Source organism: Nycticebus coucang, chromosome 11 (genome assembly GCF_027406575.1).
Source record: "Nycticebus coucang isolate mNycCou1 chromosome 11, mNycCou1.pri, whole genome shotgun sequence".
Lineage (NCBI taxonomy): Eukaryota > Metazoa > Chordata > Mammalia > Primates > Lorisidae > Nycticebus > Nycticebus coucang.
Window position 1 is genome coordinate 40,280,615 of NC_069790.1, and position 72,089 is coordinate 40,352,703.

Genomic DNA, 72,089 nt, shown 5'->3' on the forward strand with positions numbered 1-72,089 from the left:
AGTGTCATTCATATATAATCATAACAATATTCATAAAACCACTCTGCCCTTCTTAGACAACCCTGCAATGGAACATTCTAGGCCAGTATTTTACTGAGGTAATAAAACTAATTACCAGGCCAGGCATGGTGGCTCATGCCTGTTATCCTAGTGATCTGGAAGGCCAAGGAGGGAAGTGCCCTGGACCTCAGGAGTTTGATTCCACCCTGAGTAAAAGGAAGACTCTATCTCTATTAAAAAGAAAAATAAATAAATAAATAAATAAATCAGATAAACTAGCAAGCTCTATGGCAGGCACTTGTAGTCCCAGCTACTCAGGAGGCTGAGGCAGGAGGATCACTTGAACCCAGGAGTTTGAGGTTGCTGTGAGCTAGGCTGACGCCACAGCACTCCAGCCTAGGCAACAGAGTGAAATTCATGTCTAAAAATAAATAAATAAATAAATACTAATCACCAAAGCTTTAATTAAGCTGCTAACCATAGCCATATTTTATTGGGAAAAGGAACGATCAACACCAAGAGGATCTGTAAGATGGAGATTCTCTGGATAGTCATGATAAAGAGTGAAACTGATCATTCAAGTGCAAGAAAAATTCTCAGTCTGCATTGGATGCATAACATGGTTGAGAAGCCTGAATCAGAGGTAAAGAAATAGTACATGCACAGTGCCTAATACATAGGAAGTTTCCAAATAATAAATATTTTTAACATTATAGTACCAGTCATGATAGAGACCATGGCCATAGTAGAAAGGGTGATTATCATGGAATGTAACAGACAGAAAAACACAAAAAAGAAGAGGAGAAAAAAAAATAGGTAAAGCGAAAAGGCATAGTATGAACCCCAGCAAAATTCTATGGCTCTAGAAATCCACTCCATTATAATAGTGCAGTGTTTGGAATGTTTCTTCTCCAATGAGAGAAAGCATTGGAGTGGCATCATTGGCCAGGGGCATTATCACATTGTTTTCAGTGTTGTCAGTTTATTAATTCCAAATGCAATACTGAACTAGCTCACACTTTCCCTACACAGCTTTTGCTTTCCATAGGACATTAAGTTCAAATCTGATATTCAAGTAAATTTAATGTTACCAGATATTGAGCTAGAGTTAAAACAAAACAAATATTGCAAGGCTTATTTTACCTATAAGGAACCGATGACTGGTCAGAAATTTTAAAATCCACTTGAGTATATTTTTCTCTAGAATCTTAAAGTTTGGTATCTAATAACTTCTGCCATCTCCAAAATGCCTATTATTGTATAATTTTACCCAGTAGTAAACTAAAAGAAATTGAGCATGTAATTCTTAATGCCTTCTCAAAGAGAAAGACAAAGAGAGCACTTAACATACAGTAAGAAGAGAGACAGAAAGAGAGAGAGTGTGAGACATCAACTACCATGGCAAGCATGAAGAACCAGGGTAGAATTCTATGAAGAACAATGTCAAATGGAGAATCATACTGAAGATAACCAATCTGTTGACAATGATCCCAGGTACCAAGTCAAAGTCAGCCAGCCATGGAAGAGAATAACAGATCAAATATACAGTGTATCATCATGGACCCAGGAAGGACTAAACACTATATTTTGAACCCTGGGAAGACAGGAAGAAAGACTGAGACTGTATATATACGTGGGATAAAATAAAGTGGGAGATTTCAGACAGTTTTATTGATCCAGTGACTGGATCAATACTGCCTGGGCACCTTGCTTTGAAAGAGTCTTTAAATTAATGACATGTGGCTGAGCCAATGTGGCTCTAAAAGAAAGAAGCAGGATAAGCTCAAAATTGAATTTGAAAACTTCATGCCATCCCAAGGGAATGTACTGAAAGAGGTATTTTGAGACTGCTTTCTAGGAAGCAAATAACAAAAGTCTGTCAAATCACTTTATCCAGTAAGATGACTGATGTGACAGTAATGCTATTTGGCTATAGTAAGAAGAAATTTGTTCTAAATACTAGAATTTTCTCTGGGCATAGAGAGAAAGGCACTTGTGAGAAGGCTGGTAAAGGTCATCGTCTTTGAGGACCCACCGAGAAAAAGTCAGTAACAGCTTCCCCCAGGATGATGGCTTTCTCTATCCACCATACTAACCAGATGGGGATTCTGTAATCCCCAAATGATAGCCATGAGAACCCACAAAGAGGCTAAAGACAGTGGCAGGATACACAGAAAACCTTGCCCAAGGTTTGGTGAGTAAAAAGCAGGAAAATGGATAAAGAGCCTTCCACTTCAAAGTTGGTAGTTCTGATACAACCAGCATTTTTAAGCTTAAGTAAATCACTTACATTTAGAAGCAATAATATAGGACAGAAATAAATCTAAATGATACCCTTAGTACCATTACTTAAAGAAAGTTACTTAATAAAAATATCTAGGAAATTCAATGCAATACTTTTCCCTGAAGAAAAAATAGATAAAATTTTTTTGAGTAAAATTAAAGACGTGAATTTTATAGAACTTTTAAAATGATTGAAGAATTATTGAGCTAGGCTCTGTGCCAGTGCTTTTCAACCTTTTTTATCTTATGGCACACTTGAACCTATAGTTAAACTTCCACGGTACACTTAAATTATGTTGATCAAAAAAAAAAGTATACTTACTGTGCTTTAAACTTTTTTGTTGTTGTTGTTGCGGATTCATCGTGGGTACATAGAACCAGGTTACACTGATTGCTTTGTTAGATAAGGACCCTCTTATAATTGTGTCCCACCCCTGACAGGTGTACCACACCCCTTGTCCTCCCACCCCCTCCCTCCTCCCCTTTCTCTGCTCTCCCCATCCCCCACCACCTCACCATGTACTAGGGCCTTAATTATCCTCATATCAGAATTGAGTACCTAGGATTCTTGTTTCTCTATTCTTGTGATGCTTTACTAAAAATTGAAAATGATTTAATTAACGATCTTTAAAAATGTTCATGGCATACTGGTTGAAAATCACTGCTCTCTGCCAGGTGCTGGTATCAGAAAGAATGAGATCTGTGTTAGTGGAAAGCAGTGCAAACTGCTTACATCAACCCCTGAGCTCTGACCTCCGACTGAATCCTGAACCGAATATTAACATAATGTGAACGCAATGATTTGGCATCATACTTGAAAAATGAGGAAATAAGAGACTCTTCTGCACAGGGACGTGGTGCTGTGGTAAGTATTAAATGAGATAATACAGGTATAGCACTTCACACATAGTAAGTGCTCAATAACTATCCCTATCATCATCATCATCATTATTATTATACCATTTCGGAGGGGGTTTACAGCCTAACAAGAAGAGAGATTATTATCATGTTTAATTCAGGATGCAACTTTCAAAATCCACATATTTAAGGCCTACCATTTGAAAGATATTGTTCAAGACACCAGAGATTCACCTGAGAAATTAAAAGATAAAATCCTGCCCCCATGCTCAGAGCACCTGAGAATGAAAGAAGTCAATGGGGGAGGACATAACGTCTGTGAAATATAAAGAAGGAGGAAGCAGAACTGGGCAAGAAAGGCTTCAGACTGTGATAAAGATACAGCGCCGTAGAAGGAAAGAGGCAAAGAGCAGAACTGAGACCATCAGACTTCACCGTAGTCCCGGCAGTATCTCAGCCGAGGGAACAGGGAGTTAGGGCACAAAGCGTTGTTAAAGGAGTCCCACCTGAGCAAAAACAGCCAGGCCCCAGCACCACCACCGTACTCAGTCTCTGGCTAGAGGCTGCCTGGGGAAAGAATGTTCCTCTGCTTGGAAGTTGCAGTGGATTCTACAGACGCGGCAGCTAAAGGCTGTCAGCTAACTGCACTTGTCAGAACTGAAAAATTTCCTGTAGAAGGAGGATCTAAGCAGGGCACCTCCACAGATGCCACAGTTCCCCCTTCCTGCCACATGATTCCCCTCACCATAAATGCACTCAGTGTTGGCCCCTCCAAGGTTCCAGTTGGTCTCACTTTTTGAGCAAAAATTTAGAAGAAAGAGATTAGAGAACCAACTATAACCCCATGACTGCAGAGCTTGAAGTTGTAACCAGTACTTCTTGTCTTCCTTTTTCACTGTCCATTCCAGATTTCCCCCAGTTCAGTTATCATCTCAGCTGGTTTAGGAAGCTTTGCTAGCAATGCAGCTCAAACTCTTTTCTGAGGCACCATATTCTCCTTAGCCAAACTGGGCAAGGAAGTGATAAAAGGCATTAATGTGGATCATCTGAGTCCCAAATATCTTCCTTCTATTTCCTCCTGCTCATCAGAAGACCAAGATTCCTCTTCTTGTTTGCTGGTCTCTGAACACAAGACTCCTGACACCCTTAGCTTATAATTTAACAGGACTTTTGCTGTCTCAGCAGATCATTTGATCATTTTTAAAACCCTATAACTTTAACTATTGAATCCTAAATTTGGTTTTCAGCTTTCTATGCTCTCCCACTGCAGAAAATAAAAACCTCTGGCCTTTACACTTCCTTTTCAATCACTTGTTAACTGCTTGTTATCCTTCACTAGGACATGGGTGCAACTAACAGCGGGTTAGTTTTACTGTTCTTTCCATCCAACATACTTTTGAAAAGTCTGACTTATTATACTACCCAGAATAGTCTGTTCTACTGGAACATCCTCTTAGCCCTCATGAAACTTTTACAAATGTGTCACTACTTTGTGCCAGGACCTGTGTCCTACCTACTATTCAGAATGAGGTCCTCATCATCAGTCATGTAAGGAGTGATCTCATCCTCACACCCCAACTTGCTACTTACTCAGAACATTTTCAGTAGCAACTATGTCAGTTTAGATCCTCCATGAAGGGGATGCTAAGACTTAAGATTGAGTCAGGAATGCAAGAGAACTTTTTGAGGGTGAGGAGGATGATAACCACTATGAAAGATAAAGGGGGAAAGAAATAGAATTTAGCTCGAAAGAGCTTGAGCCAATAATACTCATCTGATGTCCATGAAAAGAAATAGGGAAGGAATCAGGACTGGGCAGAAAGAGCTTCAGACTGCAATGCACAGCTTAGAAACGTTTCATCAACTCTAGAGCCAATACCCTCAGCAGACTCCCACATTGGGCAGATATGGTCAGGCCCTTGCATTCCTTTTGTGCAAGGGCTATCTGAACAAAATCATGATCTGGGCTTGAATGTGGTATGGCTCCCTAAGGCACTGCAACAGAAACACCTTGGCAATCCTTGAAGTTGGAAGAGAAAAATATGAGCTATGCACTTTAGTGGCGACTACTAGCTCATATTCTAGTGAAGTAACTGAAAGTAACCAAGCACAGAAATACATAAGTGTTGCCCCAGGGGGGTTGTTTTCTATGGAGAGGATTAGGGAGTGCAAGACAGAGGAGGAAGAGTACTAATTTACATAGGGTGGTAAGGGATCGCCCTATGTATTATCAAGTGCCTCTCTGATAAGCTGTGATTTCAGAGGGACCTGAAGGAAGTGCTGGAGTGAGCTATGTGGGAATCAGAAACAGCATGATAGTCTAAGACAACAGAAATCTAAAGGCAGACAGGCAGATTTTTGAGGAGCAATAAAGAAACCAGTACAGCTATATTAGAGTGAGGGGGAGATGAGTTCTCACAGATATGGGAGTGGGCATATAGTGTATCACGTAACACTTTTAAGATGCAGTCACGACTTATACCCTGAGAAAGGTAGAAATTTAATCAGAGTCTCCATTTCACTGTCTAATAAATATATTAAACTTAAAAATGATGTGATCTTTGCCCTGCCCCAGAACTCTTCTTTCTGGGTTCTTTCTCACATCAATTAAACACAAATCTGTCTTTCTAGTTGTTCAGGCCAAAATCTCGGGGCCATCTTTGACTATTTTCCTTTCTTCACACTCCACATACCATATATCAACAAATATTTTTTCCAAAAATTTTATCCAGAACATGATCAATGCAACTACTACCAACTTAGTTGACTGTAATAGCCACTCCACAGGTTTCCCTAGTCCTTCTTGGCTCTCATAGAATTTATTCTCAACACATTAGCCAAAGGTATTATTTTAATCTGCAAGTAAATCTTCAAAAGTTTCCAGTGAAAGCCAGGCATGGTGGCTCCCACCTGTAATCCTAGCAGTTTGGAAGGCCTAGGTAGAAGGATCACTTGAGGCCAGGAGTTTGAAATCAGCCTGAGCAACATAGTGAGACTCCATCTCCACAAAAAATTTAAAACTTAACCAGGTATAGTGGCACACGCCTGTGGTCTTGGTTCCTCGGAGATGGAGGCAGGAGGATCGCTTGAGTCCTGATATCCTGCGATGAGTAGAATTGCACCCAGCCTGGGTGACAGGTAAGACTCTGTCTCTAAAGAAAGAAAGATAAAAATTTTAAAGGTTCTAGTGGATAACATCTTAAAATAAAAGCAAAGATTCTTAAATGGCTGAAAAAGCCCTTGAAGGTGTAACCCCACCCCATTCTTAAATGGCTAAAAGAGCCCTTGAAGGTGTAACCCCACCCCATTACCACACTGATGTCTTACCACGTATACTTTTTCTTCCCTCACTTCTTTCTGTCATAGTGGCCTCTGTGATGTTCCTCCAATATCTCAGGCATCCTTCCACCTTATCTTCTTTAAAATGTCAGTTCTGTCTGTTTGGAACCCTCTAACCTGATATATACTTAGCAAACTTCCTATTGCCTTCAAGTATTTATTTGAATATCACATTTCTATTTGATAACCCTATTTTAAGTAGCAACTTTTCCCTGACTTCCAGCATTCTTGATCTCCCTTATACTGAACCATTTCTTCCATAGCACCAACCACCCACAAAACAATAAAGAATTTTTATTGAGCTTCCTATTTGTTCATTGATTTATACCAAAATCCTATATCAATGCCACAGTAATTAGGCACATCATAAACATTCAATAAAAAGGTTTTGAAAAAAATTCATAACATATTAAATTTACTGTGCAATAGTTTAGCATTCAACAGGATAACTTATTACTCCAATCTGTTATATATTAATACAAGTAGCATGTTAATGTATAATATCAATTATAGTATTTTAAAATTATGCCTTCTCATTAAGTAAGAGTGTCTGAATATATTAGGTTGAACCAAATGATTCTGCCCCTTTTCTTAGGTTACAAATTATTTGATCTGTACAGATTCATTTATTTCCCCCATATAATAAATAAATACTATATAATAACAAAAACTTTTGGAAAATTATTAAATTGAAAAAAACACATATAGTATTTAATCTCCAAGTGTACAAAGAACTTATTAATTTAGATATAAATGTAAAACCTGTAACATTTATTATAAAGAAAAATCACTATAATTAAAATAATGTGCAAATAATATAGGAAATGAAATAAAGGAAATTATTTGAAGGCAGTAGTTTATAGCATCCTGAGGGGTATTTTTCCTGCACACCTCTCTAATTTTCCACATTTTCAAATGAAGTAGAGAATTTGGAGAGTGTTCAAATAAGAACTAATGCAAGAACTAATATAATTGAAAATTTGAAACATGGATTTATCCCAAAGGCTATCTGACATGGAATCATTTCATATGAAGAGGAAAAAAACTGATGTAAAAAGAAATAACTGATTTCAAGTAGTTTTTATAACTTATACTTTAAAATAGATATAGAGAGGTTGGGGTTGGGGTCAGTAAACTATGGTCAAAGGTTCAAGTACAGCCCACTGCCTAATCTTATAAATAAAGTTTTAGAGAACACGACCAGGATTATTCATGTGCATACTGCCGATGGCTGCTTTTGTACTACAAAGGCAGAATGGAGTTGGGTACAACAGAGATTTAGGGCCCACATTCTTTACTCTTTCACACCTTAAAAAGAAAGTTTGCCAGTCCTTGAACTATGGTAATCTAAGGACCCCTCACTTTTCTTTGAACCTAGGGTTATAATTAGAATAGCAAGAAATTAATAGCTGGGCATTATGGCAGATGCCTGTAGTCCCAGATACTTGGGAGGCTGAGGCAAGAGAGTCACTTAAACCCCAGAGTTTGAGGTTGCTGTGAGCTGTAATGCTACTGCACTCTACAGAGGGTGACATAATGAGACTCTGTCTCCAAATAAAAAAGAATACCAAGAAATTAGTTTGAATTATAAGCAAGAGTGTCCTAACTCTAAATGTAGACAAAGCCTAAAATTGATTTCCTTTTTGCACATCTTAAATTTTTTACTAGATATTCTAAAAAAAGAGTACTCATTTAGTTTAGAAATATTTTTAAAATATTAATAAGTTTAATAAAAAAATAATGGCCTTTTCAATAAATGGTGTTGTGTCAACTGGGTCATGTGCATACTGCCTATGGCTGCTTTTGTACTACAAAGATAAAAATTTAAGGGACAAGATGGCCGACTAGAAGCAGCCTCCAACAGAAGTCCCTGTCCAGAGGGAAGGATAATGTCCAGAAAGTACCCAAGTAAGCTAAAGACTGGGAGCCGAGCCGAGAGAGAAGTGGGATAACAGGAGGTCACCTCTGCTGAGGCAAACTGTGACTCCAAGAAAGCAAACTTCACTAAGACTTCACCAGAGTCACTGATCCACCAGGATCGGGTAAGAACCAGCTGAACACCTGAATACAAGACAGAGCCACCTAACCCCACCACACCAAGCAGGTTTCCTCAGCCTCAGACTGTAATACTGTAAAGGTCCTTTGCAAAGCTAAAGAGTAAAAAGCTGAGTCATCAGTGCCAGATCCTTAACAAAGGGCTAGTTAACCACAACTCCAGGAACCCCCATCAAATTTCACCTTACCTGACTACCTAGCCAACAGTGAAAAATAATCATGAGGTGGAATCGGCAGAAAAACTCTGGCAACATAAATAATCAGAGTAGATCAACTCCCCCAAGGAATGATAAAGCAGACATAGCACAAGATCCCATTCATAAACAAATGGCTGAGATGTCAGAAATCAAGTTCAGAATTTGGATAGCAAATAAGATCAACATAATGGAGGAAAAGATGGAATTAGAATTCAAAGCAGTAATTCAAAAGATGTCTCAAGAATTCAACGAACTCAAAGACAAAATGACTAAAGATTTCGACACATTGAAGCAAGAATTTGCAGCCCTCAAAGATCTGAAAAATACAGTAGAATCCCTCCGTAACAGAATGGAGCAGGCAGAAGAAAGGATATCTGACATTGAAGACAAAGCTTTTGAATGCTCCCCAACACTCAAAGAGGAAAAAAAGTGAAGAACAAAAATAGATCATTCTCTCAGAGAGCTCTGGGATAATTCGAAGAGACCTAATATTCGTCTTATAGGAATACCTAAAGGTGATGAGGTAGCTGTGAAGGATACAGATGCTTTACTTCATGCAATAATCCAAGAAAAATTTCCAGACATGCCAAGAGATTCTGAAATTCAGATAGCAGACAGTTTCAAAACACCAGCAGGACTCAACCCAAATAAAAATTCTCATAGACACATTATAATTAACTTCACCAAAGTTAATATAAAGGAGAAAATTCTGCAAGCTGTAAGACATAAGAAAACCACAACATACAAGGCGAAGAACATTAGAATGACTGAAGATCTCTCTGCTGAAACCTTTCAAGCTAGAAGAGGGTGGTCATTGAACTTTAATCTTCTTAAACAAAATAACTTTCAACCCAGGATCCTGTAACCAGCTAAACTGAGTTTCATCTATGATGGAGAAATTAAATACTTTAATGACATTCACATGTTGAAGAAATTTGCCATAACTAAACCAGCTCTTCAAACCTATCCTCCATAATGAACATCACAATCCTCCACCACCAAAGTCAACTCACTCAGAAACTTTTCATCAAATTCCGACTTCCATAGTGGTGAAAGGATTAAAAATGTCCTGGACTTTCCCACTGGACTTTCAAAAAACTCAATACCCAAAACTCTATCTGGCTTATCATTACTCTCAATTAATGTGAATGGCTTAAATTGCCCTCTAAAGAGACACAGGTTGGCTGACTGGATACAAAAACTCAGGCCAGACATCTGCTGCATTCAACAATCTCACCTTACCTTAAAAGATAAAACATAGACTCAGGGTGAAGGGATGGTCATCTTAATTCAGGCAAATGGAAATCAGAAAAAGCAGGTGTTGCAATTTTATTTGCAGATACAGTAGGCTTTAAACCAATTAAAGTAAGGAAAGATAATGATGGTCACTTCTTGTTTGTTAAGGGCAACCCTCAACATGATGAGATTTCCATTATCAACATTTATGTACCCAAACAGAATGCGCCTCAATTTATAAGAGAAACTCTAACTGACATGAACAACTTGATTTCCCCCAATACCATAATTGTCAGAGACTTTAACAATCCTTTGGCAGTGTTGGATAGATCCTCAAAAAAGAGGCTAAACAAAGAAATATTAGACTTACACTTAACCATTCAACATTTGCATCTAACAGACATGTACAGAACATTTCATCCTAACAAAACTGAATACACCTTCCAATCATCAGGCCATGGATCATCCTCCAAAATTGATCACCTCTTAGGTCACAAGTCTAACCTCAGCAAATTTAAAAGAATAGAAATCATTCCTTGTATTTTCTCGGACCATCATGGAATAAAAGTTGAACTTAGTAACAACAGGAATCTGCATACTCATACAAAAACTTGGAAACTAAATAACCTCATGCTGAACAATAGCTGGAGTCATAGACGAGATTAAGAAGGAAATTACCAAATTTTTGGAACAAAACAATAATGAAGACACGAACTATCAGAACTCTGGCATACCACAAAGACAGTCCTAAGAGGAAAATTTACAGTGTTGCAAGCCTTCCTCAAGAGAACGGAAAGAGAGGAAGTCAATAACTTAATGGGATATCTCAAGCAACTGAAAAAGGAAGAACTTTCCAACCCTAAACCCAGCAGAAGAAAAGAAATAACTAAAATTAGAGCAGAACTAAATGAAATTGAAAGCAAAAGAATCATACAACAGATCAACCAATCAAAGAGTTGGTTTTTTGAAAAGGTCAATAAAATAGATAAACCTTTGGCTAACCTAACTGGAAGTGGAAGAGTAAAATCCCTAATTTCATCAATCAGAAATGATAAAGATAACAACAAATAACAACAGACTCCTAAGATTCAACAAATCCTTAATGAATACTATATAAAACTGTACTCTCAGAAATATGAAAATCTGAAAGAAATAGATCAATACTTGGAAACATGTCAACCTCCTATACTTAGCCAGAAAGAAGCGGAAATGTTGAACAAGCCTATATCAAGTTCTGAAATAGCATCAACTATAAGAAATATCCCCAAAAAGAAAAGCATAGGACCAGATGGCTTCACATCAGAATTCTACCAAACCTTTAAAGAGGAATTAGTACCTATATCACTTAATCTTTTCCAAAATATAGAAAAAGAAGGGATACTTCCCAACACATTCTATGAAGCAAATATCACCCTGATCCCCAAACCAGGAAAAGACACAACAAGAAAAGAAAATTATAGACCAATATCTCTAATGAATATTGATGCAAAAATATTCAATAAGATCCTAGCAAACAGAATCCAACAACACATCAAACAAATTATACAGCACGACCAGCTGGGTTTCATCCCAGGGTCCCAGGGATGGTTCAATATACATAAATCCATAAATATAATACATCACATAAACAAATTAAAAAACAAAGACCATATGATTCTCTCAATTGATGCAGAAAAAGCTTTTGACAATATCCAGCATCCTTTCTTGATCAGAACACTTAAGAAAATAGGTATAAAAGGAATATTTCTTAAACTGATAGAGGCCATCTACATAAAAACCACAGCCAATATCATATTGAAGGGAGTAAAATTGAAATCATTTCCACTCAGATCAGGAAGCAGGCAAGGATGCCCACTGTGTCCACTGCTTTTTAACATTGTAATGGAAGTCTTAGCCACTGCAATCAGGCAAGAGAAGGCAATCAAGGGGATCCAAATAGGACCAGAGGAGATCAAATAGTCACTCTTCGCAGATGATACGATTATATATCTGGAAAACTCCAGGAAATCAACTACAAAACTCCTAGAAGTAAACAAGGAATATAGTAATGTCTCAGGATATAAAATTAACACTCATAAATCTGTAACCTTTATATATACCAGCAATAATCAAGGGGAAAAAACAATCATGGACTCTATTCCCTTTACAATAGTCACAAAGAAGATGAAATATCTGGGAGTGTATCTAACTAAGGATGTGAAAGATCTATATAAAGAGAACTATGAAACTCTGAGAAAAGAAATAGCTGAAGATGTTAACAAATGGAAAAATATGCCATGTTCATGGCTGGGAAGAAATCAGCATTGTTAAAATGTCTATACTACATAAAGCAATCTACAGATTTAATGTGATCCCTATTAAAGCACCTCTGTCATACTTTAAAGACTGGAAAAATTAGTACTTTGTTTTGTATGGAAACAGAAAAAAACTCAAATAGCAGACAAAAAACCACAAGACATTACTCAGAAATAAAAACAAATCGGGAGGAATCACGTTTCCAGACTTCAGACTATACTATAAATCGATAGTGATCAGAACAGCATGGTACTGGCACAAAAATAGAGAGGTAGATGTATGCAACAGAATTGAAGACCAAGAGGTGAACCCAGACACTTATCATCATTTGATTTTTGATAAGCCTATTAAAAATATAAATTGGGGGAAAGATTTCCTATTCAATAAATGGTGCTGGATGAATTGGCTGGTGACCTGTAAAAGACAGAAACTTGACCCACACCTTTCTCCTCTAACAAAAATTGACTCCTGGTTAAAGGACTTAAACTTAAGACATGAAACTACAAATATTCTTAGAGAGAGTGCAGGGGAAATACTTGAAAAACTTGGCCTGGGAGAATACTTTATGAGGAATACACCCTGGGCAATTGTATCAACATCAAAAATACATTACTGGGATCTGATCAAATTAAAAAGTTTCTGCACTGCCAAGAACACACTAAGTAAAGCAAATAGACAGCCCTCAGAACGGGAGAGGATTTTTGCAAGTTATACTACCGACAAAGGTCTAATAACCAGAATCCACAGACAACTCAAACTTATTACTAAGCAAAAAAAAAGTGATCCCATTTCATTGTGGGCAAGAGACATGAACAGAAGCTTCTCTGAAGAAGACAGGCACATGGTCTACAGACACATGAAAAAATGCTCATCATCTTTAATGATAAGAGAAATGCAAACCAAAACTACTCTGAGATACCATCTAACTCCAGTAAGAGTAGCCCACATCACAAAATCCCCAAACTACAGATGTTAGCATGGATGTGGAGAAAAGGAAACACTTCTGCACTGCTTGTGGGAATGCAAGCTAGTGTGTTCCTTTTGGAAGGAAGTTTGGAGAATACTCAGGGATTTAAATGTAGACCTGTCGTTTGATCCTGCAATTTCTCTTCTAGGTGTATATCCAAAGGACCCAAAATCATTTGACAATAAATATATTTGCACCAGATTGTTCATTGCAGCTCAATTCATAATTGCCAAGTCATGGAAGAAGCCCAAGTGCCTATTGACCCATAAATGGATTAGTAAATTGTAGTATATGTATACCATGGAATACTATGCAGCACTTTAAAAAATGGAGACTTTACCTCTTTTATGTTTACATAGATGGAGCTGGAAAATATTCTTTTTAGCAAAGTATCTCAGGAATGGAATAAAAAAACATGCAATGTATTCAGTACTACTATGAAACCAATTTATAATCACTCACACTTGCATATGAAAAATGAAACACAACTTTAGCCTAGGATAAAGGAGGGAAAGTGAGGGAAAGGGGAGGGGTGGGGTAGGTTGATAGAGGGAGCTTAGTAGGGGGACCACATCTATGGAGCACAATGCAAGTATAAGTTGGATCTATCATGTGTAGAACACAAATGTCTTAATGCTGTAATTGGGTAAATGAGGTGAAAGCTGTGTTGATTAGTAGGATGTAAGCACTCCTATTTGTACAAATAATCAACACATCAAATCCTATAATGGCATAAATGTTTTTATGGTCTATGTAAAAATGACTTAATAAAAAAAATTTTTTTAAAGATAAAAAATTAAAAGGTTCCAGTGGATAAAGATAAAACAACTAAATCTAGACCAGCCCTTCTATTACCCATACCATACAAAAATCACTTCTAGGTTGGTTATATTCTAAATACAAGAGAGAAAAGCTTTTAGAAGAAAGAATTAAAAAAAAAAAAAAGCAAAACTTCATGACTTTAAAGTAGGTTATGATTTCTTATACAGGACATAAATAACATTAAGATGTTTTTAAAAACGATAATTTGAACTACATTAAAAATAAGAACTTCTTTCATCTCAAGACACTATTAAAGGAATCACTTTCTTATTTCAAAGCTACAGTAATCAAAACAGTGTGGTACTGGCATAAAGACAGGCAAATAGACCATTGGAATAAAACAGAAAGCCTAGAAATAAACCCTCACATGTGTGGTCAAATTATTTTTGACAAGATTGCCAAGACCATTCAGTACAGAAAAGATAGTTTTTAAAACAATGGGGCTGGGAAAACTGAATTCACTTGCAGGATAATAAGGCAGAAACTTTACAACATAGGATTTCACTTCATTTCTTAGATCTAACACCAAAGGCACAGGGAACAAAAGAGAAAATGGACAAATTGGACTTCATGAAATTTTAAAAGTTTTGTGCATCAAAAGACACCATCAACAGAGTAAAATGGCAAATTACAGAATGAGAAAAAATATTTGCAAATCATATATCTGATGAGGGATTGATATCCAGAATACAGAAAGAACGCCTTTCATTTAAATGTGCATAGAAAAACAATGATTATTTTTTGCAGAATGCTTTTCAGATGCATACCATGTTCCAATAGGCACAGTAAATAGGCTAAACCAGAGAAACTTTTTATACAACAAAGTTCTTTGAAAAAAAGAAACAACAATACTTAAACCTGGATACACACTCAAAAGAATTGAAACCATGGTCTGGAAGTATTTGTATACCAATGTTCATAGCTGCATTATTTAAATAGCTAAAATAAGAGAGTAACTCTAGGGTCCATCAAGAGATGAATGGATAAACAAAATGTGCATACATATACAACGGGATATTATTCAGTCTTAAAAAGATACATGCTATAACATGGATGCTCTTCAGGACATCATGCCAAGTGAAATAAGGCAGTCACAAAAAGACAAATATTGCACTATGTTAATTAAAAGTAGTCAAATTTATACAAACAGAGAGAAGAATGGTGGTTGCCCGGGGCTGGAGGGGGAAGAGTAGAGAGTTATTGTTTAATTAATATAAAGTTTCCATTTTACAAGATAAAGAGTTCTGAAGATGGATGGCAGGGATGGTTGCACAACATTATAAATATATTTAATACCACTGAATTGCAGACTTAAAAATAGCTAAAGTGGTAAATTTTATTTTACATGTACTTTACCACCATAAAAATTGGGTGAAAGTATAAATGAATATTTTAAATATAACATGCAGAGAATGAAAAGGGAAGTGACAGATTTTGGATAAGATATTTGCAATACATACATATATCTGACATAGGACTCAAATCCAGAATATTTATACAAATCAATTTTTTAAAATTAGAAAAATCAGAAAAACAGTTAAACACTTTACTAAGGAGCCAGTACCTAATTAGCCAATAAGAAATCATGTTCAACTTCATGTGTCATCAAAGAAATGCAAATTAAAACTGCTATGCAATGCCTATACACATCTTCAGGATAGATTAAATTAAAAAGATAGAAAATGGCAAGTATTTACAAGAATGTGAAGAAACTAGAATTCCAATACATCATCTAATGACAGTGTGAATTTTTACAAGCATTCTGGAAAACAATTTAATGATAACCACTAAAGCTGAATATACACATACCCTATTCCAGTTCTAGGCATATCCTGAGCAGGGATTAATAAATGTGCTCAACAAAGAGAATTATATGCATGAATCTCATAAATAAAATGTTGAGTGAAAGATGTAAAAGAGTAAAAAGAGTGTGATTTATTTTTACATAATGTTCAAAAATTGGCAAAATCAATCTCAGAAGTCAGATAATGACTCCTGGAGGACTGGTGAGTGAGTGGATATGGCACAATGGGCACAAGGTTGGCAGGGCAGGCCTTCCAGTCCTCTAGGATGCTTGTAATGTTCTGCTTCCAGATTTGAATGCTGGCTAGATGGGGGTATTTGTTTTGTGCAATATTCTCAAGCTACACACTTAAAATTGCATCTACATTATTTCAAACTTCAATGAAGCATTCTACTTCTTGTTTTGGCACTTGGTTTCATGGGTATATTCACATTATGAAAAGTCACGAAGCTGCACATATACAATTTTAAGTATATGTACTAAACTTCCAAAGGTTTACCTAAAATATAAAATGAAACAATAAAAGAGATGGATATATTCTTTTGTCTCCAACATCAGCCATGGCTGCAGGTATACATAATTTGAAATTTACTAGGAAGAGAATATAAGTCCTTTCTCCATGTCAGCAGAAGGAGTATTTCTTAGGCCTTTCTCCTGGGAAGCATAATATACCTTTATCATACTTCTATCATTTGCCCTAAAAGTACACAATGTTTTGATAAAAAAAAAAAAAAACAAGGGAAATAGCCTGAAAAAGGGAGGAAAAGTAAGGTTTTAAAAACTCAAGAAAGTTAGGTATTTGCTTTACTCCCTGGATACTATTTTATCTACTTTATCTCCTTACCACTCTTAATCGCAACCTTCAGTCAGGCCTTTTTTAGAATGGTTGCTGAAATTATTCTCAGTTATTTGTGCTTTTTGTTTTGATTCTGAACATAATAGTATAAATATAATATTTAGAGTTTAATAGGGATGGCCAATAGAAATAAAGTAGATAATCAAACAAGCAAACCTGACGATTATTTTATGATCATCTCTTGAAACAGTTTAAGCAAAATTTGTGGAGTGTTTATCAAATTCTTTATAAAAACCTCCATATAGGTCACTGAATAATTGTAGGGCTAAAATCCAAAGGAATCAAGGTTGAATTTAGCGTCCTCTAATCCTCAGTTGAATTCTTTAAAAATGTTTTTTTCTAAATTTTCCAGTCTAGAAATGAAAATAATTGGTTCCTTACGGTAAGATGAGCTCTTTTAAATCACTTAGTACCTCATAAATTTAGAATCTTATAAGATAAACTAAAATTACTGTGGTATAAAGAAATGTTTATCTTGGCATTTTTGATAAGATAAAGAAGAAGGCATCTTTAAATTATCACTAGAGGTGTACTTGTTAAGACACCTTTTAATTTTTAATATTTTAACACTAATATTTCAACTCAATCCTGGTGCTGGTTCCATTAATATTGCTACAGTTTCCTTTGTGATATAAATGTTGAAATACTCATTCTCTTGGCTAAAATCACATACTTTGGGTATGATAAAATTGTTTCTTTAGAGTCACATGAGAGTTTCTGTCCCCCATTTTGTGAAACTTGAAACTTGAATATCAACCACATTTTCGTTCATTAAGCATCATTAAGTATTTTGGTGTGGTACAAGATTCTACCTCGACTACGGTATTTAATCCACTTGCATATAGATTTCAAAGGGGGAAAAGTCACCAAGAAACATATAACATAATTTTAAAATCTACTACAAAATTTGCCCAAGTGTTTTAACACACTAAGTTAAATAGAAGTTAGACAGCATGTCACTGCTTATCAAAACAAAATCATTTCTCCCATTTACTCGTTCCTTAGCCACTGTCGACATTCCTATTCATTTTTATTTTTCAGTCTTCCCTTTGCGACATGTTTAGTTAAAATAAAATGATTATAACCAAAGGTCTAATGCTCATTAACATCTTTCAGGAACACAAAGTTCATTTCTTCTCTGCCTGAGTTGTCACAATAAGTTGAAAAATGAACAGTAAACACACACAAAAGAAGAAAAAACATGTTAAAGAAGAAAAGATCCATCGAGGGAGTCTCCAGATACTAATGGGTTAAAAGAAGAAAGATTCAAGATTATACAGTTTAGATACACAGTGGGAGTCTAGGAAGAAGGAAAGAATTGGCCTTACCTGTTAGAAATAGCCGGTTTCTGGGAGCTGTCCAATGTACTGAGGGTACTGTCATAGCCACAATGTACCCCATTTAATAGGGATTGATGTCAAGGTTCTCTTTTGAAGTAGAATGCCTTTATACTCACATGTTCAGTCTATTTCTTCCAATCTACCTTTAAAATATTTTCTAATACCTTTAAAATATTTTCTTTAAAACATATTAGAAAATATTGCCCCACCAGATCTTTTAAACAATCTACTGAGTAAATATAATTAGCAGCAAAGAAAAAGAACTCCTTTTATTAAAACGTTACAGATAATATAAAATCAGTGAAATTTTATTTGTTAAGTCAAATTTAAAATCTGTCTTATTTCAAAAAAAGATCTAAAGATAAGCCAGGTGCAGTGGCTCATGCCTGTAATCCTAGAACTCTGGGAGGCAGAGGAGGGTGGATTGCTTGAGGTCAGGAGTTGCCAGGTCTCAGCCTGAGCAAGAGAGAGACCCCCGTTGTCTATTAAAAATAGAAAAATTAGCTGAGTGATGTGGCGGCCACGTGTACTTGGCAAGCTGAGGCAAGAGGGTCGCTAGAGCCCAAGAGTTTGCGGTTGCTGAGAGCTATGATCATTGGCACGCAACCTCAGGGCGACAGAGTGAAAGTCTGTCAAACAAACAAAACCTAAAGATAATCCAAAATCATCCTAAACTAGAATTGAATGATATACAGTTTCTGCTCTTAAATCCTACTGTAGTATAAATCAGTGAGGGAAAGAAGCCAGATAGAAGTGTCAGAATTTTTCTTTGTTCACAAATACTTGAGCAATTTTAAAATCCAAAGACTCCTCAGCAGAGGGTAGACTGCTGGACCCTTTCGTTTATCAAGGATAAATCGCAATTTTGAATGGAAATTGAAGCGTTTTTTGGGGGGGGTGGGGGTTACCTTTTCTCCAGGCTGGAAAGTTCACAACAAAGTCCACGTGTAGAAAATGTTCTAAGCTTCGATTTTTCATTTTATCGCTCTTATAACTTTTTCTCTGGAATAAAATTCTCTATTTTACATAAGTAGGTGATAAGGATAAGAAAAGGAGAGTCAAGTATCTCAATTGTTAGGCTGATTGCACCCAAACAGACTTTAGAAGTGTGGTTTGTGACTCGGCAGGAGAGCTGTTTGAGATGGCCTGGAAGGAAAGAGAAAGCGGCTTCCAACAGCGACCCTGGGGAATGCGCTCCTCGCCCCGCCGCCATGCTTACTTAAGCTAATGGAAGGTCTTGCCTTTCAGCAGCCGCTGCACTAGGATACCGGACAAACAGATCCCCTCGACCCCTGGCAGGCAGGGCCCCTCTTCAGGACATCATTAAAAGCACATGCACTTGCTTCACATCCATTGGCAGCTAGTGGCAAGATTCAAGACTCCTACCCCGAAGCCAAGGAGAAACCCTTGTGGTGGAAAACATCCTGGCTTTGAAACTCCAAGTCTGAATTAAAGCCCTCCATGAGATAAGGACCCTGAAGAACATTAGCTGGCTGCGGGGGTGAGGAGAGACACAAAAAGCACAGCAGGTAAAAGCTGGGGGTGCTGCCAAGAAGGAACTGTCCCGGGTGGCGCAGAGAAAAGGATCTCGGAAGTGGAGGCCTGTCCCTGTGGGTCTGCATGTGTGCGTAAGCCTGCCTCCTTCCATCAGCTTGGAGAGGAGGGACACTGTCTAAGCCGACCTTATCAGTGCAACTAATCCGGTGATAAACTTGGATATACATAATTAATGTCCCCTGGAGCCCCGGCGATGGTGCCCAGTCTGATTCAAGGCTGTTAAGAGTCCCGTCAGCAGGCTCGCCCCTCCCTGCGGGAAATCGATGAGACACAGGGCCAAGCCGAAGCGATGGCCGCCTACCCACAGGGCTGCGTGGATGCCACCGTGCTGGACTTCGTCGCAGACCTGTCCCTGGCCTCCCCGAGACACCCCCTCCTCTGCGACTTCAAGCCTGGTGCGCCCTTTGCGGGCCGAGCCGGAGCCCTGGCGCTGGGAGAGAGAAGACCCAGGAGGACCGCGCGGTTTGAGGAGGGGTGCCCAGAAGAAGAGGGCGAATTAGACGAAGGGGACGAGGAGGAGGAGGAGGAAGAGGAGCGCGGGAGAGGTGCCTCTCTGTTGGGCCGCCCCAAGAGGAAAAGGGTGATCACCTATGCCCAGCGCCAGGCGGCCAACATCCGCGAGAGGAAGCGCATGTTCAACCTCAACGAGGCCTTCGACCAGCTGCGGAGGAAGGTGCCCACTTTCGCTTATGAGAAGAGGCTGTCCCGGATCGAGACCCTCCGCCTAGCCATCGTCTACATCTCCTTCATGACTGAGCTCTTGGAGAGCTGTGAGAAGAAAAAATCGAGCTGAGCCAGGGTGCGAAGAAAGGCGTCTGCCCCCTCCTGCTTGCGCGCTGGACTGGGCTGTTTCAGAATCCGGCAGTGGGTGCAACTGGAAGGCAAGGAGAGGTGATGCCCCAAGACAAGTATCTGGTGCTGGGGTTCAGACTGTAAAACTACCATAACCCTCGGGAAGAGTGGCGGCTGCATAGTTAATATGGATGACCTGGAGTCAGAGTCAGGGCGAGAGAGGCAAGTTAGAACTAGCAGACTTATAGGCTGCAGCCACTGGGCTTCTGCCGCCCGGGTCGGTGGGAAGCCCATCCTCTCCTCACAGGGCAGGAGGCAGGATTTAGACCTGCTGTAGCGTTCAATCTCTCTTCCTTACTTTTTTTTTTCTTTCTGTAATAGAAATAATAGAGTACAAATTCTTACCTTTTTTTTTTAACCCTGTCGTCAGGCCGCCAGGCCGCACCTTCCTCAGCAGGGGCTCCAGCCCGCGCCGATGGGTAGGGGCAGCTGCGGACCTCAGGGAGAGCTGCGGGACTGCGGGCTTTCTGATAGGCTGAGAGACTCCCTATCTGCAGTCTCGTCCCACACAGGGAGAAGGAAATGTCCAAGGAAGAAAGTCCAGGGGATCTTATAAAAAAGTGAGAACTCTGAGAAAGGGGCATTATTTCTACCTTGATCTCTAACTCCCCTCCGGTTCTCTCTTCCCTGGCGCGCGCGGGTACCCTGTCTATCTCTCTCTGTCCTCCTAGATCTCGGAGGGACCAAAGCTGTCGTCCCAGGCCCATGTTGGGGGTTATAGTGCTTCAGGTCGAGTGCAGATCCGCGCTTAGTCCCCAGTGTCAAAATCAACAACAGGCTAGAGCGAGGGGCCGAGAGGCAGGGGCCAAACGTTCTGGGCCCTCCTGGACCTGCCGGGGACCTTGGACAGCCCGGGACTTTGCAGCCGCTGGCGCTACCATTGAACTCCTGGGGGTGCGCTTTAAATTTTTTAGCTATAGAGAAAACAGCTTTCTTTCTTTTTCATTTTTTTTTTAAATTAATCTGGGGGTACCTACAATTAGGTTACATTCCGATTGAGACTGTAAGGCACAGTCCGCCTTGCAGTTGAGTCCTTCACCCAGAAGTGTGCCATATACCCCCACACCCTTAGGTGGCATGTTACTGAACCCCCTCTCCACTTGACAGCTTTCATTCTAATGCCATCTAAGGACTACAAAGGGAGGCAAAGGTCAAGAGAAGATGCCTTCTAACACTGCAAAAAGCCTGCTAGGAGGACGAGGTTGAAGTGGGTCCAGGATGAGAAGCTGCCTCCAGTTTGTACCCTCTGCTATTCCACAATTCCTCCTTCTCTGCGACTGATACCTGAATTGGGGTCGTTAGCATTCAGTATGTGAGAAGAACTTGAATGAAAAGGCTTATGTAAAGGTAAAGACCTAAAGGATAATCCCCAGTGATTATTCCAACACTTTATTTTGCCCCTGGTTATACACTGATATCCTCAGGGCATGTGAACACACCATGTTCCTAATCAAGTTTTTAGAAAAAGTATTATTTTTTATACATATCCTTAGAAAGTTTAGAAAACAAATGTTCAAAGGAAGAGAAAAAAATTAAATCACCCCACATTACCATACTGTTAGCATTTTAATCTATTTCCTTCTGGTCTTTTTTCTATGCAGTCGTAAATTCAACATGTTTAATAAATTTGGGACACTTTTAGATACTGGTTTCTTTTCATTTAGCACTATAGAATGAGCACTTTTATCTTTAATTATTCAAACTCAATTTTGATTATTATATTTTATTTGTTATATTGTGGTATTACAACTTAACCCCACCCAATCCTTCAGAGGTGGGTAGCTAAGATATATTTCTGTTTTGAAAAATAAATGATGCTTTGAAGAGAGTTCTCATTGATTTCCTGATGTTAGATACCTAGAAATGAAGTCTCTGGATAAAATGCACATTTAAATGTGTGCATACAAAGGGCCAGATTTCCTTCTTGGTACGTTCTGCCAGTTCACACTTCTTCCCAGGGGATTTCGTGTTGCAGAATTGGCCTGTCTTCTAGAGCCTTCATGCTACTTTGAACATTTAAAACTTTTCTTCGTTCTCCTTTCCATAGGAATTGATGAATTCTAAAATGAACCCCTACTCCCAAGATGCTTTCTTATTTTGACTGTGCCTTTTCACCAAAATTTTTCCCACCTCTGCTATAAGAACATTAGGATAAACAGCTAAGGATAAATGTAAACAGCTAAGATCAAACAACAACAAAACCAGTGTTTTTTTCTTATCCCCTAGCACTTCTATTAAAAACAAATGAGACTAGAACAGTGACATCTACATCAGTTACATAAAGTAAAATTTCTCACATTTCTCTCTTTTTCTCTTTTTTTTTCCTAGACAACGTAGTGGTTACTTAGACTGGCATATCTGTATTTTTTAAGATAAATTTAAAATTACTCATTTTGATACATGAAAGAAAAACAGCTAATTGTTTGTCAACACATCATCATATTTTGTTTCCCACCTCTGTATTAGATGCTAGTGGCTCCATCAGTCACTTATGTTTATATATTCAATTATTCATTCATCCAATCAAAATATGTGTTGACTTTTCACAGATAGTGTGGATGGGTTGAAAATTGACACTGCTTTCAGCAGCTCTCTTCCTTCTTCCAAATCAAGTTCTCCTGGAAATGAAATACCATTTTTTAAAAATCTGTGGGGGTCGAATAAATATTAATGAAAAGAAAACATGGCTCAAATCTAGGGGTCCTTAATATTTTGTTGAAAGGACCAGTTTTGAAAACCAAAAATGAAACAAAACTTTGTAGATTAGGGACAAATCTACAATGATGTTGTAGTCAACATCATTGGGTCTTGAAGAGTAAATGTAGCCACCTACCATCTTTAACCCATTCTATGATGCTTTTAATAAGAATTTTTTTTGAGTCAGTTTCACTTTTGTCACCTTCAGTAGATTGCCGCGGCATCACAGGTCACAGTAACATCAAACTCTTGAGTTCAGGTGATCCTCCTGCCTCAGCCTCCCAAGTAGCTGGGACTACAAGCACCTGCCACAACGCTCACTATTTTTGTTTGTTTGTTTAGCAGGCCCAGGTTGGATTCAAACCCACTGGCCCTGGTGCTGTGCATGTGGTCAGCGCCCTAACCACTGAGCTGTGGGCGCCCCCATATAATATTTTCATAGTGAGTACCTTACACCTCTTCAATATAGCAAATAATACCTAAATAAGTTCTAAATGAAAAGTTATTTCATTATAAGAAAAATTATATCCATCATTTTTAAAACTACCACAGTTTATAAATGTTTTTCTCTTTGTAAGTTCTTGCATATTTAAACGCTGTCCCAAAATGAATAGAATAATTTGAAGCCAAATAAGAATCAGAGACTAAGAGAGGACTGACTTTTCTTTACACCAGATTATTCCTAGAGATAAGACAAAACATATCCTGAACTTAAGTCCAGTGTACCTCTATATTATGGTACCCACTTTTCTAAGCAATGTTTTAGTTTTAATTTAGTTTTACCCATGTTAGATCCATAAAATCAGTATATTTTTTTTTTATTATTTTTTTTTTTTTTAATAATTTTTTTTTTTTTTTTTTATTGTTGGGGATTCATTGAGGGTACAATAAGTCAGTTACACTGATTGCAATTGTTAGGTAAAGTCCCTCTTGCAATCATGTCTTGCCCCCATAAAGTGTGACACACACTAAGGCCCCACCCTCCTCCCTCCATCCCTCTTTAGTATATTTTTAATACAAGCTTTTCCCCAAATATAACACAAAATATTAAAATTGTTTTACTCTTTATTTCCTTCTAAACTAACATTGATAGAAATATGAATGAATATTGGCTTTTTAATAACTTCTACCAGCCCTAAATTTCTGATGGTATCAGTTACTTCTGGAAAATTATAATTGGTTTTTCAAATCTTAAAATTACTTGGACACTTAGAATCTAAAAACCGTTTTAAATGTTGCTTGGAGGCAATTTATGTATAAATTCTTTAGCTTTTTGGTCAAGCTAAGTTCTGAATAACTATCAGATTACCATTAATATTCAGTCATATAAACCATAAAAAGATCTAAATGAAATCATATTTGAAAGACGTAATTAATCTTTCTAAAGAATGCAAAAATAATCAGAAACCTTTGCCATCAACAGGGAGCCAGTGAAGTAGATCATCTTTTACAGTTAGTTGTCCAATGTGAAAGCACATTTGCACATTGGCGAAATTAATGATGGAAACTGAGCCTCAAATTCTGCTAATAGCATAATTCCCACATGAACATGCAATCAAGACCCTTAGATTGGTGTTTATTATCACATTTGTCAGCATCTCCCTTATCGAAACACTCTTGTGGAAGGTTTATAACATACCTATAAAAATTCTCAGATGAAACTCAATCAGTGAGATTTTAGGGTAACTGTTTTTTCTTAATTACAAATCTTCAAAGACAGCTTCAAAGGTAATGAACCCACAAATACATTTTCAGGTACAACTCCAAAACATACCTGTAACTCTAAAAAGCAAGAGAATCCATTTAAGATAAACCATAAATTATTAATATTTTATTTTTGTCAAAAAAAAGAGCTAACAAGTTAATACTGAATTTTAAGTACTAACTTGACTTTGTAGAGGGTGATATCATTTCATGAACTTATATTTTAAACGTTTTTGGAAAATTGGTGAAGTTTTGCTATATATCATTAACTTGGCACAAGTTCACTCAAAGGTTCCTGAACTTTGCCAACATTTTGGGTGAAGTTGGGCCCAATTTCTGGTCAGCACCCTCTCTTCCTGTGAATACTGGACTAAAAAAAGATTACAAAACAAGAGTCAGCAGTTCTGACCATTTTGTTTTGACTTTGGGGTTTCTTTGAATCCGAAGCTTAAAACCAAACCTGGCGGAGGAGGAGAAGGCAAGAAAAGAAGCAATGCAAAATGACAGAAATAAAATACCAGAAAGATGGAAAATCTTCTTCAAGTCTCTATAAACCAAAGCCTATAAATTTCCACAACATTCTTTGTGACACCAAATCTTCAGTTCTGTGCCTATACCACATTACTTAAAGGAGTATAAGGAAAGGCGTAGAAAAGCATAAATACATTTTAAAACGCTTTTTATGGCTAATATTTGGGAGAATCTCATACTTAACTTAGAACCAGGCAATGAATTTTCAAGAGTCAGTGAAACTGAGAATTTTACAAATATGACATGATGGAAATGATTATAATCAAATGCCTTAGGTTTGCTTCGTACTTTATTGTTTTCAGAGCACCATTCACATGCTTTTGTTTGATCTTGACAATTGGATTTAAGTAAGATCTAGAGTCTTTCTATTAAATTGAATCATCAATGTACTATCTTAAAAATCCCTTCACTCACTATTGAAATCAGCACCATACTGGGATTCCTAAGAAGGAGTGATAGTCACTTAGAAGCACCCCATCACTGTGAAAGATATTGCCTTCAAAGATCAAAAGCACCTTAACACGTTCTGTGGATGATAAATTATACAAAAGTCTGGTTTGGTCTGGCTCCCTCAAAGGCCACATTTTACAACCTTCTATTTAGGGCTCTGTGAAGGAGATTTCCACCTGCAGCCAACAAATGTAGATGACCTCAAAGCAGCTGTTATGGACAGTTTTTTTTATGATTTCCAGTCTTCAAAAGGGAAAAATGTCTATAAGAATATGGAAATAGATCAAACAGTTGGTGAACAATGGAAGGAAAAACATCATGGAAATGTGTTTGAGTCAATGAGTAAATGATTGCACTGTTATATCACTGCGGATAATTTTGTAACTTCTTCAAAAAATAGTAAAATTCAAATCTGTACTTGTTACTGCTCAGATCTTGAATTTATTGGCTATTTTGATTCCCTTAGTTTAGGGAAATGTTAGAGAAACTAGAAGTAGTCTTAAGGAGAAGACCAATAATTGGATTACGAAGTCTGGATAATGTGTGGTCTATAATAATGAGTAGTAATATTTATAATATCTATTGCATTCTATGCCTTTAACAGCACATGTTCTAAACACTGTGCTAAATTATTTTCCTAACTTTTAAAGTTCTCATCATAATTTTGTAACGTAGGCAAGACTGTCGTTACTTCCATGGTGATGATGACACTGAAGAATCGAGAAGTTAAATGCCTTTCCCAAGCTCAGTTAGCTAATTCAGCCAAGATTTATACCTGGACAAGGATTTCAGAGACTAAATTCTTGAAGGGCTAAGTTTATTTGGAAGTGATTATATGATAATTATATTCCAATGGAAATGTTGTGGTAAAAAATTAGTAACTGTTCATATTTACATTCTGCAATGAATGTATAAATATTTCAAAATAAAAAGTGAAAAAGATTAAAATCAGATAAATATAATCCTTTCAATGTCTAAAGGTACATTTTGTGCTTGGAAATGTAAAGGTCCTAGAATGAAAATTAGGACTTGCTTTTTAACTCTGACCCTAAACCAAGAACTTAGTATTTCACTCTGGGTCCCTTGGTCCGTGTTGACACTCTTGGCCAGATACATTTTCAAACATAGATTTGTAGTATTTGCACATCCGAATTCTGCTACTTACTAAGTTATATAACTGACATAATGCTACTCTCCCTTATGTGTAAATTTAAATTAAAAACAAAGAATTATTTAGAGCAGTGTTTTTTTTCTTTCTTTTTTTTTTTTTGCAGTTTTTGGCCGGCCAGGTTTGAACTCACCACCTCCAGCGCCCTATTCCTTTGAGCCACAGGCGCCTCCATCCATAGAGCAGTGTTTTTCAACCTTTTTTTTATCTCACAGCACACTTGAATATATAAACTACCATGGCATACTTAAATTATGTTGATTCAAAAAAAAAAAAGAAAAAGAGTAAAAAAAATACTTACTCTGCTTTGAACTTTGAACTTCTTTTGAAAATAATTTGATTAAAGATCTTTCAAAATTTTCAATGCACACCTAAGATCCTCTCACAGCACACCAGTGTGCCGTGACACGTCAGTTGAAAATCAATGACTTAGAGAATCCAAAGAGGTAATATAAAGTCAATGCCTCACACACACAACAAGGGTATAGCGGATGTTGCTATTGCTGTTCATGCTGTTTCCATGTTGCATGTGCATGTAGAACAAAATGATGACTTGCCTTTTAGAAGGGCTCATGAGAACACACACAAAGGCAATATTAAATAGTCTGTCCTGCTTCTCCTAAACAGAATCAGAATCTTCTGAAGAGTGTGGCTTTTGTGACCAACTTAAGTTGCTGCCTTAATAACTTTTTGCTTTAAGCATAGAAATGTAAAGATAAGCCTTCTGGTCTGTGGCATACCTAAGTGCAATCCTTGGTCTACCAGGAAGGTCACTGTAAATTCTATAATCCTAAAGTTATCCATAAAATTTTCATATAAAACCTTTCATATGAAAATGTGAGAAAATGTGATAGCAAAATTGGTAAACCCTCTGGGAATTTATTTTTGAGTAAACTCACTTTGAAAACTGTGCTGTTGGTGATGATAATGGAGGGAAAGGATGACCTCAGCTACTAAGCTCTTATGGGTGCCTGATCCAGGCTGATGGGAAACCTGAAATCCCGGAACTCAGCTCAGCCCATTCAACTGGGAATGGAATGGGATGGTCAGGCTTTGTGGTAGAGATGAGAGATCTCTGAGAGACGTAAGAGTCTGTATCTACACCAGAAGGTTAATTAGCTTCCACCTGCCTTGCACAGAAAGGAATCAGGGAAGAAAAAAAGAAAGGACTTCTATCTGGTGTGTGAGAGAGGCAAAGTGGGTCGCAAAGTGCATCCTGGACAGCCTGTGTTATACATAACATTTACACATCCTTTAAAAATATGACAACAGACCTTACTCTCTTTATGCACACAAATTTTTTTTGCACTTTAACAACAGAGGATATATATAATAACATGGGGAAACTTCTGCATTCTTTGGCCTAGATTATTAGCAATCTATACAGGTCTTTGCAAAGGTAAAACTGGCCTTAACTCACACATAATATCTCAACATCTAATACTGGGTAAATCTTTTGTCATGTGCAGTGTTTTATATAATAATTTTTCTTCCTTGCCCAGAAAGTTAAAGAGAGAATTATCCAATATCCTGTTCCTTTTAAAGCTTTGATTTAACTTTAAGTGGCTCTTTTGAGGGTTGATGGTAAAGGGCCTTTTGAAATTTACCAAATCTTTTCCAACTTGGGAAGCATACTCAATTTCAAATATTCTAACCATGGGTTTATATTTTTGTCCAAAAAAAAAAAAATGTGGTGACTATAGTTAACAAGCATTTGACAAGTAGTGGTTTTGATAATTGTAGACCTTATTGAACATGTCACACCAGTTCTTTCATCACTATTTATTTGCCTAATCCCCTCAAAGCTGATTAAAATTAGAGCAGATGAGTTCAGTTAAAATATATATATTGGACACCACTTTGTTTCAAGATGACAGAGCTACAAATTAAACTTCGTACCCCTTGTTAGTATACTACATTTCATCCAATTCTATAACTGCTTATAAAATTAACAAAAATCACCCCGACAAAGGCCTTAAACTCAAAGCATTACACAATAAAACACAAAAAGTCATCCCAAACTACATTCACATGAAAATAGGCACCATACCTCAATCCAAACCTCAGGGTCCTTACCCCGGACAGCCTCAGAACTCCTACTTCTAAATTTGACTCTTCACTCCACTGTGTGATTCACGTATGTGCAAACATGAACACATGCACAAGTATTTCTATCAGCCTTCACACGTGTTTCAGAATGGATTGTGCATATGTAAATTTTTTTATTCCTCCCTCAAACCTGAAACAGGGTTTGACTTTCTTCCTTTTTTTCTAAATGCTTTGGTAGGCAGTTTTACTCTTTTTATTAATACGTGTATGTTTGAGTATTTCATGTACCATTGTTAACAATGATTATTGAATGCTTCCATTTATTGCCACCAAAGTAGGTATTTAAGTGAGCATCATTGTTATTCTATACATTGAAAACAAACCCTGGAACTACTCTAGTTCTTTGCCAAGCATCGGGCCCATGTAAGTATATATATCAGGCCTGCTTGAGTATAATTACTACAACCAAACGCCAGACAATGGTAGAAAAGAAGGTGTCTGGAATTGCCATTCAGGAAACCTACAGAACACTCATTGATTAGATGAGGGTCATTGACTCAATGAGAAAAACAGAATTTTCTCTGGGAGCAGAGCTGCTTCCTCTTAGGGAGATTCAGGAGTATCTGAAGTTCAGGTAATTTACCATATCAAGAAAGGAGTTAGGAAGGCTTCAAGAATGCTCTCTAAAACTTGGCTCTGATTGGGTAGATCTAAGCCATATTTTACAACATTATGACTGTGGATTCTTACAGCTTACTTGCAAAGATTTGTCTCATAATAATTTAGCCTAAGGAAATAATCAAGACTATGTACAAAGACTGCACTATAGACTAGGCACCTCACTATTGTTTACAGTACAAATGTGGAAAATGGCCTGTCTAAAACAGCGAGTCCATATCTAACATTGGCAACCATTAAGAGGATGATATATAAGAATGGTCTGTACTACATAAAAATAATGCCAATAATTGAGAAAAAAAAAGTAGTTTATAAAATATGTAAGGGATAATTTTATTTTCAGTTTCATATGGGAATGTGTATAAGTAAAGATGTGTATGTGTATAACTTTACATTTATATATATGTAATATATATGAACTCATCATTTTTGTGCTTATTTATATTCCAGATTTGTGACCATCCTTTTGTAGTCTGAAAAATAATAAAATTATTTTAAATTCAAAAAGGCAGCCCAACAATATAATTTGTAAGCTTCACTCTTAATTGAAGAGTAAGATGCCCTTACCTAGGTAAAAACTCTTGCCTTCTTAACTCTAAAACATTTAAACTGAGCAAATTAAGATGCTTAAAAGTGATACTCAGTAACTTGTTCTTTGGCTAACAGAGAATAAAACTTCCGCAGCACACTAGCAATTCCCTTCCAATCACTGCCCCTCTCTCCCCATTTAAGCTTATCCAGTATCCTGACTTCCAGTACCTAGATTAGCTTCCCAGACTCTGTGTTGTTTTACATAAAATAAATCATTTGGTTTAGGGAAAAGAATGTTTTTCATTTATAAATCTCTCTTCAGCAAAACATGTATTTGATCGTCTTTTCCAAAAAAGAGAAGTTGAAATTAATTAGAAAGGCAAAAATTAAATTTACCACTAAGTACATGGACTTTAAAATTTTAAAGGAAAAGCATTTACATAGGCACTTTAATTCCACTGACACAGAACTGGAGAAATTTGGTTAAAATACTAAGTGGTTTCTTCTAAAACACAATTGAGTTCACCCATAATTTGCATACACACTAAAAATAACTAATAGTAATCTATACTAAACTAAGGCATTTTATTGACTAGTCAGGAATACACTTAACATTTCTAATGAAATTCCAGACATTTAAAGAATTAGTACTATACCTTTGCTTGCTACTTAGTCCCAAGGGAATTTGTGTGTGTGTGTGTGTGTGTGTGTGTGTGTGTGCGCACGTGCACATGAGCAAGCAAGTGGGTATTAAAGTACATAATTGAGATCGTGTAACACTTTTTAAAAATATATATATTAGAACCTGATAGGCATGACCCCCTAAAGATTCACATATTCATATGTTCATATATGTACTCGCTTTTACATATTTTGCATAATTGTGGACTGAAACTCAGCCAAAGACCAAAAAAAAAAAAAATCTACTTTTCTAACATAATTTCAAAATACTTAAAACCTGAACTGCTTTTAATAACTTTTATTGTTTTTAACATGTGACATTTTATCCCCATTAGCAATAACAGATGTCTAATGCATTAAAAAGGAAAATCCTGCACACGTGTTGAAATAGAGGACTTTACTGAAAGGAAAGCATGCACTTTGATTTATATTAGTCAAAATTTAGATACTGTACTTGGTGCTATTTCAGGAAATGAAAAGGTGAGGAAACAGTTATATACCAGTAAACCAGAGCAAATATCTCCATAGAAACCGAAAACAGTTTAAGTGTGAGCCACTTATGCTGAATTAATACTTAGAATATGGTCATATCAGCCCCAAGAAGCCTAATCTGAACAAAACAAAACCCGTCGATTGATTTATGCATGGCATGGAAAATTTACAATTCTTCTTCTTTTGCATTTAGTTGTCAAATATCAATCAGTCATTGATATTATGAAAATTTTGATGAATGTTACAAAGAAAAGATCACAAACAAGTGTTTACTTACTGCTGTCCGCAACTGTGTTATTTTTTACTACTGGTTAAAAGGTACACAAAAGGCAAATTCGAAAATAACAGGCTACAAATCCAATTTTGTTTTGTTTGGCTGTTTTTGTTTGTTTTTGCCTCACTTTTATAGTTCCTTATCTCCTGCAGATCATTCTGCCCCATAATGTAGCCCATGCAGCGTGAGGCACTTCACCTCCAGTGGGAATGGCAATTAATGTACTGAACATCTATTATGTTCTAGCTAGTTACATAAACCATGACGGTCAATCTTCATTAAAGATTTATTAAGAAGAATATTAAAATATCCACATTACAGATTTGGAAACCAGTTCACATTACTTGAAATAGCTTGTTCAAGTTTAGGGAGTGGTGGAACCGGATTTTTCACTCACTTGTCTCCTTCTCTAGAGATAGCTTGGACAAATGTTGCTAGAATGTAACTCCATGCCCATGTCAATCAGGTGTCGGACTGCATATAATTGTCGTAGATGTGGCCCAGCATTGTTTGTGTGGCCAGGTGCATACAGCCTACTTACAAGCTTACACAGAACGACTTCTTTACAAAGTTGCTGTTAGTTCCTGTGGTTTCAATTGACATCACCTTTCAAATAGTCCATTTGCTGCTACTGAGATTTCTGTTTCATGCAATGTGTAGGACGTTTACTACTCTCATTTTATATATTAGTACTGCTTCACGCATGAACTGAGAAAGAAATAGTTCCTGGAATCTGAATTAGGCTATTTTCTTAAATGTTTTATAAAAACATGTATGTGTGTTTGCAGGTGTGTTTTACGTATATAGCATCCTACTATGTGATGCTATAATAAAAACTATTACTGCAAGACCATATAACTCTTGGTATTTCCTTCAGATGAGGCATGTCATGAGAGTCTCTGCTTCATAATTAATCACAATGTATATTGTCCGTGAAAGTATCCACTTTATGATATTTATTATATTTATGATTCTTGGAACAGCAGAGAGAGAAATGTGACTATTAGATAAATCCTTACTGTGTTTTGGTCCAAGCTTGTCCCACTACAGTCGAACTGGACATTGATACCATTGTGCTACAAGGCACAGTTATTTTGAGGCTTTTTCTCTTTGGTGATATTTCATTTTTCTGTTCTTTAATAAGGTTAAAATTTAATGGAGATGAATCTCTAAATGTAAAATTTTAACATTAAAACAAAAAAAATTTGTTTGAAAAGATGTTCGTTTCATTACCTCAACAAAGAAGGAATACAACTTCTGGTTCACGTCCACTTCCATGCTAGTATAAGAAATGATCTGCTGGGTTATACTTCATAGCCAAGAGCCCAAGTCGATGACAGGAGCAGGCCCAAGGTCAGAGATGCTAAGAGTCCTGGATGAGAGGACAAAGTGGACAATCCCCAGTAAAACATCCTTTAAGAGGAAAGGACGCTACTCTGATTAGCAGTAGTTATTATTCTAAGGATGGCTGGAAACTTCCTGGAGGCTCACAGTAAATTCATTACTATGTGTGAATCAAGTGACAAAAGTAAATATGATGCTCAAATGTGTGGCGTTTAATTCAGAAATAGAGGTTTTCCTGAAATAAAATTCAAAGCATTGGGACAATTTCCAAGTCAAGAACACATGATTTATAACATTTTATTTATCAGCCTAAAGTATAACATATGCCATTATTACATCTCTGATGGTGCAAATGTTCTTTAAGAGTACTTTAGTCTTTCATAAGTCTAATATTCTGACTCATTTGCTACAATTTAGCTATAGTTGCTTTTAAAAGCTCCTATGCCCTTAGCAATTGGCTTTCAGTGTGTTGTTGGGCATTACAGTTCTACTAGTTAGCCATTTATCATTCATGGCACAAGATACACAGTATGCAGAACACAATGTTTTTTAAATCATTCTAACTCTCTTGTGCTTCCTCCTCTCCACCAGTGCTCTCACGCGCGCACTCTTCCCTCACTTCCAACATGGTCTTTTTTCCTTTCATGCTGACACTGTCAGTTGGATTCCTTGACTGCATTTCCTATGCCAGCATATAAAATTAAAAGTTTCTTTACAAGAAACTTCTTTCCTTCTATAAAAGAAATGCATGCAAATTATATGTTTCCTACAGAAATTATAGAGAAGGAAAACATGATATATTTCATTTCAGCTTCGTGAAGTTATTGAGCTACATAAATGTCTCCTTTGGGAAACAGGGGTTGACAAAATGATCAAGAAGGTGAACAATTTCCTGACTCCACTTCTCCAAGTCAAATGTTCATGTTTAGCCCTAAAATAAACAAGCACGTATATGCCATAGTGAGGAGAGGGTGAAAAGTAGCAATAATGTAGGCTCAGTTTACATTTAAATTGGGCTGGATCAGAATGAGTTTTCTTACTCTGTTCAGCATCCAATTCTTGTGCTAGCTTTCATTACCAATTTAATAAAAATCCATCAAATATTTATTGGATGCTTACTATGGACTTGGCTCTGCAATTTTCTAGTTTCATTAAGAATCTCTGCCTAAATGGAGCTCATAGTAGCATGAAGGGCCTATACGTATCCTACTTGAGCAGATACTGAATGGGGTATGGAGGGTAACAAGTAACACAAGCTACTAGGATGGAATCAAGGAAATATAGTTAACATACTGTAAGCTCTATACTATTTTAAACTTAAGTTCCCCAAAATTGAGGCTTCTGGGAAGAGCAGCATTGGCAGGCTGAGTAAAATGACCACTTAATTAGCACAGAGACTATGCCTACAACTAAGAGTAAATTGTAACCTACAGCCAAGTTCATCAGGCGTGCTTGGTTCACTACTGCAGAAAGAGCCCACTAGTGATCCGTTAATCCTTCTTCCTTTGAAAGAAGGGAAGAATGGATTATACTCATCATCTTCCAGCTAGTGAGTATAATTTGCAGCCTCCTTACACTTAGCTGTGGCTATTTGTTAAAGATCTAGTAATGGCATACGAGCAGAAGTCCCTCATGCAATTTCTACATAGTGCCCTTAAAAGAGAAGCGTGTTTTCCTCTTGCTTTTCTCTCTTCCCACTGGCTAAAACACAAAGTTGACATGAGACCTGGAGTGGTCATCTTGGGCCATGAGACTGAAGCTGAGACCTGGAGTTGTCATCTTGGGCCATGAGACTGAAGCCACAATTTTTTTTTTTTTAGATTAATGTAAGGGTACAAATGATTAGGTTACAAGGTTTGCATTTGTTAGGTAAAGTCCTTGTTATAGTTGTGTTCCACACCCAGGAATCCAGGAGATGTGCCATATACCCTTACATTGTGCCCATTAGGTGGGAACACACCAATCCCCCTTTCTACTCTCCCAACTTGAGTTGAATTGAGGTTTTCTCTTGTGTGGGCATTTATTAGTTCATCTTCTGACTTCATATTAGTACTGAATACTTGTTTTTCCATTCTCGTGATAATTTACTAAGAAGACTGTGTTTCAACTCCATCTAGGTTAATACAAAAGATGTAAAATCTGAATAGTATTCCATGGAATACATATACCACAGTGCATTAATCTATTCCTGGGTTGATAGGCACTTCTTAGCAACTGTAAATTAAGCTATAGTTAACAATTTGGTGCAAATGGACTTTTGATGAAATGAATTTTTTTCTTCTGGATAGATGCCTAGTAATGGAATTGTGGGATCAAATGGAAGGTCTATTTTGAGTTCTTTGAGGATCCTCCATACTTCCTTCCAAAGAGGCTGTATTAGTTTGCATTCCCACCAACAGTATAAAAGTGTTCCCCTCTCTCCACATTCACGCCAGCATCTGCAGCTATGGGACTTTGCACTGCAGGCTATTCTCACTGGGGTTAGGTGATATCTCAGGGTTGTTTTGATTTGCATTTCTCTGCTGATGATGAAAATGCTCAGGATGATGAGCATTTTCTCATGTTTTTTTGGCCATTCATCTGTCTTCTTCAGAGAAGTTTCTGTTCATGTCTCTTGCCCAGTGATAGATGGGATTGTTTGCTCTTTTTTTGTTGTTGTTGATTAATTTCAGTTCTCTGTAGATTCTAGTTATCATCCCTTAACATGCAAATATCGTTTTCCATTCTGAAGTTTGAGAATGGCAGAGCAATGAGTTAAATCCAACGTGGCTGAGCCATGGCACCAAGCCTGTAACATCTATCCAAACATTGAAATAAACGGGCCACGTGCAGTGGCTCACACCTCTAATTCTAGCACTTTGGGAGGCAGCAGCAGGAGTATCACTTGAAGCCAGAAGTTTGAGATCAGCCTGGGCAACAGTGAGACCCTATCTCTACCAAAAAATAATGTAAAATAAAATAAACAACTGCCTTAGGTCACTATATTTTTTGATCTCTTCATTATAGTGCCATACACTATCTAAAAGACCTCTTCATCCCAAGTGACTTGGGGTAGTGTCTGACACAGAATATGAGATTGTTGTGCATGTGTTAGACTGACATGAGGGAGAAGGTGCTGCACACAATGCCTTTTTCCTACCCCAGCTTGTAATACACACCTGATCCTCATATTACAGCTTTATCTCACAGGTACTATTAGAGTAGGAGACTAAGGGACGAGGCTGAGACTAGATTCAGGGGCTTGCAGAGTGGGCACAGGAGTTGAAGTCTAACTAAGTGTTTGATAACCTAGATGAGAACTGGCTTCAACCAGCTTGTCAGCTATTTAGGTCACCTTACATATACTTTGGCTAAATAAACCACTCCATTTGCATTATGGTTTTATAATTTCTCTTCCTCTGAAATAACCATAATGGTTCTAAAACAGCTTTATGAAGTATGAAAATGGGAGGAAAACCTATTCTAGGAATTATTATCCAAATTCTTAGTAAAAGCCAACCCCTTAGTTTAGATACCTCCCTTCAAATTAGCAAGACTTCACAAAGCCAAAAACCTTTTCCTTTGGGGGCAGGTGCACTTTCACTCTTGAGAGAGTGTACTTTTGCTTTTGCTTTGAATATAAGCTGCTTGCTTAGCTTAGGTGGTGTGTCCTGAAATTCTTTTCTCTTACCATTACCAAGAACCTAAAAATACCTCTACTTGAAGTCTGGTAACAGTATTACTCTGATGTTTCAGAGTGAGAAAACAGTCTAGCTATATAAAATAAAAAAGAACATGACACGTGATCGAATAGAAAGCAGCTATATATTATGAAACACAACCCAAAGTTATATTTATTCTATGACAGCATGAACAGTGTACCTTTAAAAGCAAAACAATTTTTCAGACATATAGTAAAATATATCTTATCAAAATTCAAATTTTAGGCTCGGCACTTATAGCTCAGCAGCTAAGGTGCCAGCCACATTCACTGGAGCTGGCAGGTTTGAATCTAGCCGGGCCCTGCCAAACAACAACGACAACTACAACCAAAAAATAGCTGGGCATTGTGGCGTGCATCTGTAGTCCCAGCTACTTGGAAGGCTATGGCAAGAGAATCACTTAAGCCCAAGAGTTTGAGGTTGCCGTGAGCTGTGACACTACAGCACTCTATTGAGGGCAACATAGTGAGACTCTGTATCCAAAAAAAAAAAAAAAAAAAAAATTCAAATTTTAAAATTACAAGAAATTTCACATACTTTTAGTTCATGTGTGTTGGGACTTTCTCTTTGGTAATACAGATTTGAGCTCATAGTTCGAACATAGATGATCATGATTTAATGGCTAATTTTATATCCTCACCTCCTGCTCGCAGTGGAAAGCATTCCAGTTAACCATATGTCTTCCTTTTAAGGTTTTGTTTGGCTCAGTGGTTCTCTCTGGAGAATATCATTTCACTGGTGACCTAGATGACTGCATTTTATTATCAAATTTAGGACGGCACAATCTCAAATCACTTCCCAATAATGTTGAATGTGTCATCTAGAAAAACAATATTTACTGAAGATAGTCAGAAGGGTATGTATTATTCTAAAAACAAAGGCTGTAACAAAATTAAACCTCACAATCAGGGAAAAAAAGTTAGCTTTTTGTGAAATTACTTTGAGTAAATCATTTTGCCACCATCATATTATAAACCTATATTGACATTATTCTTTGAATAAAACAGCTCTACGAAACTGTATTTAATATACAGATTTTGTCAGGGATACTGTAATATATATAATATTTGATGTTTCTTTTTCCATGAACTTCAGTGAAAAACTTCTTTTTTAGGTCACAGTACCAAGAATAGTTGGCTTTTTTCTTCTGGATTGTGTGTGTGTGTGTGTGTGTTTATTTCCTTATAAGCCATATGAATCTTAACAATTGCTTGTAATATGCATTCACATTATCCACTAGACTTCATGGTGCTAAGCATAAACATCTGTAGTCCCCGCTACTACAAAATACACAGGACATTGGATATACATTCTGCTGTTAACTAACCTAAGTTAGTCTTTATACTGTTTTTGATTAATTTATCTTAACTTGTTTTTAATATGTGTCTTTTGCTGACTTTCCTCCATTAATGTCATCTTTCTAAGCTATTTTTCTGGAGTAAAGTGTGTATTTCTAAATACATGAATATTTTATAAGACATTCTTCTTGTTTAAGAATGTTTTGTTTACTTTTGCACTTAATCTAGTTGCCATTTTTATAACAATTGGTTCGACTTCAATTTCTGTGTTTACTTGCATCATTGCTCACCACAGTTCTTGGAATGACATTTTCAATAAACTAAAAATATACTTGACATCTTCATTGCTAGGGGGACAAAATGGTCTTTCCACAGTCTTCCTACACTTGTCATGTCATGTAGTAACAAGCAAGCTCAGCTGGGTACGTACACTGACTGGACCGCGGCATCCTTTTGCCATTTGTTCTTGTTGACAAAACCTAAAAAGCCTGGTTTTTATACCTTTATAATTTATTTTCTCTTTCTGGATGCTTATAGGAAGGTCTCTCAATTTTTAATAATCACCATTTTTTGGAGGATCTTTATGGGTATGAATATGTTTTCATTAACTTCGACAAAATACAAAGTGCTATTCCATTTTATGAACTCTGTTTTGTTTTGGGTTTTTCTGGAGAATTTTCACTATTGTGTCCTTTATTGATTATTGCTCCTTCTCAATTTGTCCGTTTTTTTCTCAGGAAAATAGATGATGTCTAATTTCACAAATATGACTCTACTAAAAATTCTATTTTCTCCATAAATGTTTATGCCTCTTCCTGGTTTACTTTTTTCTCCATAGCAGTGATCATCATCTTTTTAAGTTTCAGTCTTCATCTCTTCTTCACATGTCCTCAGTCCCTTGGTGATCTCTTTCAGTTATATAACTTCAAAAGCTAACTACATTGATGACTTCCAAATTTTATCTCCAGCCAATACTGCTCTCCAAACTTTAGATTAACATATCCAAGTCCCTAATCAACAATTCCACCTGGATTTCCAGCTGACAACTCAAATTTTGTATGTCTAAAACTGAACCCTCTATCTCCCATGAAATGTGTTCCATTCACAGCCTTCTCCATCTCAAAGGTTACCAACTTCCCCTTTCTTTGCTCACATTAAAAGACTTAGAATAATCCCCGATTCCTCTCTCATGCCTCATGTCTTATCTTTAGTAAATTCTTGTTGGCTCTACCTTCAAAATATATCTGAAATCTGACCGCTTCTTTCCAACTCCTGCTCCACTGCTACCAACCAAGTTCAGGTGATTTTCATTTCTCACTGATTTTACTGTAATGGGTTAGTTTCTCTGTTCCCCCAAAGAAAAGTCCAGTTCCTCATAAACATTGGGCCATCACTAGGTCAGCACCATTCCTGCTGCACAAGGATTATATGGTTAAGAGTAAACCCGTGAGTTCTGATGAAGTGATAGCTGCAGGCCATGACAAGAAGGGACCACTCCTTATGGTTACACCACCCTGAAGAATAAAAAAAAATGACAGAACTGATATTTCCTCAAAGAACAAACTGTCCTTCCTATTATAATCGCCCCAGCCTCTGAAAGAGCCCTTCTCCCAATCTTGTTTCCACACTTTTTTACTATACTAAGCTCTTATTTTTTGGAGCTACACACCCAAAAGACTCTCCTCCTGTCCCAGATTAAGGTCAACTACTTTAGTTTCTTCTGTGCAAAGAACACGGAACAAAGAATTTGCAGATCACTCATGACTTGTTGTAGTTCTTTTTTCTTCTCACCAATGTTTGTTCTGTGTCACGTCCTCGCGCTGCATACAAAATAAGATAATGTCCCAATTATTTGTTATGGCATTTAGACAAGCAAGACCAGATATGTCTGTGTAATTTCAGAATCCAGGAAGAAATTCTCTAGATTAGTATCTTTAAAGTAAGTGTTTTTAATATCTAATTTTGAGTAATAAATAATATTTAGTTTCATTGCTGTTTGTGTATACTGACTGAAGTGCAGGTTTAGGGTAGCACTGACTTGAGGAATGTTTGACATATGGAAGTGCCTGCACATTCTGTACTTCTCTAAAGAGAGAAATAATCAATAAACAAGAATTTATGGAGTAACTTTTTGCACATTATAAAGCCCATCAGGAATATGAGCAAAGTCTGGGTTCTTATGATGATCATGCTGCTTGGAAAGAAAACACTAATGCAAATGAAGCAGACTCCAGTATGAGCCACCGAATACCAAACTGTGCTGAAGAGTCTTACTGCTACGAATGCTGGCAATTCCATTGCCTGTAATCCTAGCACTCCAGGAGGCCAAGGCAAGTGGATTGCTTGAGCTCAAGAGTTTAAGACCAGCCTGAGCAAGAGCGAGACCCATCTCTACCAAAAAAAGAAAAACCAGCCGGGTGTGGTGGTACATGCTTGTAGTCCTATCTACTTGGGAGGCTGAGGCAAGAGGATTCCTTAAGCCTAGGAGTTTGAGGATGCAGTGAACAAGGATGCCATGGCACTCTACTCAGGGCAACAGTCTCAAAAAAGAAAAAAAGCCTGGCTCAGCACCCATAGCACAGTGGTTATGGTGCCAGCCACATACACCCAGGCTGGCGGGTTCCAACCCGGCCTAGGCCAGTTAAACAAGGACAATTGTAACAAAAAAATAGCTGGGGGTTGGGGTGGGCGCCTGTAGTCCCAGCTACTCGGGTGGCTGAGGCAAGAGACTCACTAAAGCCCAAGAGTTTGAGGTTGCTGTGAGCTGTGCCGCCATGGCACTCTACCTGAGAGTGACATACTAAAACTGTCTCAAAAAAAAAAAAAAAAAAGAAAGAAATAGAGTTTTATGGACTGTCCTACATCTGAACTAACTTTCTACTCTTGGTGAATAACCAATCTGTCAGTCTGGCTGGGAGACTGCACTCTTCTCACATTCCCCTGGGTGAAAGAGAGTGTGGACTGGGAAAAGCGCAGTAATGGATAATAACTCCTAGGCTTTTAGGTGAAAAAATTAGATAAATAATTTACTGAAATGTGCTGATTGGAATGGATTGGAAAAATAGGTTGAGAGTGGCAATAACTTCAAGATGTCTGGGAAAATCCCACATTACAGTGTTAACCAATACAGAAGCCATCAGATGTCTCCTGCCTCCTGTTCCCACTTCTCGGCAGGCAGGGGTTAGTAAGTTAACTGAATCTCTTCCCATTGGTGTCCTCAACCTGCACTCTTGGAGATGATACATGGATATAGAAACATTTGTTCTTCAAACAGAACTGACACATCAATTAATTTACTCGTTTACCCTTAAAAATCTTCCTTCTTCGTTTAGAATTGAGTACGAATGCCTCCCTTCAGTCTACAGGGTTTTGTATAACCTGGTTCTCACTGAAGGTAGTAGATCAAATACAAACCAACTACCAAACACCCACTGCAAGGTGTTAACACTTATGAATTTATTATTTGCAACAACATAATAATGTACATTATTCTCTCTCTTTTGCAGAAAGCATGGGAGAGGGGGTAGGTAATTTATATGAGGCTGCACAGGTGGTAAAAAGTTGAGCTGTATTTGAATCCGGGCTCTACAGCACCACTCTACAGCACCTCTACCTTGCCCAAAAAGAAAGTGTTGCTCTGGATTTCTAAGACCTCTTCTTGCTCCAGTAGCTGGTGATTTTATTCAAGTACTTTTGATATGCAGTTTCTCTAGTCCTCCAATTGTGATGTTTTAAAAATTTAATTGTAAATTAGAATGATCATCTATTTTAATCTAAAGAGATTACCTATATTCCTCTTTATTCTATTTTTGTTGTTTCATTGTATGATATTCCAATAGTACAAGCCTCTCCTATACTGGTTAACATCACATGAAAATGATAAAAGCTAGAGCACATATGATTGCAGCTTCTATTTCTGATGTGTTCATATGTAAAATCAAGTCAGATAGTCATTCTGTCATACCAAATTTTGCCATGAAATTCTCTCTCTCCCATTTAAATTGACTTAAATTTTCTAATAAAGTATTATAAAATATTTCATTGAAACTCTGTAGTACAGCTGGGGGCCCAACTTTTGTATTGGAAATAGTGAGCAAATGTCATATAAATCTAGGAGTCTATTTTTCCTAATAATTGTAATAGACCATAGTCCATTTTTGAGATGGTCTAGTAAAAAAATAAAATAAATTAAATATAATGTGTTTTCAGTAAAGTTAAATTGCCATATGGCTGCTTATGGATATTTTTGCTTTTTTAGTTTTCATTATATATTTCATATTCCCTGGGAATATTCCTACTGCTGAACACAACTACATCTGCACAGGCCCAGTACAGTCATAAAAAGAGACTATGGATTATTCTTGCTCCTGGCTCATATCTAACAGTGAAATAGAGAAACGCCCCTTATTCCACAGACACATGTCAAGGTTCTAAGCCTTTTCAACTGATAGGAATTGACACAAGGATACAAAGCCAGGGGTTCTGTTCTCTCAACATTTCACCATACTCTTAGCTATCTAGAACTAGATCCCAAAGACAGAGCTGGCCAGTTTCAGCCACACTAAAAGATAAGCATGGAAGACTTGTACAAGCCGAAGGTGCCAAACCAAGACCTACAATTGGAAAAATAGCAAAGATCTAGTACTGCAATCTTTCACTTCTTCACAATGTTTTCTGCCTTTCCTTCTCCCCTCTCCAATATGTTCCAGCATTCTCAGCTGCCCCGAGACTATTGTGTCTTAAGAAAAACATCATATAATCAAATTCATTCAAAAGTATTAGGGACTCAATGTGTTACCTCACCTTGGGGACTTTGTCATTAAAAGAGGACCCTGGAGAGGATAATGCCAGCCCCCAAGTAATGAGTTACCTACCAGTAATAAACATGGGCAATACGAGGTGATTTTTGGAGGGACCCCTTTGGCCCCCATTAAAACCCTTTTATGGCCTATTTTACTCATCTTTGGCACAAAAGTTTAGACCCACAGTTGGCCACAAGTAGTTTCTGAAACTAAAGAAAAGATGCTCTTAATTAGTTAGGAAAATGCCCTGAGGTTCCCAATATGGCTGAACTGTAGTGTTAGAAGAAGAAAGAAAGAAAAGGTTTTTAATCTATAAAAATGGATCTTCAGATAGAAAATGTCCAAAATCCATTCTCGTTTAAATGCTTTCCAAACTTTCTGAATTACCTATCCAACTACTTCATCTCGCAGCGCAGGAAACTAGTACGTATACATTGCATTACTTTTGGCTGTTCTTCCATTCATTCCAGCTCCAACCATACCAAACTATTTTTATGTCTCTTAAAAAATCCTTCACGCACCCAGAGCCTGAAACTGTCTCCTCTCTGTACCCTTTCTACTTACCTGGTTCACTCCTACTCATCCTTCAAGACTGGAGCTAAAGTATCTTCTGTTAAAGAAAATAAGAAAAGGGGCGGTGCCTGTGGCTCAGCGGGTAGGGCGCCGGTCCCATATGCTGGAGGTGGCGGGTTCAAACCCAGCCCCAGCCAAAAAAAAAAAAAAGAAAATAAGAAAAGCAATAGGGAACCCCCTATTCATGAGGCACTCAGAGTCATGAAGTCTTAAATAGGCTCTTCTTGGTGACATCCAGTATCTCCTACTTGTCCCCTGACCAACACATGAAGATAAAACTCACAGCTGCTCAACGGGCTGCTTGTCAAGCTCCAGCTTTGGACAACAGTATCCACCCTGTGGTTTTCAATACAGCATGTATATATTAGCTTCATTCGCACTCCATTCTTGCTTATGCTTAACTGCGGACCTCTTAAGCACACATCAGCAGGGAAGACTGATAGAGAAAGAGAAAAAACCCAGGATGTATTAACCTTGTATACCACAGGATCAGGGTAGCGTGATCCTTCCTGCCTACTTGCAACCGATCCTAGGGTATTAAATGATGCCACTGAGTTCCCTTTCCTGCTGTAGGTCTCAGATTGACTCAATCAACCATCTGACGTATCATGTGTATTTTAATTTAATCTGTGTGCCTTTCTGTGCCTTTCCACCTAAGGCAGCCTTCCTGGAAATGTATTTGGACACCACCATCACATTAACGTAACTTTTCAATGTGCAAAAGCATCTTCATCACTTCAGTCCAGGTTCAGCATCCTTCCCTGACAATCTCTGCAAACACATATTGTAACATTTAATTCTCTAGGTTATGAAATTACTTTCCTGTTTTATTTCCTAATGTACTTCCATATATGTTCTTGATGTGAGGGACTAAATCTTACTTATAGCACTTAGGAGGCATAGACACATTTTTGTTGAGTTTAAAAAAATTAATAAATGCATAGCAGTGAATTAGCATCCACTGAAGCCAGAGTTCGGATCTACAAAAGGCACCATCAGGCAGAACCAGAATCTCACATACAATGTTTCAAGGCTTTAAGTAGAGTGAGAACAAGGCTCATCACCTGCAGTTCTGTTTTTCCCTAAGGTATCTGAGGTGAGGAGGGCAAAGACACTGATCCTGGCTAACCACCAGGAAAAACCACATAGTTTGACCGCCAGATCAAGCAGAAAATAACGAGCTACGTGTCTAAGCAACTACACAGGACAGATCTGAAGTTCTCTTATAGTAAATAATGTGTCCTAGAGTAGTGACATTAAGTACTGACATCAGATAGATGAGATCCACCCTGAGATCCAGGAGTGACAATATATTGCCATCTTTGGTCTAATTCAAGATAGAGCATACCACTGGATGGACATCAACCTCAATTTAAACTTTCATGACCCTCAACCTGTCTTTACTTCCCATTATGACTTGAGTAACAATAGGGATTTTTAAAAACTAAGTATCTTTACCAATAGACAGGCGGCTACTTCCAACAGATGCAAACAATGTTAGTGTTTTTTATTTCCCACTAAATGCATTTTTATCTTTCTTATTTTCTCTCAATCTCATCCTTTTTTCTTTCAGGATCTTTTGTTCATTGTTCAGTACCTCCAACAAGGTCTCAGAGATTGTGATTAGGGAGGCATTTTCATGAAGACACAGGTGTGAAGAAGCATTTATTTATTTACTTATTCGCTCAAATTTGCATTTTATTTCACCTCCACATACTCTGCAGCAGAATTTATGCTATTTATTTTAGAATAAATTCTAAAGCATTTATTTCTAACTAAAGCAGTATTCCCCGGTCTGGCTATCAAAGCAATCCAACAGAACAATGAAATTCTCCCAGTATCAAGCCATAATTCATTTTAATTTACAAAGTAATCAAGCGCTTTGAAATCTTTTGAGAGTATTTAGTAGAAAAAAAAGAAGAGTATCATAAGTCAAAAATTGTGTATAGTAATTCTGAGGAAGTGTTGAAAGTCAATACCTTAAAAAATCCTATTTTTTCCATATCTTTGCAAAATAGTTTCAGTTACTAACTTATAATTTGCATTTAAATACAATAAACAATCAATAAAACATAATTTCCACGTAATTTTTCATGCAAAGGCATCCCAAATGCCTAAACTAATAATTCAAACTTTCAAGGTCATTTTGAAAGTGATTTTTTTTTTAAAAAAAGTTTTAGATTGACAAATATGCCTTGAACATTAAGTAAAATTCCAAGTCACCCAGGGTTTTATACCAAATTCTGCTAATGTAAACATTTTCCCTTAACTACTACAGTGGCACTTAAGTACATTTTCTTTCTTTATGTAATACAATAACGAGAAAACAAAAGATTCACAATCTCCAAAAGCTTAAATGTCAATTCATGTTTATGTTTTTAAAATAAAAGTAACATAAATCAAATAAACATTTCCAAATGACATTCACTAATTTTGTGGTATTTTTGCTATTGTGTTAGCTTTCCCCTCCCATAATCGCTTTCTAAACAAAGTTCTCTGGGAAATTGTGTCCTCTTGTGGTGACTGGCAAAAACAACATGTTTTCCGCTGAGCAAACCAAACCAAACAATGCTAATAAGACTAAAATCTCAGGTAAAGCCATTTGTGAAAGAAATGAAATCCTGTGAAGAAAGGTGAAAGTTATGAATAACGAGAAAGGAAAATTTAACTGGAAAAACATAAAGTGTAAATCATTCGATATATATTTAAATTACTGATCATCAGATAATTTAAAAAAGCTCCTATGAATAACTATGCTTTCTTTCATCAGTTATTCCAGCAACTCTTTGAAATAACAGTATTTTTCAAGAAGGTTTACTGGTAGCTGAGATGAGACACCAGCCTTCTAGCCTGCATACCCAACAAGCTTAAAAAAATAAAATAAGGGAAAAGAACTCTTCAAGACTCCATACTTTTTCACGCTCTGATCCTGCTATTCCCTGATCTATGTCTCCTCATTTGATCCTTATTTTGAGTGCAGAATATCAGATAGTGTAAAGATTAAAATTCATTTGAAAATTTCATTTGCTCATTTGAGGTGCTCTTGGCACCTCAATTTGTTTTTTTTTTTTTTTACTTTTTCATTTTATTTCTGGATTAAAATGTTTAAATACTATAAAACTTTAGTTTTCTATTCTTGAAGACATTCAGGAAAGAAATGTAGAATTAAATCATCATTAAAAGGAAGATAATGAGTTCTTAAGAGCTTTCACTGAGTTATCAAAGTCATTAATGCTGGCACAAACCTTATATTCCATTTTAATAAAATTCTCTCATTTAAATGCCAAACTGGGCAGTCCCTCTGGAATATTCAAAACAAGTCACATTACACAACCTCATATGAGGTCCACTCAACTGCAGCCTTTCAAATCTGCGCCCCCTTCTGTGTGAATGCTCCATGCACCAATTACATGATTCAGAGAAATTACTTCACAGACTCAAAGTGAGACAAACAGGTGGCAGGCCAGCTAAAGATTAAGGAGAAAGAAGAACAGAAAAGTACTCACCTTTCATGCAAGCCCAAATTTTAAAAATTTATCAGCTTGTTAAGAATTCTATAATGTGCGTCTCTTTTCCTTATCTAAAAGTCCTTAGATTGCTATCAGAATGCCAGTGCATATCTAAACTGTAAGGGTACTTGCATATTCATTGCATATGCCCAGTTTGAGATTTCTTATAACAGTAATTTTTGTTTCAATTTCTAACACAGCATACATTCCTTTAAAAGGACTGCAAACATGCCAAGTTTGCAGTTTGAAAACAAAGCTCGTTTTGAATTATCAGAGCACAAAAGAATTTGTTTTTGTTTTCAATTAAAAATTGGAGGGGGGACTATATTTTAGAAGTAAATTATCAAATCCCAATTAATTGGCATTCCCAAAGAAAGTTGTCCTCCACTGTCATCCTTCCAGTTACGCTAAATTCAGCTCCAAGAGAAAATTTCTAGAACTGTTTATAGGTCAGCAAAATTGAAAATTTAGAATTAAGTAAGCTTTCATATCTTCAACTGAACGTTGTGGAAGTTAGTATCATTGTTGCATATGTGAGGTATCCAGAATTATATCTGACTTGTGAGTACTTATAAAGGGAGCCACTCATGCCCTAGCAAGTGCAGAAAAGAAAATTGTTAGATAAAGCCTTAGAGCAGAGTGGATGGTCCCGCAGGTTGCAGTTTGCAAAGCAAGGACTGTCTCCAGACATTTTTGAGAGGTAATTCCCCTGGCAAGCCACTAACTTTTTGCTCAAAAAGTGACATAAAAGCCCCACTTAAGCAAAGAACTCAGAAATTGGTCTCATCCTCCACTTTCAGGAAGGTTCAGAGAAATTTCATCTCCAAACTAAAGTCATCCATTGTGACCCAGGCTGAAAGATTCCATGTCCAGGACGGTTCTGGTTAGACCATTCATTTTAAACTCTCTTCTAAGCATTTTGGCATCCCAGAGTCCCCAGACCTGGGATTCCTGTACCCAATAGGAAAGAGCTCTTCACCCTCTGTAAGCTTAGTGCCAGGAGAAGCGCTGGGCTCACTTGTTTAAGGAAGAACTAGTCTTGGAGATTGATGACTTTGCAAGTTCGGCTGGCTAATGACCCTTGGCTGCTTCGCTGTTGTGGACTTGGTTTCTCCTCCAGCTTTCCTCCTCCCCTTCCCCAATTCCCCTTGGTCAGGTAAGGTTTCCTTTACACTTTGCCCACACTTTCCTGCCTTGCTCACCCGTGGCCACAAAGGAAGGAGTCCAGTCATTCCATCTCTTTATTTATTTTTGAGAACTTAGCTAAGGAGGAAAAAAAAAAAAAACACAGAACAAAACAAAAGTAAGCTGTCATACTTATCTTTAAAAAGGAAATACTAAAGTGAAAAATTTTTGAGATTTCTGCTGCCATATTCTAAGAAATGTACAACACTGTGCAGTTCAAAGTTACAAAGAGAACACTTGGTAGAGAGTGGGGCGGAATTTCTGCCCTATTCCCTAACCGCATCCAGAAAATAAAAACCTGTAGAAAGAAGATCCAAACGAAGGGTTGCAGGGGCGACTGTTTTGAGAGGAACTGCCTGAGTGCTACCGAAATTAAGTGAAGGTGAAGTAGAACCGGATTTTCAGACAGGCTATCATTTCAAATAGGGAAGCCGCTGATGAAGCAGGCCAGTTGGCACGCTGTGTTGTTCGCTGTTTTGAGTATTTCTGTAAACATGGTGAAGGATAAACTCTACAGGTCGCCAGTCGCATGGAAGCACGGCCCTGTTTACCCCTCCAAGGAGAGAAAACGCTCGCCCTAACTTCCCCCAAACGCTGAGCCCTTCTGCCAGCCCAGGGCGCTCCATACCTATGGCTGCTGGGACCAAAGCTGGGAGCCTGAGCGAGGAACAGCCACGTGGCCTCCGCGCGCGTCTCCTGGGCTGCCACCTCCTCCTCAGGACATCTGTGGCTGAGACCTTCAAGACCTTCGGTCCAGCCCAGAGAGTGGCCTTTCTCTGAATTAACGGTTCTCGCTGCTGGCGGGTCTGTACTGAGGAGCCTGAAGTAGGCGGACTTCTGTTCTGGGGACCCCAACGTAGGGCACATAACTCGGCGCCCCAAACTCTGCCCTTAACATTCTCTACTAATTTCGGTTTGGGATTTGAATAGCAATGGAAGGGATGATCATGAATCGGTTATTTTACCCCAACTTATTCCTAAAAGGGCTTCTCTTCCAAGCACGCTTTCCTTCCTGCTCACCCACTTTGTTGCTTCCAGTATGCCAGAATCTAAATTGGCATTCTTTGAGGAGCTCTTCGTTTTAACTTACTAGATATAAATGCTTAAAATGCAAGCGTATCCAAGAAATTGGACTGCTCTGAAAGTCCACGAAGCGTAATTGCCCACTCGACCTCCTAGAGAAGGGGGGTTGGAGGCTCTCAGATCCGGCAGATGCGTGTTTTCAGGCGCTATCAAATTCCCACCTCACTCTCTAAGGAGCTGATCTTTCAAGGTGAAAACGCGGGGCCTAATTTGAGGGTTGGGTGGGGATGAAGTGGCCACGGAGTCCTCCACCTTTAATTGGCACTGCCAGCTATCAGGGCCGCAGCAGAGGCGTCGCGCTGCCCTCGCCCCTCCAGCTTTGCTCTCTTCCCCCAAGGACAGGGTTTCCTTCAGCAGAAGAAACTTCTGCCTCATTCTAGCACCTTGGGAGGCACAGTCCTTTAGGAGTAGGGGAGCCTTGGATTGAGTCTCTGTAGATGGAAAAGGAGGGCCTAGATGCTTCTAGGGAGGGGTGAAAGAACAGGCCAGGGCGCAGATCCGCAGTCCCCGTGCTGCGGCCACGTCTTCAGAAACGCCCAGGACCACAGTGCCGCACCACCGCGGTTTGACTCTCGGAATTCCAAGGGATTCTTCTACCTGATCATTGAGTTGATGGTTTTCTTACCATTCCCCAGCCCCAGCAATCCCAAACCGGCCCCGCGGACCTAGAGAAATCTGGGGCCGGATGAGACATCACCCACTGTGTAGAAGCTGTTGCCACTGCCGCTGTCACAAGCACTCCGGGTGGTGCTGCCACTGCGGGCGGGATGGTCTTCTCCGGCCGCTTACCGGGCCACGCTCGTGTGCGGGGGCGCTGCCCGTGGGCCGCTGCGCGGAAGGAAACAGCCCCGCGCCCTCCGAAGGAAGGCAGCGGGCGGGAAGGGGGAGGGCAGCAGGAGGCGGGCGGAGGGGCCGGCGCCCTGGCCAGGTCGTTTTTGAATGGTTTGGGAGGACGAATTGTTAGACCCCGAGAAAGGGAGGTGGGGACGAGGGAGGGGGCTGGGAAGCGGAAACTTTCTTATAAAACTTCGAAACGTCCCACCTCCCCACGTCAGGCCAATGACACTGCTGCCCCCAAACCTTCCGCTTACACGAAGGTATAAGAGCCTCCAAGCCTGCAATTTTCGCTCAACTCCCAGACACCTCGCGGGCTCTCCAGCACCGGTGCTGTTTCCAGGAGGCCTAGCGGGGCGTGTGTGCGGCCGTTGGGCGCCTTCTTTTTGGACCTCGGGGCCATCCACACCGTCCCCTCCCCCTCCCGCCTCCCTCCCCGCCTCCCCCGCGCGCCCTCCCCGCGGAGGTCCTACCCGTCCCTCCTCCTGCTCCGTCCTCGCCGGGCCGCACCGCCCGGGCCGGCGCCGCGCGCGGGGGAAGCTGGAGGGCTGAGGCGCCCCGCTCTCCTCCTCTTCCCCGGGCCGCCGCTCTGTCCCGGACCCGCGAGGCCGCGCGTTGCCGCTCGAGAGATGATGCAGGACATGTCCAGTTCGCCAGTCTCGCCGGCCGACGACAGCCTGAGCAACAGCGAAGAAGAGCCAGACCGGCAGCAGCCGCAGAGCGGCAAGCGCGGGGGGCGCAAGCGGCGCAGCAGCCGGCGCAGCGCGGGCGGCGGCTCCGGGCCCGGAGGGGCCGCGGGTGGGGGCGTCGGAGGCGGCGAGGAGCCTGGCAGCCCGGCCCAGGGCAAGCGCGGCAAGAAGTCTGCGGGCTGCAGCAGCGGCGGCGGCGCGGGCGGCGGCGGCAGCAGCAGCGGCGGCGGGAGCCCGCAGTCGTACGAGGAGCTGCAGACACAGCGGGTCATGGCCAACGTGCGGGAGCGCCAGCGCACGCAGTCGCTGAACGAGGCGTTCGCCGCTCTGCGGAAGATCATCCCCACGCTGCCCTCGGACAAGCTGAGCAAGATACAGACCCTCAAGTTGGCGGCCAGGTACATCGACTTCCTCTACCAGGTCCTCCAGAGCGACGAGCTGGACTCCAAGATGGCAAGCTGCAGCTATGTGGCTCATGAGCGGCTCAGCTATGCCTTCTCTGTCTGGAGGATGGAGGGGGCCTGGTCCATGTCTGCGTCCCACTAGCAGGCGGAGCTCCCCACCCCCTCGGCAGGGCCGGAGACCTAGGTAAGGACCGGCGCCTCTGCGCCCTTTCGCCGAACAAGTGGCAGACGGACGGACGGCCTGGCCGCGGCTCCCTGTCCACCTCGATTTTCTCTCCCTCTACACTCTTCTCTCAAACTCCCCACCTAACTCAGCACTGCTACGTCGTCCTCACAGTGTCCTGGAAGGCAGGTCGTCCCCGCTAGGGAGCGAGGTCTCCAGGGGGAAGCGCCTTGTGGGAGGGTGTGTGTGTGTGCATGAGCGTGCCTGACAGACAGGAGAGAAAGACCAGGGTCACGAGGAAGGGCGGCTTTGCCAGCGCCTGCCTTTCTTTCGGCTTTACATTTTTGTTCTTCTCCTTAAAACAAATGTTTCCAAATTCCACCTCCTACTTCTTTCCGCCCACCCACTTCCTCTTGCCCTTGGGCTGAAATCCTTCCAGGTTGTGCAGCGTAATTTCTCGGTGGTGGTGATAAGAGCAGTGCTCACAAGTCTTAGAAATTAGCCAAAGAGACGGAAACAATAACCAACTTTCCCTTCCCCCTCCCCGGGTTTTTGCAGATGTCATTGTTTCCAGAGAAGGAGAAACGGACAGTCTAGAGACTCTGGAGCTGGATAACTAAAAGTAAAAATATATGCCAAAGATTTTTCTTGGAAATTAGAAGAGCAATACCCTAATTCAAAGAAACAGGGCGTGGGGCGCACTTTTTAAAAGAGAAAGCGAGACAGGCCCGTGGACAGTGATTCCCAGACGGGCAGCGACACCACCCTCACACCTCTACATTCTGATAGAAGTCTGAACAGTTGTTTGTGGTTTTTTTTTTTTTTGACGAAGAATGTTTTTATTTTTATTATTTTTATTTTTTCATGCATGCATTCTCAAGAGGTCGTGCCAATCAGCCACTGAAAAGAAAGGCATCATTATGGACTATCTCTATTTTAAAATGGTAACAATCAGAGGAATTTTAAGAACACCTTTAGAAATAAAAATAGTGGAATCGACCTGGCTTGCAAAATCATAGTCGGTTAATTCCTTCTTTCATTCTTCCTCTGAGGGAAAACAAAAAAAACCCTTAAAATACAAAAAACAACATTCTATTTATTTATTGATGACCCATGGTAAAATGCAAATAGATCTGGCGTCTAAATGCATTCATATTTTTATGATTGTTTTGTAAATATCTTTGTATATTATTTTTCTGCAATAAATAAATATGATTGAAAATTTAAAGAACCTTAGAGTTTGGTCTATATTTTTAAAGCACAGGATTAAGATGGTGTTATATACCTGTTTGTTTTACTCTAGAGGCACCCAGGAGGGAAGGGGGCACTAATATAAACAAAGCAGTGAAAAACTCAAATAAACCAGCTACTGACAGGCACAAGCATGTTATTTAAAAAGACAGTTTTATTATTATCCCAGCTTAGTGTTCACTGGGCTTAGTAGCATCTCTCATCTTTTTATCAAGTCTTCAAACAACAAAAATGAAGAAATTTGCTATTCATCTCTCCTATTTATATTTTGAAATGGTAACTGTAAAACAGTTAAATGCAAATAAGCAATATGAAACCAGCGCTATTTTCTCTTGTTACCAGGTAGTTTTGTCATGCACTCCTCTCTTTGTGAAGATTCTTAATACCTTTTCAGTAAGAGGATACTGGAAAGAGGATACTGCTAGGAAAATTATCTGTATGCACATATAAATGAATACAAATGCACAGAAAATAAAGTTGAATTCAGCAGGAAAGAGACAATTCCATTTTTAAAGTAATTTGCCTAAATCCTCTTTCATGAATGAGTATGATGTTTAGTTTAATGTTTGCTAAAAAGGAAAAGAATATTTTCCTTCTATAATGTCTATTTGAGAAGCAGGCTCCTTCTTTAGATATAAAGACTATAAGGTTGTAGAGTAAAACACAATAAACAACCTGAACTTTCCTTATCCTTTCTAACTGTTGGAACAATTACAATTTCAAATGCTATAGCTAGTGTCTAGTGTATAGCTGGTGTCTAGTCAATTCAATAGCAAATGCATTTTATTCAAAATTACACATAATTTTTCTCTCCTAAGCGATATGTATGTATATTGCACACATATATTTACACACATGCTCACATAAACTCTAAAGTTAAGTAAAGCAGTACCAGGACCAAATGGTACTTGATGTTTTCTCATTTCTGGGCCAGGATCATATTGGCTTTTAAAAATAATATACATGGAATTGATAATCATGTATTGTTTAATTCTTAATTTTCACGTTCAGTTTACTGCATTCAAATGTACTTAGGGTAACTTTCAAGCTAGAAAATTACTTTAGTGCCTAATTCAAACAATAAGTATATGTATCCAAACAGATTATGTTTGCTTATCTCAGGCTGAGGTTTTTTTTATTGCCTGAAGGTTTTTGTTTCCCTCTCTACACAGCACCACAGAATGCTGACATAACAATACTATAAATTCATTATTGTGAATATTTCAAGCAATATTTTACAACAAGGAACCTGTAGCATTTGCTTACATTAAAAGATTAGTGAAAGACTGGGGAATTATTTTTTTCATTATAGTAGTCCTTTACCAAATAACAGAAAAAGGGAGGTAACTATGTGGCTCTATTTGTGAGGTATGTGTGTGTTTGCCTGGGGTAAAAAAGTAGAGAGTGTGCCCAAGACGGATGAAGCAGAGAATCAAGATGGCAATTGTCTCCTGTGTGTGTGTATCATACAACCACCTCCATTTTCTATATCGTTCATGGGAAATCTCCTTGTTCACTAGTTTGGTCTGACTATTTGATATTTCAGATTTCTTGAGGTACACCAGGATGGAGCTGATCATCATTGCTGAGAAGGTAATTACTGTCTCAACCCTCGATGTAAAGACTAGAAATGTCCAAGACAGGTAGCCTTACACTTGCTTTGCTTTGCTTTTTCTTGTGTGTGTGTATGTGTGTGTGCACGCGCTGTTTTTCCTACTCTTTTTTTCACAAAACACCTTGGAGATAACCAAATGCCATATTCATAGTGAGTAACATTAAATAACTAGTTAAAAAAGCATTTCCCTACAGATTTTCAGAGAAATAAACAAGTGAAGGAAAGAAAATGATAAATTTCAAAGGAAGTGGTTTTACTTGGGATGATGGGAATAAAGAATGCACCCTGGAAAATACTAAGTACTAGAGTACAGTTTTCAGCTTGCAGACTATTTCTATGCCTGGAGTTCCCTCCCCCATACATATAACATAAATGCTCAATTATGTTTTAGAATAGAAAACAGTCCACCTGTTTCTTTCTCTCCATCATTATTTCTGCTTTAATTTTATTTTACGTTTATTTTTGCTACCTCCTTTTATTTAAAGGACATGTAGAATGAATTACCTCTTTCAGAAGTGAGAAGCTTAATCTTTCCGTTTAATGTGGTGGGTGGACTCAAGAGCTTTGCCCTTCAGCTAGAATGCATTTGATAGGGGAAACCATTAAATTAGTATCTTGGGTAAATTCTTTAAAAATTGAATGAGGATGTTTCCTACACTGCGCTAATAATTTTTAAAAATCTTGTTTTCTGTTTTGTCCGATTGATAGTCTTCAGACATAAGCAGTAAGTTTTCCGCTATATACACATACTTCCTCTTTTGTGGACACACACATACTCTTAAGTACATGCATAGATGATAATACTGCACAGTTGCAAGAATGCTCTCCAAAGTACAACACATTATTAAATAACGTTAAATAGTAGAAACTCACAATGTGTTCACTTTTTTTACCCCACACTCAACAATGGCCCGAGATTCTTGCCCTTTCGGTCTTCATAATGGAGCTTTTTAAGGGACACTTGGCCTCTTGCAAAAAAAGTAGGGCATTTTGCACATTCCATGGTTTGGCAAAGTCAGAACTGGTTATTTTCTCTAGACCGGTATCAAGTTCTTCTCAGGCATATGATTTCACTTGAAGTCCTGCCCAGGAATCCTTCAAAGTGAGCGTTTGTCCCGCTCTCATGATGTCAGGCGGTTTTCCCTGCATCTGTAATTTGAAGAAAAACAAACAAAACTGCAGGGAACAAACGCCACGGAAACCCAAACAGAACTCCGTGGGGAGCGAGGGTCTCACCTGCAGCGGGCTGGGGAGAGGAGCCCAGGCCCGGGCTCCCCTGCGTGGGTGGCGGGCCGGCCGGCCCTGTGGGGCAAGGGATACGCGGTGCCCGCTGCGGACGGCGTGGACGGCCCCTGGCTCCGCGTCTGGCCGCTGTTCGGGGGCGGCGGCGCCAAGTGTCAGCGGTAGCAAGGGGAGCAGCAGCAACAGATTCAGGCAAAGGCCCAACCGCAACCTCAAATTTCCAGAGACAGGCCCGCATTAGCTACTTACAGGGTTCGGGAGGGAAATCCCCAGGGGCCACTTCTCCAGAATTTTCTGAGTATGTGTCGTAAAGACTGCCCCGCCCCCAGCACCAGTGAAAGTGGAAGGAAAGAGCACCAGCAGCTGAGTGGAAGAAGAAGTTGGTTCTTCATAATTTCTTCAAGCCGGCGAACCCACTATTTGTCAAAAACCTCCCAACTGTTTTTTTGTAAAATTGAGCCCTCAAAAGTGCAAACAGGAAGATTATTAATTATCTTTATTTACTGGACAGCGAAAGGCAGACCCAGCAGAAAGGGCATGGGATACACTTCCCATTTGCTTTTGTCTCAAGGCCCCAGGACGTGAGCCCACTTAATGTTCTCAGCAAATCAAATCACGTGTCCTTTGAAGAAGGTGTGTAATTGGAGTTTAAGGCATGTATGGAATTCCCAGATGTCTATAAAGTAAGAAGGAGCATGTGGCAGGTCACTGGAAGGTGGGGCAGGTTAAAATAACTGGCACAATCGTACCCCGTTTATATGCCCCTCCTTTATAAAGGCCAGGGAGATAAGACTTAGGGGAAGATTGAGATAGAATCATGATGAATATTCAGCTTCTCAATCAGACTCATAGCAACCATGGTAAAAAGCACATGGTCAGTAAACCTCAAAGAAAACACTCAATTATAGCCGGGATTTCGTGGGCGCCCTGCAATGAGATCCTTTGGGGTTTGCTGCAGCGAGGGCCTCCAATGGCCTTCTTTCTTGTTTACGTGGCCTATTTTCTTTGCCTTTTAGTTTTCCCCCCTCTCTCAAATTTGTAGATGTGCGTAGTCCCTCTGCGTGCGATTTAGGCTGAAGCCAGAGAAACAAAATTCCGGATTAGGAAAAGAAAAAACAATTTTAAAAGCATTCATTCCCGAAGGCAGCCTTCTTGGGGGAAGGGAGATTTCGAGTGAGTGAAATTAAATTTCTGTAAAACATGCAGTTTAAATATCTGCCAGACAGAGGAAACTCTCCATGAAAAGACAACGATCAAAATCCGCTGCTCCCTTTTCTCATTTCACGGAGGGATAGTTAGATGTGTAAGACACAGTGGAACCTAAATGTTGAGTTTGAGTATTGCATCTTAGGCAGCTTTTCTTTAGATTTGGTTTTAGTATGGAGATGGAATCGAAATAGGACTTTTCTGTTGGGTTCAAAATGCCGCCATTATTTACCTGCACAGTCGAGTTTGATTTGAGGGGCAAAGATGTTAAGGATGGGGTCTACCAAAGAAACTGGCCACTGAGGCAGGCAGGAAGCGGAAAAGAAGGGACGCGCTGAGAGTGACGATGGTGTGACAAGTGAAAAGTTAAGCAGGTATCTGGAGGAAGTTTATCTTGCCCAGATGTTAGAGCTTTTATGAAATGTCACGTGAAGAGAACAGATGTACGACTTGCAAATGGGGCCACGCCTGTAAATACGAGGCAGGCAAATGCTTGAAGAGAAATCCAGGCATAAATCATCAACCTCCTTTAAATATTTGCTTTGCGAAAGGGAAGACACATCTTAAGTTGTTAAGTGCATCTTCCAGGAGAAGCCGCCATTCCATCTCTTGCCCACCGTGTCCATCCCCTGGGTGCCTTGGGTGTGGAGAGCTGGGATAGGAGGCAAATTTTGCTCCCCCCATGACCTCCCCTTTTCCTTCCGCACATTCTCCATTTCCAACGTCTCTCTCTGGGGTTCTCACAGACGTTTGATCCTAAGAAACATATCTGATCTCAGTTTAGGAAAGCTGAAACTAATCAATTGCCTTTTTGAAGGGGTAAAGAGTGATAAGAAGAAGGAAGGAATGCCAAGCCTGACAGTCCCCAAACCTCCAAGATGTTTGAATGGGCTGAAAGATGAGCGGGTGGTTCCTCCCTCCTGGGGTGGGGATCTACCCTCTGGAGATCCCGGAGCCCATGAGGAAGGGCTTTTACTAAGATAACTTATTAGTTTGATTGAAAAGGGCTTTTTAAAATAATAACTTGCCTTTTTTTCATTCAAGAAGAAAGCTCTGCTTATAAAACAAAATTAAAATGAATTATCAGTTGCCCATTTGTGGAAAAAATGTCCAATTCCTTTGCATTTAAGAGAGCTGTTTGTAGAGGTTGTTGTAAATGATGCCACGTAGCACAGACCTGGGTTTTTGCACACATTGAGCTTTTGAATATTTGTTGTCAATATATTAAGATTGTATCTTAAATGAAGTGTGCTGTGGCTCTTCTTTTAAATGCAATACTATCCCTAAATCTCTATTAAATTGACATTACATCTGGCTTATGGTATTATATAGCCATCCATATAGCTCTCTACTTTAAACAAAACTTGAAAGTCAGGGGTATTTTCTTCCACAATATTAAATCCAACTTCACTGTGAGGGTTTATCTTATTTCTCTTCCAGTTTCTTACAGGCATGGTCAGAATCGAAATATATACAACATGATCACATTAGTTTTAAGGGCTGACAACTTTTTAAATGCTCAAACTCAGAATAGGATCTTTATATAGCATTCAACCTCAATACCCACCCAGCCATACCTGACCTTGATTTATTACTTTGGGGGGGGAGGTGTCATATTATCTAGTTACGTCCACAAAGCATCCTGGATAGCAGCGAGCATGAGATCTTGCCCCTCTGGGTCTGCCTGACCTTACAGGAAAATTGGGTTGAACCCTAACACACCAACTCCACAGCACAAGGCTTTCCTTTGGGACTTCCAGGTCTCCATTTCTAAACATTGAACTGGACAAAACAGTCCATATTTCTTTTCTTTTTGTTCCTGAAACTTAACACCAATCAAAGAACTGTCACTGATGTTGAAAGCAAACTTGCAGCAAACACAGAGATGATCTTTGGACTGCCAGTTTAGCAATAATAAGGAATCCTTCATAGAGGCCTATGGATACTGCCCTAATGGTGTCAGCATGCCATTCCTGGGGCAGAATCCTACCTTCCAGAGCAGTGTTCTTTAAAATGGTCTCATAAATCCTGTTTTTACATGATGAACAGGAAATTGCTGTTAGCTTCTTGCTAAGGTTGCCTCTTCCTTCATTCCACAACTGACTTCTCTTGCTACCCTCTATCAACACACACCTTCTAAAACTTCTGACTTTGCAAGATATGAAATAGACCTGGGGTTGAGAATCCTTCTTCCTCTTCCTTCCCTCCCAGCCAACTGAGTGAAACTTAAAACACATCTTATAGATCAGTTTTCCTTCTCTGATGTTAGGCACAGTCCACGACCTGGATTTTCAAACAGAGCAGGCTGGAGTCTGCAATATTTAATCCAGTCAGCTATTAAATATCCTCCAGCTAAATCAAGAGTATAAGAAAGAATCCACACCGGAATAATGATACCAAAAGCAGTTTGGTGGAGGGAAGGAGGGGCTGAAATTGGGCAGCCAGCTCGAGGGATCCTTTGATTTGGAAAATCCTGTTTTTAGAACTCCTGTCAGAATAATAACAAAGCAAAGAAACATGAAAGAACAACTCTTTGTTCCAGGATATGGTTTTAATGAAATACTACTACCACTACTCACCCCACCACCACCACCCCCCCAAAAAAAAGAAAGAAAAGGAAAAGAAAAAGAAAAAGAAAACCTCTTCTATTAATAACCTCTTCAGAGACTCCGCTTTTCCTTTACCTATTAGGGACTAGGAGTCTCTGTAATGTGATCCCCTTCCCTCTCCCTCTTTCCTGCCGCCTCCTTCCCTCCCAAATTAAGCCGAAGTGGTTGTTCTGATGAGTCCTGGCCCACACAGAACCATGTACTAAGGCTGCCCTCTGCATACCGGCTCCCTGCTCAAACGCCCTCCTTCTTGGGCAAAGCCAGGCCACCGGGACTTGGCTGCAAGGGCCTTGTCTTTTCTCCTCCGAAGCGGGCTCCCGCCACCTTGAGAGCGAGTTCTTCCTGGTCCCTGGCTGGGGGCTTTGTGAGGACCTTCAAAAATGTGGCACTAGGCGGATGGCTTGCCCCAAGTCTGCCTTGGCTCCCTACTGACCTGCCCCGAGCTTTTCTGTTGACTTAACCACCCGAAGGGATTGCAACTAAGATAGCAAATGGACTTGGGGATAGGGGAGGCGAGCGCAGAGGCAGGGGGAGGGGATCGCCAGAGAAAAAGCAACAGCATTTAAGAGGTGGGGGGAGCAACCTTTTATGCAGCAGGGACGAGGCATTTTAGCAGCAGCATCTGTCATCTGTAGCAGTGGACAGATAAAACCGTCCCTGATCAAAGAGGTTTGTTCATAAATCACCCGTAAGAAATGGATTGTGAGGAATAAAAGACACGTGTCGAATAATCTCGACCCTGGAGTCTGCTGGCCGCCAGCACGCTTCCCAACATCCCCTCCCGCCATAAACGCGCGCTGTGAGCGCATCTCCCAGCTGGGAATGCAAGTGGGGGAGGACTCTGTTCCTGATCCTCCCCACCCCCTACCTTCTCCGCCCCACCCCCCCACCCCCATTCTTCAAAAGCTGGCCCAGACCATCCCTGTTCCGGATTTCAGATTTCAGTACAACCGTTTGCGGGTTGCAAGGAAACAACGGGTAGGGGGAAGTTGGCATCTTTCCATTTCTGAGGCAAGAGAGTTGCTCTCTCAGAATCCAAGACATCTGCCCTCCAGGTCCTCTCTCAGTGTTCCCGTACCCATAGCGATCTTTCCTCTTCCCTCGGAGAGGACTCGGAAATTTACAGCGTTGGAGTGCAAACGCAACGCAGTGGGAAGAGTTCAGCTGGAGATGAAATTGGCAGGGCGGGTGTTCTCTGTTCCGGGTTTTGTAAGTGTCGGAGGAAAAGTGCTCCCCAATCAGGTTTTCCGCCCCAGTGTGCTATCTGAGGAGTGCTTGCTGTTCTCTGCACTATACCAAGCGGCTTCTCTTTCCTCGCCTTCCACCTCCTAAGCGCGGACTCTCTCGCACCTGCTTCTCCAGTTTGAAAAAACAGGCGAAATCGAATGGGCAGTCCCGCGTGCTAAATGCTCCAGCCAGCTGTTTGAAGGACCCCCAAAAAGGATAGTGGGCAGGTTTAAAGCGCTGTGGCTGCCTCGCAGAAGGCACTTGTCAATAATACGTGTTTGTGCATTTCTGCAGAGCGTTTACCTCGGCAAATGCCCGGTTACCCCTTACTTTTCTCTGGGTTTTAGCATCCTCCAGATAAGTAGGATTTTGCATATAATAGGTGTTTATGGTTCCAGGAACTGCACTTTGATCTAGGATTTTGGGGGTGGAGTGTCTAAGGGGTCTCTAGACGCTTGTCTGATCTGAATGCTTTTCAGGGTGATTTATGGCAAAAGGCTCATTTCTGACACTTCCAGATGTCAAAGCTCTTACCTTCCAAGAAGAGATGAGGGGAACCTGCTTCCAATAGCCCCGCGGATGGGAGCTCGCGCGCCTCACGCTCTCGGCTGGCGGGTCATCCCTGACAGGCACTGGCCTCCTCTCGGAGCAGCTGATGACCTTTGCGGGCCTTCCAGTTCAGCGGGGGGAGGGGCCTGCGCTTTACCATCACAGTACTAGGGAGGGAAACCGAGTCTCTCCTCTTCAAGTTAGCGTGTTCCGTTAACTATGTTTTGCGCAATTAACCACTTGCTCCCCGCCCCATTGGTGATTTGGGAGTTAATGTGATTTAACCCTCCAACGTGAAGCCCTCCGGTTGGGACCCTGGGTGGTTTCAGCCCGGGGCCTCAGCCTCTGGCCGCTGCCTGTGGATCGCAATCCTGGTTCCCGCGGGGCGGAGGCCGGGGCGGTGTTCGGGAGCTGCCGGGGAATCGAGTTGGGGGAGGAGGCGAGGTCTTTCCGAAAGCTCCCTGCAGGCTCAGGACTGCGAGGCGAGGCCAGGAAAAATAACCCTCGCGACTCAATTACTGCGAGCTCCACCGTGAAGCCGAAAAGCTGAAATGTGCACCGCGGTGGGAGGTCAGGTCAGACAGGGCCGAGGCCAGCGAGACTCTCCGGGACCCGCCGGGCCGGTCCAGCCGAGAAGGCACTGAGGGCGCTGGTCGACCTGAAGTGAAGGTGGGCCCGGCCCGCAGTAGCCTCCTGCAGACGCTTTTCTCAAATGAAAGGTTTTCTTCTCCTTGGAAATTTAACAGACTGGGGACAGAGAAAGGGGATTTCTTTTTTCTTTCCCAAAGTGAAGGCACATTAAGGGAGGTAATGGCTGCGCAGGCTTGAAGACCAGCGATTAGAAGGGTCGAGGCCGGGCCGCGGCCAGTAAATGTTTGCTCACAGAGGAAGGTTTAGTTCTGAGTGATATTCCGGTTATTTGCTTATAGAATCCCAAAAGACTAGGAATCTAACATTTGAAGAGCAGTATCTGACAATCTCAGTCCTTTTTTCAATGAGCCTACATCCTCCAGTCTTTTAAATTCTTTCAATGTTTAGTAACTCGAAGGTCAGCGATTAAAATAAACCTGATTTCTGGGTGGAAGATAATGGATTGATCCGAGAGCCTTTAAAAAAGCTTATTTTCCAATGTGTACGTTTTCCACATTCTCCATAATGTCACAAAACAAGGAACCAGATCAAAGTTGATTGGTTTAGTAGAACTGATCTCGATTTGATAAGCTTAATCAGATGACAAGACCTACTGAGTGTCCCCTCCTCTCTGTGGAAGGACAGCCAGAGAGTCCTTTCAAAGCCACTGCCTTTTCCTGGAGATTGATCACCTCATCAGAAGACTCAGGTCACCTCTTGTTTTTTTACTTATATATTTACAAGCATAAAAATATTAAGTAAAAAACTTTCCCAACTTCAACTCTATCAAATGTTTAACAGCTGAGGGATATTCATCTTTAGGAGACAGGCCAAAATATCAATAAAAATTTAATTATCTGTGAAACATGTGGGAGCACTTACAAGACCCCAAATGTGATACTAAGTATTGATATTAAGAGGAAACCTTACAATATACTTTCATATTTTCTGGTCAGGACCTTGTACCCCCAAAAGGCTCCACAAGCCACAGGAATTTTTATTCTTCCTGATAGGGTCTCTAGAACTAGCATGAAAGACAGTTTGGTGGCCAAAAGAGTCACCTGTATTCTGTGTGAGGAAAAATGACTTTTTAATTCCTATGCGTTTGGCATTTTTTCTTCTGTAGAAAACTGTGGTATCTGTGATAGCAAATATTATTTCAGTGTGAAATGCAGAGATGGTGCATGTTGGTGTGGCTATTTTTGCTAAAGTTAACACGTTCTGCCTTCTGAAAGTCTTCATCCCAGTGTTCTTCCTGACCTATATTTTTGCCAGGCTGAGAAATGTAAAGACATTGGAAAGTGACACTGGTGGTGTTATTTCCCTAGTTGGCTATGATGAGCAACATTGATGTGTGCCTTGACATAATCTCCAAAATATAGAATACCCCAGAAGTTGCCCATAAATTTGCTATACATAGGAAAAATGGGAATTTGTAGCTATATGTACCTTTATTTATAAAATATTCATTATGAAATTTTACAAAGTATTCTTACATGTTGGCTACCTATTTGTAAAATCTTTTAATAAATAGTTTGTAAATTAAGGTACTACAATTTCCCATTTTTTTTTTTTTTTGTCTGGAGACTTTGGGGACCCTTTGTTCTAAGTAGAGTCTTTTGATAGCCATGTCTTCCATTTGTAAGTTGAAGTTTCTTTTTCCACCTGTAGTTTCCATAATACTTTTGTCTTTTTTAAAACATACCATTCAAACTTCAACTGTCAATTACAGGTTGGTCTGCCAGTCAACTGCTTTGGGAACATTCCTCTAATAAACCCTGAACGTTGATTTGATCTCATTATTATTTGTTCCAGTTTTCCTGTGGTTGTCTTCATAATGTCTTCAGAAATTGTTTTGGTACCTGATTATCACAAGAAAAGCAATTTCCGGTGTCAACACTGACCTGATTTACAGACCTTCCTTGATTGCTTATCAGTAGACTCTCTACCAGTGGACTAAAGTTTCAATTTCTCTCAATATTTAGATTCATTTAATTCAACCTTTTAATTTTCAAGAAGAACTTGAAGCATAGCATATTTGAGACGTGCCCCCAAATGATTTGACCTAGCCTGTGTTCTTTTTTCCACTTGGAGGTATGGTTTTCATAGTTTAAACTGGACAGTAACTCCAGAATTAGCCTGGGTACCAGAACTACCCATTCTTTTCCAGCTGAGCAACATCTCCCAACATTCACTGTCTTTCTCTTTTATTACAAAGTTGTAGATAAACAAAGCAGATAACAAGAATATGATTGTCCCTTAAACAATGAGACTGGACATTACTCTGTGTATAGACTCTACACCTGGAAAGTTGTAAAGGCTAGGATACAGAAATGAGTATTACCATTTAGCTATTACATCTTTTCATTTCCCAACAATGAAAATGAGTGTCTCTATTTAAATTAAAAATCCTAACAGTAATAAATTGAATGCATGGAACTTTCATAATACTTTTAATTTTGTTTCAATTTTTATAATTTCAGATAGAATGCTTTATTTGTGGGAAAATGCCCAGAGGCCATTATTTTTGCCTTTTATAAGGATAATTACCACTAAGAATACTCTTATGATTTCAAGACTGATAGAAAAAGAAAGATAATTCAACTACCATGTGCAGAAACTGTTTGCTGGGCAGAAAAAACAGTGCAGTTTACCCCATGGAGTAATTATGGAGTGGGCAGAACTAAAGGATAGTGATCATAGGTGGTTTTTCCTAGTCTATACAAATGATCCCAGAGGCGTTTTCAATCTCTGATCTGTGATGCTATTCTTACATCTGAAACAAGCTCATACTAGGTTTTCATGAGTTACTGGTGCAAAAAACAACTTGTAGTCAGATCGAAGGTAGCACAATTCACAAAAATAACAACCTAGGTAAAAATTATGTAGATTCGTTCAAGTATACAGCCTTGGGAGACTGTCATTTATTCCTGTAAATGATATACTCAGTTATCTAGCTGTACAGATGAGAGTTAAAAAATGTAGATCAACAAAAGCAATTCTGAAATATTTATTCTTCCTCAAGCACTTTTCCCCAAGTGACAGGCCGTGTGGGTGGCCACTATGACACTGCTTTCAGTTAAAGAAATGAATGATTATTCAATCAACAAACATTTCTTGGAGGTCTTGCTTAGGTCTAAGACAGTATTTTCAACCTTTTTTTTTTTATCTCAGGACACACTTGAACCCATAAACTTCCGTGGAATACTTAAATTGTATTGATCAAAAAAAAAAGAGAGAGTAGAAAAAGAATATGCTTACTGTGCTTTGAACTTCTTTTGAAAATAATTTAATTGATTATTTTCAAAATTTTTCAAGGCACACTTAAGATCCTGTCACGGCACACCAGTGTGCCATGGCACACTGGTTGAAAATCACTGGTCTGAGGGCTATGTTAAAGTGATATGCCTTGCTCAGGACAATGAAGGAAGACATTTCTGCTCACAGAAGGCTTGTCTCACCTGGGGCTGTTCTGCTGTATGTGCACTGGAGGCCCTGTTGCAGTGATTAATTTATCCCAATTTTCTTCGGTATTATGGACAGTTACAGAAAATTAAGCACCTCCTACCTGTGGAAAAATAAGAATGGAGTGGTAAAAGATGTTCTTTTGCAGTTAGCTTTCTGACATTATAAACTTTAGGACCAAGTGAATAGAAGAAAGCCCAAAAACATTTAGCTTGTATTTGCTATTTTATTTCTTTTGATCATTCTGTAGCAACTATTAATTGATTACTAGTCACTTATTAAACTATGTTTTTTGTAAACAGGTGCTTATTCAGCTCCATGTGCTCAGCACCTGACGCATGGCATTTGTGTTGATTTGAGCTAATATCACCATTATACTAATAAAAAAAAACATAGAGAAGCCAGAATTCACATATGAAAGAACTGATCAATTACAGTAGTGACAGTTCATGCCATCATGGTGGAGGAATTGTCTCTCAAGTTTATGTTTAGAATAAAAGTAAACACAAAGATGTCCAGATGCTATTTATTAAAACATCATGATTCAAATGTATATTTTAACTTAAGTGTCTTAATTAAAATATCTATGGAGTCCATAGCTGCCATTGCCTGTGTGAGTTCTTTGTCTAAAAAAAGAGAGGGCCCTTTTTTCAAGGTCTTATAGGGTATCCTGCAAAATCAGGCCTATCTCAGAGCCCTTTGCCCCATGGGCTTGTTCTGTGAACATCCCTTACAACCATATGTGGCAGCTTTGATATCTTAAAAGCAGTAATTGTTAGGTCTAATAAGAAATTTTGTTGATTTATTGTCAGTTCTTGTTATCATGTCTATGAAGTTGATTCCACTTGATTTCTCTGAAAGTTCTATGTAGACTCTCCATATACAATTTTTTTTTTTATTGGTAAATTAGGGCAGCCTGTCCAGAAGTGGCCTTTCCTTCTCCTGATCCAGTCAATTGGAGTTCTGTGTTCTTATATTCCTGTCAATAAACAGTTCCTAAAAAAGTATAATCACTAATAACTAAATGGTACATGTTGCCAATCAGTATCTCCTGAAAAGCTAAAACTTCAACTTATTTATTCCATATATGCACATATTATTTCAATCCGAAGAGTGGTGGTTTAGAGACTGATGTGTAATTGATTGTAAATTGAAAAGAGGCATTCTAAAAAGATTTTAAATTTCCTATGATTAGTGTGAATGGAGAAAAAGCTGCTTCTCCACCCCATCCTTCTCTCTTCCCCCCCCTCACTCCAGGGATGCGGTGAACTTGTGTAATTTAAGGCAGGTGGTCCACATAGTAGGCTGACCACAGAGGATGAGAGAGTGTGCATTTGATACCCTGACTGCTGCTCTTTAATAGACTTTAAATATACTCTGACTATTATTTGGCTTTTGGCTATTACATTTATTTTCACTTTCTTTCAAAGGCTTTTCTCTTTCATTTCATCATTTCCACACACTGAAATGTAACCCTGGTCCAATGGCACCAAGCAGAGGATTTATCTATATTGTCATCAAACTAAATGCAAATTAAATATCAAAGGGGAGTAGAGGGCACCGCTATATTTGGTTCTTGGATGCTGACAAAAATTGCGGGCATTTTTCTTTGCTTAGGTAATAACAAGATTTATTTTTATATAAAGCCTTTCATCTGAGACTCTCAAAGGCCTCCAAGATGTCATTTGGGTCTGGCATTCTTCAATTGGCTGCCTTTTGTCTCTTTCAGTAAGGAAATGCTGCTGTTGGATGTCGTTTCATAACAGAGCTTGCACTTGGGTATGCACATTTAGAGGTCCAAGAGCCTTGGGTGTTTCTCAAATGGGTAAAATAAGTGACCAGTTATGACATTCTCAAAACAACCCTGAGAGGAAGATAGGTGGCAAGGGTGATTATTGAATTTGCAGGTGGAGTAGTTGTGACACAGCAGGGTTAAGTGACTCACCTGAGGACACACTGTGCAGTCTTTGTTACTGCTGGAAACAGAAGCCCATGTACTAGACCATTAGTATGTCTGTGTTTTTTGACATCCCACTTATCTGCTCCTTCTTTCATAATGAAAGGCTCCAAGAAAAGGCACCCTCGTACACAGAAGAAAAAAATTCCAAAGCAAGGGTAAAAAGAGTAACAGCTTTGAAAATGTCAAAGGTAAAGAAATGTGTGGACCTTATTTTTTCAGAAAAAGCACACAGCTTCTAGTCAAATTAAATAAACATGAATACAGAAAGAATATTGCTTGCACATAGAAAGGGGAAGATTTCTTAAGGCCCATTCATTATAAATAAGAAAGTGTGTGTTGATCTCAGCCAGGAAGAAAAGGCATAACACTATAAGTTATGTATACATACACACATACACACGCACACATACATATACAAATATGTCTACATATGTGTATGCACATATACAGGTGAATATGTATTTTTTTAATCTATTTGCACATTTTTAACTGTAAATTATTTTTCATTACAGTAGTGACAATTCCATGCCATCATGGTGGGGGAATTGTCTCTCGAGTTTATGTTTAGAATAAAAAAAAATTAGCTTATTCTTTCCTGGAAGTTGTTTTGTCTCATTATCTCCAAACATAGCCATATGTTTCCATATCATAGTTATTAACCCATTAATATGGGTTGTTCCTCCTTGGCATAATTATATGATAATTAACTCAGTGCTTGACAGTTCTATGTTATTCCACTTAATATTTAGTTTTTTAATGTCCTCTTAGGACATCGTTTCTTAATTTAATTTTAAAACTCATTGTCAAGTTTGGAGCAAGAATATCAATTCTGCTTTTGGATGTTCAAAAACTTCAGTATTGCCCAAGCATGGTGTGGCTCACTCTTGTAATCTTATCACTTTGGGAGGCCGAGTTGGGTGGATTGCTTGAACTCAGGAGTTCAAGACCAGCCTGAACAAGAGCAAGACCCTATCTCTGCTAAAAAAAAAAAAAAAAAAAGAAAAGAAAAGAAAGAAAACCTAGCTGGGCGTTGTGGTGGGTACCTGTAGTTTCAGGTACTTGGGAGGCTGAGGCAAGAGGATCACCTGAACCCAGGAGTTTGAGGTTGCTGTGAGCTATGATGCTACAGAATTCTATACAGGGCGACAGAATAAGACTCTCTGTCTCAAAAGAAAAGAAAAAAAAGGAAAAAAGAAAACTTCAGTATTTTATTCCAGTGAAAGGAGATAATGTAAGGAATATGTATATATTTTTAGCAGAAAGGACTTCAGAATAAAGGCGATTATAGTTTTCATTTGAGAATAATTATCCATTTGAAACAAAATTATTTAGTAAACCAAATAAGTATTTTTTTTGTTTTCTTTTCCTTTATTTTATATTCAAACTGAGTTTTTAAATTAGACCCTATCTTTCATAATAAGAGATTATTATACGCAGCCAAAAAAAAAGGTTCACAAACAATTCTAATGTCATACTACTCAAGCTGTCCTTAGTTCATCTTGCTTATAATTATTAATTTAAGAAGAAATCCTGGATCTATGTCTAATTTTCTAAATTTAAAAATTCTCAGACCTGAGCTATGTCATTTAGAAGGTTTAGAAAAAAGCTGTTCCATATGTTACACTGGTTGTACCCTATCAGGGGTGGAAATCTCGAAATGGTATGCCCATTCTCTTTATCTGTGCGTGCCATCTAAGTTCTCAGCTTAGTTTTGATCTGCTCCAGAAGAAATATGCATAAACAAGCAGGAGTAATGATAAAAAGAAGTTAAAAAACGTGATTATCTTTGCCTGAATTTGAGAGTCCAGAATCTGTACTGCATTTTGTCATGATTGGTCTCTCTTGTCCATAAAAATCTCTATGGCTCTGTATTCTCTCTGCAGAGAAGACCAAGTTTGAGAAAGGTAGAAGTTTAGCAACATGCAACAATGACAAGTGCTTAAGAATGTTTCAGTTTTACTACCTAATCTAAGTACGGTTTTTACTCTTCGTTTCCTTACATAAAGCAATCAAAATGTGAATGTTGCCCTTCTAATTGGCAATATTAATATGCCTCTCTGATTTGCGAGTAGGAGGTTTTGTCCTGGCTTCTGCAGCACATATATATCAGAATGAGGTTACAAGTTCTTCTTGCATTATTAATTTTTCCCTAAATGAAAGTCACATTTTTGCTGTGTAGTTTGGAGTAGTTTGGGCTTGTTTGGGATAGAAATGGAAAAAGGAAAACAAACACTGTCCAAGCTCAGCCAATTATTAACTGTGTTATTTAGGCAATCAACTGAGTTTGTCTGAACCTCAGGTTGTTTGAGGTTGAGGAGTAAGGTAGATCATATCTTGAACATCATCATTTTGACAATGCTTCAGTAAAAATACAATTTAAAATCACTGTTATACATTGAATTGTCAAGTATTTTTTTTTTCTTTTGGATGCCAAATTTTAAATCTCTAGTATCAATTAAATGTGCTTTCTAAAAAGATAACTTAGAGATTGCAATATAAATATTTCAAAAATTAAAAAAATTCTCTCTGCACTTCAAAGTATGAGAGATTTGAAATTAAAAAAACTCTCTGCACTTCAAATTTTTGTTAAAAAACAAAAACTTAAGATCTGATTGCAAATGATAAAACCATCATAATTCAATATCTCTTTGCTATTAAAAGTCATTTACTAGCAGTTTTACTTCTCTATTTTTCTCTATTTTCCTCTATTTTCGTCTTAAAAGAAAGTGTTATTAATTCCTTGAATCAAAGATTAAAAATCTATCTTAAGTCACTCATAAGATAGTTTTACTAGTCAATATTAATCTTATTCAACAGCTCATAGCTATGTTATATGCATATAAAAGGCTATGAGTATGTACGTTTGCATAATAATTAGCCTGCTTATTATTGCTAATGGAAACAATAGGTATAGGAATGTATATTGGCTACAAATTTCTTTAAAATATTAGTTCAATTCTTCATCAAACTTTCCTTTCATGTATGATATTAAAGGTTTAAAACTTGTGACTTTTCTTAGGATCCGTGCTCTGGAGTATTTCTGTTTCTTGTTTTGTTTTGTGGTCACTAGCCACAGAGAAATTTGTCTTTTTTACATATGCTGGAAATAATTTACTGCTTTTAGAAATATTAAACCACAAAAAACCCCCAATGTTATAGAAACATGGGTCTGCCGAAACCCTCAAAAAGCCAGGAAATTGAGAGTTAATGCAGAATCTCTGATCTGACTCTATGTCCTGGGGACTTTAGAACTCTGAAGAATGGCAGGTAGTCCCCGGCCCACGTATATGTACAAATTAAAACAAAACAAAAACAAAAACTGAACTGGACGGGTCCATGGTAGAGGTCACATGTTGTTAGTGCAGTTTATCCGATACACTAACATTCACATTTGCTTAATATAAAATGATTCTCTTCATAAACATGACTTCTTATCTAACCTTAATACATAGATATACATTACCAATTCAAGACTTCTAGCATGGCAATTAGGTTTTGATCTGTGGTATAGATGTATTTAATGGTATGAACTTGACAAAAAGGAAATATTCAAATGTTTTTATAAGTAATCAACACTTGCACCATTTGTGTATGTGGTGTACGGGAGAAGCAATGCCATTCTATTTTACTTATTTTGCTTAAGAGGCCAAAGAGACTCAGGCTGTTCACACAGATAATATCTCAGGAAATAAAGTCTCTTTTATATACATAACACAGTAGGCAAAAGTTCAATGGTTGTAGAGGATATATTTTTAAGAGTTGTTTTCAAACCTTGTCTTCCATATGTTCATATGGAAGCTGAAATTCATAATCAGTTAGCAAACCAAATTTTTATTGATAATAACATTTAGCGTGATTTACTCTCATATTAAATTTATTTAAATTCCATAACATTTTTCCTTACCACATTATAGTGGCTTGTTGTTTTCATTTTAATATTTATTATTTAGTGCAGAAAACATAGTTTGGATTTTTAATAACAGTATTTATAACAAAAGTGGTTTTATTTTTAAACAAATTATTCAATCCATAACTTTTTATCATAATTAAGCTTAACATATATCAAAATATCTTTTTGGATTGGACACCATGCTTCTTGATATTATTTAACGTGCACTATCGCCACAATGGATATGATATGCTTTTTAATGTATATCTGTTGAGCTGGGGTTTTCATCTAAATTATGATAATTAATCAGTCAATAATATATTACTTCATTCATAGCCAAAATATTTGCTTTTGTTGTAAATGAAAAGAAAAGTGCTAATATCCAAATGTGTATCAGTTACTTAAAAGTAAGCACATTTGGAATCAGGAAGCTAATGATGAATTTACATGAATTAGAAAGCATAGACTGCTGCTAATTTTAAAATTAACAAGAACTTTTTTTGTTTTTGATAAAGATTTACCTCCTTTTTCATTTTTAAAAGAGATCTATTTGTTTCAAAAGCAAACTGATCATAAAAATTAGACATATGGATGATGTATTTAAGAAATATCCATCTCTCTATATATTAATGCAGTTCAACTTATTGAAAATTGATTACCTGCCAATGATAGTGATTCCAGAAATTACTAGCTAAATATCAAATATTTAGTGAGAAATACTTAACAACATATCAAGCTAGGAGTTAAATTATTTTTATAATTTGGAAAGGATTAATTGTTACATTCTAGAAATACTTTTCACAGTGATTGAATATTTATGTGTTAGTTTAGAGCCAAAATGTTGTTTCCTGTACTTCAATATAGAAATGTTTACTATCTTGTTCAATAAAAAGTATATAATTGGAGTATTTACACATTTAGGAGTATAAATATAATTTTTCATATAATATATTACAAATCACAGATTTAATTGAATTGTATTTAAGTGTAAATAAATGGAATTATTAAACATACTATTTAACACAATTTCACTTATAAACATGGGAAGCCTATTTATAGGTGGGCGTAAGTATGAACAAAAGTTATCATTAACACAGTTCTGAAAACTAAACTTCGTAAGTTTAAAAATCACAGTTCTACAAAGA

At 38.7% G+C, this 72,089-nt stretch overlaps 2 protein-coding genes across 2 annotated transcripts; both read left to right on the forward strand.

Moving 5' to 3' along the window:
• Window positions 1-19,898: 19,898 nt before the first annotated feature.
• FERD3L (Fer3 like bHLH transcription factor) lies at window positions 19,899-20,402 on the forward strand. The gene has a single exon (XM_053553949.1). The coding sequence runs from the start codon at window positions 19,899-19,901 to the stop codon at window positions 20,400-20,402; it is 504 nt and encodes a 167-aa protein (XP_053409924.1).
• A 29,904-nt stretch (window positions 20,403-50,306) lies between these two features.
• Window positions 50,307-52,532, forward strand: TWIST1 (twist family bHLH transcription factor 1). The gene is made up of 2 exons (XM_053553948.1): window positions 50,307-51,322; window positions 51,860-52,532. The coding sequence occupies exon 1, from the start codon at window positions 50,675-50,677 to the stop codon at window positions 51,278-51,280; it is 606 nt and encodes a 201-aa protein (XP_053409923.1). The 5' UTR covers window positions 50,307-50,674; the 3' UTR covers window positions 51,281-51,322; window positions 51,860-52,532.
• The last annotated feature ends 19,557 nt before the right edge of the window (window positions 52,533-72,089 follow it).

What these genes read in the sequence shown, in the direction of transcription:
- FERD3L (XM_053553949.1), top strand. Translation starts at nt 19,899, where the DNA reads ATGGCCGCCTACCCACAGGGCTGCGTGGATGCCACCGTGCTGGACTTC.
- TWIST1 (XM_053553948.1), top strand. Translation starts at nt 50,675, where the DNA reads ATGATGCAGGACATGTCCAGTTCGCCAGTCTCGCCGGCCGACGACAGC.